The sequence below is a fragment of the Anastrepha ludens genome, chromosome 4 (assembly GCF_028408465.1).
Source record: "Anastrepha ludens isolate Willacy chromosome 4, idAnaLude1.1, whole genome shotgun sequence".
Lineage (NCBI taxonomy): Eukaryota > Metazoa > Arthropoda > Insecta > Diptera > Tephritidae > Anastrepha > Anastrepha ludens.
In genome coordinates, this window is record NC_071500.1 from 120,991,950 (window position 1) to 121,064,038 (window position 72,089).

General features: G+C 33.1%; 1 protein-coding gene across 1 annotated transcript; it reads right to left on the minus strand.

The window, feature by feature from the left end:
* Nucleotides 1–23,849: 23,849 nt before the first annotated feature.
* On the minus strand, nucleotides 23,850–42,110 carry LOC128860910 (uncharacterized). The gene is made up of 2 exons (XM_054098705.1): nucleotides 41,893–42,110; nucleotides 23,850–25,164 (listed from the first exon to the last, which is right to left on the minus strand). The coding sequence occupies exons 1-2, from the start codon at nucleotides 42,080–42,082 to the stop codon at nucleotides 23,966–23,968; spliced, it is 1,389 nt and encodes a 462-aa protein (XP_053954680.1). The 5' UTR covers nucleotides 42,083–42,110; the 3' UTR covers nucleotides 23,850–23,965.
* Between the last annotated feature and the right edge of the window lie 29,979 nt (nucleotides 42,111–72,089).

Genomic DNA, 72,089 nt, shown 5'->3' on the forward strand with positions numbered 1-72,089 from the left:
AAAAAAGATGTGTGCAAAATTTCAGGGAGATCGGTCAACAAATTTTTGAGTTATCGTGTACGCCAAATCGAAAAATATAGTTTAAGAAAAACGCATCTAAAGTTTGAATACAACGTAACTGTACCTCTCCCAGTGCTCGAACGCAAAGAACAGAGTCGTCCCGGTTGACGATCTATAATAAAAGAAATACTTCAATTTGCGTTCTAAAAATTTTTTGACAGGATTCTATAACAATTTTATGAAAAAAAATTTTTTTTTTCGAAATTTTACAGGCATCTGTCCCCTTACGAATATACAAAAACAGAAAATTCAATTCCAAATCCAAAATTCTGACTACCCCTAACCCCTTAAGTGCACTTTGGTAAAATTTTTTCTGGGAATGTCGTATTTTATAAGTTACCGAACTATCTAGTAAATGTTTCAGTTTTTTGCTTCAAATTCTTCACCTTGAAATCCTTCAACATTTCTATATCAAAAAAAAATTCCCCTTTTTATACTCTAAACAGGTCCTACATAGGTCCTTTTGCACCCAATTCAGTGATAGCACAATTTTCCTCTTTCTCGAGATAAAAGTATAGCTCGTTGTCTATTCAATCAAATTTAAAACTAACCAAAAAAAACAAAAAAAAATACACAAACTTTCCATCTCAATTCCTTAGTTTTCAGCTGGAAGTTGATTTGGATGCTCTATTGCTTTAAGCAATTTACAGCCTTTCAAATTTTCGTTTAATAAAGCGCAAGTTCGAAATTATGTTGATTTTTTACAATTTTTCCCTGACGGTGCTGCGCTTCGCCTCCTTATAAAAAATGCCGTATGTTCGTAATATCGAAAAGATCTTTTCCACCTTTTATTCAAAATGCTTTTATTGCGTTGGACAACGAAATAGCGCAGTTATATTTCAATATTAGTTAATAATTAAAACTAATTAAAGCACATTTTTTCAATGAATTCTTGGTTGTTATAATGGCAAAAATAATACAATTGATTTCTTTCAAAATCTTACTGAGCACGAAAATCATCAACTGTATTAGGACAGACAAAAATATGCTTAAAAGAAAGCAATTACGAAAGACGCCTGAGCGAAAGACTGCAAGTGAGACTATAAGCGAGACCCTTGTAAGTCCTCTTAAGCGCTAATGCTGGAAATAAATGAAGAATATAGCCCGAATATATCCAGCAGACATGCGTTTGTCTTCTGCAAATGCCCATAGAAGCAAAGAAGCGAATTCTAGAAAATAATCCAATTTACGAACAAGTTAATGTGATTGATCCTGACGGGAAGACTTTGGTTAAACGAGAAAAAACCTAAAGTTCAAACCCTGGCATACAACAAGGATCTTAAGGGGGTAACTTAAAAGACTGAGATTATTTTCCTGGAATGGAGTTGGATCAATAATGAGAATAGATGGCAATATAAAGAAGTTTGTTTTTGAGTTCATGCCACTGAACTGGTAATTCATGTATGATAACGACCCCAAGCATTCCGGAAAAGTGGAAGTCTCCGAAGAACAAATTTGCTTTTAGTTCTGAATTGGCCAGCCCAAAGTATGAACTTGAGCCCCATTGAAAATCGGTGGAGAGATATTAATGTTAAAGTTGGGCAAAAAGAATTAAAACTCCATGAAACTCTATTCTATTTAAGAGATAAAATAAATAAATATAAATAATTGGCACCTACACCTGCAACCCATTAGGGGTTCGGCCAAGCTCCTCCTGCTATTTATGGCTTTCGTTTTGATGTTGTCCCACAAATGGGGGGACCTAAAATTGTAACCGACCTCGAACGGAAAATGGTTTTTTATGATAAGCTTTTTCATGGCAGAAATACACTCGGAGGCTTGCCGCTTGTGGAGAAATACTAAAAGTTAATAGAAAGGTTACCTCGAAGATGTTAGGCAGGTTTAAAAAGTAATCGATACGCAACAAAATACTAATTCGGTAAGTAATAATAAATAAATTTAATGAATTTGAAATAACTTTTTTCTGGTTTTCTTGCAAGTCAATAAAAGTGCGCAATTTCAGTGTCCGGATTAAAAGATGATAAATTCGAACTTCGATTTTTCAAACTCGTTATAATTGTAGATATTGAATTCTTATTGATTTTGTGTTCTTTTTTTTTTTGATAATACCGAAATATAAGAAACTGTTTTCCTAGTTTTTCATTCAGTAAAAATAATCATCATCATGCCACATTTTACATGCGCTACAAGTTTTATGAGTTCCTAGGAATAAGACAATCATATTCAACACAAAAAGATCGTTCTATGACGCCCTATATTCCAATTGGAGTTAGAGGAAAAAAATTGTAATATAATTTTAAAAAGTGTTCTTTGAAAAACGAAGCGAGAGTTAAAAACTTTTGGGCTTAGCTACACTGTGATATAAAACGAGGAAGACATAGAAATCTTTGAAGGTCTGACTTCTGTTTGAAACACCGTGATTAGCTTAGTATGCAACTTTTCAACCCGAAGCCAGCGATCATGCTACTGGGATATTGGCTAAATCACCGCCTATTTTGGTCATTTCTGTAAGAGGAAAAGTGCTTGAAAGTCCAGCACTTCGAATAATATGCTCTAGATTTTATAAGAGCGATTTCTACGAGAACCTGGGCCATTTAGATTTCCAAACGGCTTCACCAGAAGTTCTTCTTGGGTTTAATGAAGTATTGGAGTTTTTAACAAAGAAAGCTAAGGTCAGTGATAGGACGGAATCTATATCGGGGTTTTTTTAAACGCTTGAGAATTTAACAGAAACATTGTTGGAATGATTGTTTTAAATTATAATCTGGAAGATAATTTCACGACACTATTTTATGAACATGATAACAGCTCCACCGCGGCAAAGAGTTACATGGTCTTTTCGATCAGTCCAATTGTTAGGAGCGCTGTATGGCTTTTCGTAAAAGCACCCGAACTGGCCTGCACTACTTTGATGGAGTAGAGAGTCTGCAGTCCTGCGGGGTCAAGACAGTAGTTGGTGATGAAGTCTTTCTCTAACCACAAATTTGATGCCGAAATTGTTTTTATTGTGTAGGAGCTGCTGCAAGCGGTGCAATATTATATGAAGACCAATCCTTGATTTGTACGATCGTATTCTTGCTTCAATCATAACAGAAATTGGGCTCTGGGCCCACACATCCGTTACCCAGACCGCGGACGTATTGCGCATATTAGATTACTGGCAAACTTACATAAGGAGTAAGTCAGGTAGAAAAAGAGGTAGTCGTAAATAGGAAACATTTGGCAGCGTAGGCCCCCATACCCAATGATCGGCATAAAATCGCTTATGCCAAGCTGTCAGCCACGTAATGGTAAACTTACTTAGTGAATACTTTTGCATTACATCATCACAATAAGTAATTTTTCAATATTATCTCCATCCAATTATTTAACCATTTATATAATTTATCTTATTCACACACAAAGGCGGAGATTTCAAAAGAAAAAAGTAAGCAGTGAATCTGTATGTACGTATGTTTGTATATCCGGAAGTCTAATTTCCTTAAGAGGAAAATGCGCAGAAAAGCGAATGAATGAAGCATAAACGAATAAACTGAAAGTAAGCCATTAGCGAAAGAGAAAAATAGAAATGTGACCAGCAAAATTTCTATGCTGACCCTCAATCAGCCAACCTAGTTCCGCACAATGCCTAAGGCGGGACTGGAGCTGGACATATGGACGTACGTACGTAAGCTTGACTTATGCTGTTGCCGACATGCCACAACCATGACTGACAGTTCATTTTTCTTCATTCGGCTAGAGTATAATTGTGTGTGTGTGTGTCAGTTTCAATATTTCCATCCATATGTTTTATTTAAATGCGCTTTTATTGCGTTGTCTTGAGCTTTTACTTTAAGTGGCATATAAATTAAAAGTTGTAATTGCATAGAGGCGAACAAGTAAAGAGAAAGCAAAAGTTGAAGGAAGTAAATGAGCGGGCGAAAAAATGCTTATTTAAAAAATTCAATTAAACTATTTTTTGTGGCACGAGTATATATAATTTAAGTGGCATGTATGTGGATGACTTATTTTGTAAAGTACATTAATAAATTCGAACTAAATTTAGTAGAACTAATTTCTGAAACTATTTGCTCAAGTTCTCGGTTGAAATAGTCGATTTGACGTCACTCTCACTTGTTGTGTGTCTGTAAATAAATTTGTCAAGTTGATCGATAGTGGGCGTTGTCAACTGGCCCTTTTCCATTTCAGCGGGAAGGGTTTTGTAATAAATTGAATTCAAATATTCTCAATTGGCATGGACGCTTGAGAAGATATCGTGAGTCCATCGAGGATGACGCACGTGGTAGCATGCCATCGACATCGAAAGCTAACAAAAACATCATTAAATTTAGAGAAAATCTGGAACATCCACTCCTCCACTGCCCTGCACTTAGCAAAACATGAATAACTGCTTAGGTTCTGCATCATTTTCAACTTTAGAAAAGCGAGGCTGATCAAAGAACTATCAACCTACTTAAATTATCTCAACTGCGTATTAAATCCAAAATATAAAGTTTTTAAACTCTCCATACGAACAGTTGGTATCTCTATGGATCGATTTCTGGTCTACGTGCGATCAGGGTCAGCCGAGTCCAACCTAAGCCAACCATCAGAGAGCTGACAGAGGAGTTAAACATTGCTTATGGATTCGATCAAGACATTGTAGTTAAGGATTTGGATTTGCGTCGTGTTGCTGGAAAGTTCGTCACAAAGGATCTGAATCTCATACAAAAAAGAGACCGCGTTGATATCATCAAATACATAATTTTTTGATCGAGCGCGCCATTACTGGAGACGAGTCGATGGTTTATGAGTACGAATCGCAATCCCAACATCAGGCGGGTGAGTGGAGAGCTTTGAACAAAACAGAACCAAAAAAAAAAACACGTCAATTTCAGTCAAAATAGAAAGCTTAGCTCTTAGACCGAAACGGCACTATACACCATGAATTTCTGTCAAAAGTTAGACAGTTATTTTGGCCAACAATGAAACTAATACCATCAAACAGCCATCGAATTCGCCTGATATGGCTCTTGCGATTTTGTTCTGTTTGATCGGGTAAAAAAACCCTAATGGGAACGAGATTTAATAGTTGTAAGGAAGTAATGGAGAATTGAAAAAAGGTTTGACGTTTCAAGAGCTGGATCAAACGCTGGCATAAATACGTTGCAGTTGATTTTTTTGCTCCACACGAATGGAGGGACGGCTTTTTATGAAAAGATTTTTAATGACGTGTAGCGACTGATATTAGAAAAAAATTTTTCTACCTTTGATATTTCGCGTCCGGGGTTCGAACCTCCGCACTTCCGAACGGTAGTCACGCACCAACTCATGCGGCTACGGCAGCCGCCAAAATGTCAGTCGACATAAATAAAGATAAAATGACCTGAAATATATTGCCCATTTACAGAGATATTGTTTAACTAAATTTGAGAAATTGAAAAAAATATACAATAATTAATTGCAAAAGTAGTTATTTTAAGTAGTATTCGCTGCCTTTCGGTAGCTGATATTCTCAACATTTCCGAGTGAAGTCCTTAGTAGCGACTGAGTAAAGTATTTCCAGAGTCTCTAAGCAGCCATCCTGTGGAGCCATTGGCAGTGAATTCATTAGCATAAGGAACTGCAACATTCTGTTTTCCCAAAAGCAAACGTCGGGCGTACTTTCCCAGTAATTAGCACCAAACAAAATGATTGTACATTTTTCGGGAAGTACAAATATTTATTTATCAATGTTAAAATTTCTGCACACACATTTTGGTTTTCAAGCTAACTTTTCTCAATGTTGAAACAAGCAAATGTTGATTCAATTTCACACATTTCACGTCGATTAGCAAACCATTTCTCCCACTGTATATTTATGGTTTATGTAATTTTAGCAATTTTTTGCTGTTTGAACTGTCCCAAAAAGGATGAGTTTTAGCGTTTCAGTTGAAAACGAAGATAAAATTAACTAACGCATTTCGCGTTAATGATATAAATTAAGCGTAAAATTCGATAAGATCCTTTCATTTTATAATGCGCACCAACCGAATTCATCAAACATCAAACTATAAAAGCAATGACCTTTTTGAGTTCCCTCCTTAAATCGCCTACTTACAATGTGTGCATCTTGAGCTATAGCTCCCTAAACACAGTGGAAGACTTTTAACACTTTTTACTTCACCTTTTATATTTTGATGAACAGATATACAACTTTTGAAAGCAATATGACTCTCGGAAATTGTTTGAAGTAAAAACTGCATGTGAAAAAGAGAAAGTTTATGTGCCAGTATCCCGGCAAGTCACCAGGCAATTATATTGAATGAAATTCAGAATTAAAGCGAAATTTTGTTTGCACGCCCAAAAATTCGGGAGCTGGATATACTGTCCTACCCCTACTATCCCAGCCCATTTTTTGCAGACTTGAAAGATATCTTCTACAAAAAACTCAGAGAAGCGGTTAGCCTTCAGGCTAAACCACAACCCTTGTTAAAGCTTTAATGGCCTTGAAAAAAATTCAGACGTTCTGCGCAAAAACTAAAAATGCAAACTTATTATATTTGAGTCCTTGTTTCGCATGCTGGTCGATTTCCACAAGTGTGACAAATGAAGTTAAATGTTTTATCACGGAGTTATAAAAATATCAGTTGGGTCCCTGTTTCTTAACGCTGCCATACAGTAACAATGCAACAATACTACTTCCGTGGTAATGATAAAATGAAAGAACTGAGTACACAAGCTGGCTTTAAATTTAGGGGCAACGGTTTTATAAATCTCCTTGAAACAGAGACTTGCTTGAGAACTGCACTGCGGACAAGCTTACAAGGTAATAACCTAAGCTTCTTATTTCTTTTGGACGCTGTTCGAATAGTTCAATGGTAGGTATAGTTACAGAAAACTGCCTAAGGTCGTGCAACTCGGAAAGTGCATTGCTTTTCTTCCGAACGATATTTGTTGCAGCTGAATGTGTGAAGAGCAGGTGGAGAGCAATTACTCTCATTTCTCCCATTAGCAGACTCTCGAATCACAAACTTAGAAAAATTTTCTTTAACTATCTAGCTAATTTGAATTGAATGGATTGTAATGCGGTAATTTCACCACTCACCATGGACCCATATTATCTTTCAATTAAATATATATTTCATACACTTCAAAATAAACTTACATTTAAACACAAAGTTACAACAATAACATTGTACTGAGTTCTAATTTCATGGGATTCTGTGAAGTATACAACATTGCTTAAATTAAATACCTAAGGAGATTGCAAACCTGGTAGCGATTCCATACCAAATGATTCAAGTAAAGCGCTTTTCAGTAAGAGCGCTTCAACTTTTTTTTTAATAAAACACAAACTGTTTGACCTTTTTAACTAATTTTTTTTTTTATTATCGAGTTTGAACATATACATTTAAGTATGAAATTCGATTTCTTTTGCATGACCACCGCGTGCACGTTTTACGAAGTCCAATGGTTGAACCCAATTTTCGACCACTCTTTTGCATAAATCGGCTGAAATTCCAGCAATTTCGCGTTCAATATTGGCTCCGAGCTCACAAATCGTCGCCGGCTTGTTACTGTAGACCAATGACTTCACATAACCCCAAAGAAAATAGTCTAGAGGCGTCAAATCACACGAGCGCGGCGGCCATTCGACCGGTCCATTTCTGGAAATAATGCGCTCATCGAACTTACTCTTCAACAAATCAATTGTAGCGTGTTCTGTGTGGCTTGTGGCCCCGTCCTATTGAAACGACACGTCGTCTAAGTCCATACCATTCAATTGCGGCCAAAAATAATCGTTTATCATGTCGTGGTATCGATTTCCATTCACAGTAACGTGGCGATCGTTCTCGTCAACGAAAAAATTTGGGCCAATTACGCCGCCGGCATGTAAACCGCACCAAACAGTGATTTTTTCGGGATGCAACCGTGCCTCATGAATCACGTGTGGATTGCTTTCTGCCCAGTAACGCATATTTTGCTTGTTGACAAAGCCATTGAGCCAAAAGTGAGCTTCATCACTGAAGATGATTTTTTGGAAAATTTATAAATTTTCATAAAAAAATTGCACGATTTGCAATCGTTGCTCAAGTGTGTAGCGTTCCATGATGAAATGTATACTAATGAAGTTTACAAATGGTAAGCGAAAAATAAAAAATATTGCGTCGTTCGCCCTCCCTATCGGAAAAAAAGTTGAAGCGCACCTATTGAAAAACGCCTTATTTCCGCCAGTGTCGTTAATTTTTCTGAAAATTGGTTTATGTGTGGAATTCATTACAATACGAAGTAAACTGTAAAAATTTCGAACAAAATTTTATAGTATTGAAAAATGTTTCAACGTTAAAACGAACTGAAAATAGTTCACCTCAAAGCATTTTAATATTGAATAAATATCAAAATCAAATTCTTTTCAAAATTTATTTAGTTCACATCTTATTATAATCAATCCTACAAATAATCCGATTTTCAGAAAAATCGTCGATGATGTACAAACTATTTACCGCACATGAAATCGCTTATGAACAAAGCTACTGCCGATCACACCACGATTAGGTTTAGCGGTGCTTAGGGTCACATTTAAGCTAAAGACATTCCAGAAATTCTTGGAAGTTTCTAGTTCATTCTTATTGTCACTGCCCAGTGCATTAGATCTACGTGCATCTGCCGTTACCAACATCTTTCGAAAGGAAAATTTAGCGTAAAGTAACTCATGAAAATTTAGTTTAGTGAATCTGTGCCCGGTTGTTCCGAATTTGTTTTGAAAGGCTAATGAAGGAGCAGTGTTTATTTTTTCTATGTTGTTTTACCTAATGTTATTAATTTATTTCATATTTTTTTCTTTAGTATTTTTCAACACTCTCCATAATGCTATTTTAAATTCCGATAAATCACTTGAAGGATGTTGCATGGTTTTTACACGCACCGTTCATCAGAAATATCTCTCTTCACAATAGCAACTCTTTAACATAACCAAGAAAATTGCGTATCTCAAAGCAAAGGCTGCATGAACAAACATAGAGCGCCTTACTTTTATTCAATTTATTCAAGAAATTTCAGGAGAGCAGGCATTAACTTGTAGGCTCAACTATAGCTACACCAATTCGCTTCCCCTTGTACTTCAATTATTAAAGCCATGGGGCGTATACGCAACACATTTTTTATTTAAATTTGTTTTCAAATTTCATTGCTCTCCGCTGTGCTGCCTGTATATTAAAGCCAAATATGGTCCTAATTGAAATTTTTCGTTAACAAATATGGCAAGCTAAAATGAAAAAGTTTACTGTTATTAAAACCAAAAAATGTAGTATTTATCCCCATTAAGGAAGCAGTTTTAAATAACTGAACTCCCCAAGGCAAAAATCCGAGCAGAGTGTTAAGTGGACAGCAAAAATTGGCTTATAAATCTCTCGCAATGGGAGTTAAGTGTAGAGTTTGAACGCAACGCCCATTGGGGAAAATACAGTCAAAAACCTCGCATTGGAGTTACGGCCTTTCTGAGTTTTATGAAATCTAGATACATTGAGTATACCGAAAAATTAATTTGGAAACACAATGCTCAAAATGATAAAATTTTACCTTATTATTATTATTATTATTTTTTTTTTTCAATTTAATATTTGTGCTTAAATGAATAGGCAGTGAGTATTCATCATAAAAATTAAATAAAATTGTGCACGCTTGTTTATAACTAATTAGTCATTCAGCAAAACTCTTATTTTTAAGCAGAATTCTCGTAATACAGCGCTAAAATAATCACCCTATCGGAAACTATGTAACTTTTGCAAATGACGATTTACGTCAAACATATATGATACTCGCGAACTCAACAGCCACAGTATGCACAAATAATGGAGGTAATAAAGGTCCAAATACAGATTTATATCACCAAACATAATTTTTTTTTATTAGTAGAAAGTTATTCAAACTAAAAGGTAGATAATAAATTTTGCGCTACTTTGCCATATAGGAGCTCGGAGAGTTTTTTTTTTTTTTTTTTTTTTTTTGGTGGGTGAGGTAGGGTTCAAAATGCCTTCGCACTTACAGCGACCGTCGTCTACTGCGTCGTCTGGTGTGGCCACTAAAACGATCCCTCCTCTCCTTCTGGGGAGACACCCTTCCCGGAACTGCTTTTTATATTACTTCGGGATGGCCCAGAACCATAAAGGACCAATTCTACCATCAGTCACAACGAAAAAATGTTGTTCAGCGTCATCGCTCATCGCTTCGCAGTATATGCACTTGGAAACGGTTACTCGGCACTCGGTTCAGTGTCCCATCGGCTTTGCTACCGCAGCATGGCTTGGCATCTCCGTTCTGAGAAGCTAGTGATAACGTGTTTCTTCTTGGAGTCCCACGCATCTATTCGTTCCCGGACCATGAGGTCGACGGGTATCTGCCCGCTGATCACGAAAATTGCTGCGCCTGGGACAGTGCGGTAGGCTGAGGCAGCTGTTCGTTGCACAGCCTCTAGTGTTTTGCGCTTCGCTTTGCAGTTTAGCCCAATTCTCCATACTTCGCTGCTGTACAGAAGAATTGATCTTGTGACCGCCATAATTAGCTTTCTTTTGCTCTGTGTTGGCCCACCGATGTTTGCTATTAATCTAAATAGCATACCAGTGACCGTTGCTGCTTTGGCAGCCTGGCATTTCTATGCTCATTATCTCATCGTAGCTCAGATTCCAGAGATCGGGGCCGAGAATAGCTCCTTGAGCTACGCCAGACGTTATCGCTTTTGTTTTCTGACCACCTGGTGTGTCGTACAGCAGTTCACGCTCACTCAGGTAGCTCTGGAAAATGTATGGCAGGTATGCAGGTTTTCGAAAACCTTGCTCGTAGTCCCTTCATAATTTCTATCCATCGTAGGCTCTTAAAGGCGTTTCGTATATCAAGCGTTGCCAGGATGGTGATGCGGTTCGGGTAGTGGCGTCTGCCTTGAGCGCTGCTTACCACCTCCTCTATTGCGCCAAGGACTGATTTCCCGCGTCGGAAACCGCATTGCCTTGCTGATAATTCTCCTGTACTCCCAACAGTCTCTGCAAGTCTGCGCAGTATGAGTTTCTTAAGCAATTTGGCGGCGCTGTCCAGCACGCAAAGCGGACGTCAAGCTGACGGTTGCGCTGGGTCACCCCTACCCTTACTGATCAGCATCAGTTTCCAGTTTGAGAGCTTCAGTTGGGATGCCATCTGAGCCTGGAGCTTTGTTTATTTTGAAGCTTCTTGCCGCGGTTTTAAGCTCTTCCTCGGTGAAGGCTGGAAGCATCTCGTCATCTTGGGGGTCTCGGCCCCCACCCAGCATAGGGTGCGTGGGGAACAGTCTGTCCACTATTTTTATGATAGCATCACTGTCTAGATGTACGGATGTGGAGTTGGCGTTTAGCTTCCCCGTTTCAATTTTATAGCCCAGACCCCACGGGTTGCTATTTAGATCCCTTCGTAGTTCGTCCCATTTTGCCTTCTTACTGGCGATGATTTCTTGCTTCAACGCTTTTCGGAATTGTCTGAAATCAGCAGCTTCCGCCTCTGCTTCTCTGCTTCGTCTGGTTCTGGTGTACCTTCTTCTATTGCGGAAGCAGGTTCTTCTGAGTTCTGCGATTTCTGTACATTCCAGTACATAGGTCGTCTTCTTGAGCGTAACCCTGCGCGGGGCGCCGATCCGCCGCAGCTTTTGGCAATGCAAAGAAGCCAGAGTCATCACTTAAGTTCTGCGTGGAAACTGCATTAAAGTGAGCTAGAAAAGCTTCAGTGTTCACTTTGGCCATGCTCCATTTGCGAGTGCCCTTTGTTTTTGGTGTTGAGGTAGGGTCAATTCTCCACAGAATGTGATATACTGATGGTCACTTCCAGTATATTCTTCCAGAACTTCTCACCCGTTGATTGTCTCAGCCAGACTATCGGTTGCTAAGGTGATATCCGGCGTGGTGTATTCACAACCTGGTCTCCTAAAAGTGGTGGCGTTCCCTGTGTTTTCCACTACAAGCCCCAGTCTAGCAGCCATGTCTAGTATATGTCTTCCCCGTGTGTTCATAGTAGGGGCGACCCACTCGCAGGCTTGGCATTGAGTATAGGAACGCAGAATATATAAATAGTTATAACGTGCTCAAGAGGAATAGATCATTACTCCGAATACTTCTTTGGGAAATATGACAGTAAAAAAGTTATTCCAAAATAAAATTAATTTTGTACCATCTTGTGAAAGTATTTAGATATACATCATGTTTTCTTATATTTCTTTTATTTTTTGCATGTTCTGTGGAATAAAACTCTTATGGCTTAACATTATATAGTAGGATTTTTATGTAGTGGTAATCTGGAATTATTAAAAAACAAAAATTTACCATGTGTCTTCGTGCGCCTTTTTAATATTTTTAAGTTTTGAAGTATTGCCTTATTATTTATTTATTATTCTTTATTATTTATTGTATTAAAAAAATATTTTTTAGGTGCTTGGTTATATAACAGCCTCATTTTCTATTGCGAACGAAAGATCAGACAGACGAATCGTCCCCAGATGATTTCGTTTACCATTGGCAACTCCTACCTTGTTCGCCGACGTTTACGTTTTAGCAGAATACGAGGCGAAAGCATATGTCACATGCGTAGTTCCCATATATAATTAATTTAAGTGTTAACAAAAAGTATCTTTTTAGTTATTTGTGTACTTATTTCTTTATACAAAGACAGAAAAATTATAGAATTGTTAGTGTGAGGTTGATAAATTGTGATATATGTGGCTTTCTAGTTTTAATAGTTCTGAAATAGTTTTCCCTCAACAAATAATTCAAATGGTTTGTTAAGTACCTAGGAGCTCACTATGAACCAAAAAAGTTAAGAGACATTAATTGCAATTAAACGAATAGAATTTGCATGAATTTCGAAAAAAATGGCTTTGAATATTGACATTTCAAAGCCATGTCAGCTATGTTAATTTAGGTGGGACTCGGTTCATCTAACAAGACAGCTGGAACAAGTTTTGAGCCTTCAAAATTGTTTCAAATATAACAGGAGTTGAAGAAGATTTAATGTATCGATTTAAAATTATACTAATTACTAGGTTGTTCAATAAGTTTTGCAGTTCGATAAGAAAAACAAAATGGTTTATGGTTTGAAATATTTGACTTAGGATCATGGTGACAGGCCCAAGTCTCAACCAGTGATGAATCAATGCACAAAATCCACTTTATCCCTCCGAAAATGCTCCAAATGTTGCTGAGAAAGTCGCATTCAAATGAGTTTTTGTTCTATTGTTAGCGAATGTGGCTCCCAATGTGCACACAGCTTTCTGAAACCCAATAATTCAGTCCAAATATTGCTTTCACTGCCCAATGAGATGCCTAGGGCTTCTACTAAATCTCTTTCAGTCACTCGACGATTTTTTCATACGATATCCTGTACTTTTTTCTAGGAATTCTGGTGTTGTTGCTGTTTTTCAACGTCCTTGACATGAATCGGCTTCAAGGCTTGTACGGCCACGTTTGAATTCAGCAACCAAGATGGATACCAACCAACTATACTATTGATGGCGAAAAGTCCTTATATGCTTTTACCAGTCGTTCATAAATTTTCCTTGCTTTTAAGCCTTCCGAAAATAAAAATTTAATCACTGTACGATACTTTATTTTTTTCATTCTAGGAAATATTGTGACACGTTGAGACTACATGGCTTGTAAACAAATAATGAATTGGCTTGAAATCGACCTTCTCATGCTAGTACTGCCCGTACAAATTGCATTGTCGGGAAATATACGTGAAATTTCGTGTATATCTCACGACATAGTAGTACTCAATTCACGCAGTGAAAACGCAGCAACATATTTTCACACGTATGTACTTAGAACGAGCAGGTCATTTGAAATTGAGCGAAAATCAAGTGTCAGAGTTCGAATATTATGAAGATATGGAATTTTTAAGTGAAACATTTTCCCAAAGAGTGTAAATAAATCTTCTTCACATTTTTTTTGTACCAATGTTTACATGTTAATTTGTTTAAGAACACTTTTCTTACCAAAAATTGGCAATTTCTGCTGGGGCGATGCTCATAAACTCGACGTTTGTTCTCGTTTGATAATCAATGTTGCTAGCAACATTTCACTGTAGGCCAAATGTATGTTGTTGTATATTTTTGTATGATACGTATTTTTGGTTTTTTTTGTTAAATACCACTTTTACAATTTTTGGAGGCATTTAATCCAAGCTCTCTGTATACGATTTGCAACTAAATTTTCTCACACTAGTTCTTTAAGAGTACACACACATTATTTAACACATTTTCTCTATTTTCCTTTTTTTAGTTTAACGCCAACTTCTTTCCCACACGTTGCCTTATACGAGTAGTTAACTCTTTCTTTTGCCAAGGCCATTCTAGACATCAGCAGTTTTCACTTAAATTTGGCAATTTTCGAACCACGCCAAATTGACTTTCATCTTAGTCAAGCATCTCCTTCCAACATCGCATGCCCTTTGTTAAATGTACACATAATATGCACACACATACCTACATCTATATTATTAGTTATGAAAGAGTAAGTAAATAAGAATTTACTCGCACTTTACTTCCAGACTAATACTAAAATTCGAATTTGCAACGTCATCGTTATTTTTTATATACTTTCTGCATCTAAAAAAGAAGCCATATCAACATTCTCTTCATTTTTCCTTCTAAATAAATACTTAAAAAACACACAGCTCAATAGCTCACATTTCCACAAACATTTATTCATAATAAAAAATTACTTTCGCCACACGCAGCAATTGTTAGCTCGAACTAACTATTCTGACCATTAGAGTTGCCACTTGGTGAGTTTTTTCACAAAATTGGTAGAAATTAAGTATATTTATTTCTGTTTACAGAGAGATGTCTTACAGACTAATACAGTTACTTAAATTTTACAAAGAGATTTAGTTTATATTTCAAATAGTAATATAACATTAAAATCTATAAAATAGCTGTTATTGTTACATAATCGGGCACATCGCATAAAAGGCTTATTCATTGAATAATTGGTTTTGTTAGTTGAATGAGCAAACAAACGTTTACTTCCAAGACTATGAGGCGAGACCTGAGCTTGGAAGAGATTGGTGAACTGCAGTTAATGTTGCCATTGATAACATAATAAACAAAATGAGATTCTTCTATCAGACAAAGACTGGACGACTAACAATTTCCGTCAACTGATATTCATAATATGACCATTTGGCCAATCAATACTATTCAAAGCAAATTAGGTAAAAAAAATCTTGCGCCTTTCCAATTTTTTTAGAATGCATTTCGGAGTATGAATTCCAAGTATTGATAACGAGCAATATTCGAGGTGACTTCTCACTAAGGTAATATAAATGGACTTCAAAATCTGCGGATCGTTGAAGTCACTAGTGAAACCGATTAGTGCGAATGCTTTGGAGACAATAAAGGCAATAGGGTTGAGAATGATAACTTAGCGTAAAAAATAATGCAGATTTTTTTGCTAGATGGCTTACATACTTCAAGTAGAAGTTTTACAACATCTGCAAACATTAGTTTGGCAAGTCTAAAACGATTCGGTAAGTAATTGATAATAATAATAATAATAAAGGGTTTTCCATTAATAGGTGTTATTTTGAATGGCCCGCTATTTCGGTAGATGCCACTTTTGAAGCTGTCATTTTTAGATATTTGACAAGTAGAAACTACGCCATTAATAAAAATGGAACGATACACGCTTAAACAACGCATCGAAATTATTAAAGTTCACTATAAAAATGGTGAACATTTGGCAGAGACGGTTCGTAAAACTCGAAAATTTTGAGTCATCGTGAAGCACCTTGTCGGACCGCAATACAGATATTGGTGAAAAAATTCGAGCTGTTGGGACAAGTTAGTGATGTGAAGAATAAACCCGTGCACGTCGCTCAAGAACAGCCAAAAATATTGCTGCTGTAGCCGAAAGTGTTGAGGAAAACCCTGATTTGCCCATTCCTCGTCGTTCTGTGGAATTAGGCATTCCACATATGTCATTACACCGTATTTTGCATAAAGATTTGGGTCTTGAGGCTATTAAGTTCAGTTGACACAACACAAGAACTCAAGGCGGCCAACCACCAACAACGTCGTGTCTTTGCTGATTGGGACGTTGATATGCATCCGGAATTCCATCCCCCCCTCGGTGGCTTCGTCAACAAGCAAAATTGCCGGATCTGAGGCTCAGAGAATCCAAGAGTTATTGTTGAAAAGCCTCTCTGTCCCCAACGAGTGACTGTTTGGTGCGGTTTATGGTCCGGCGGAGTCATTAGACCTTACTTTTTCGTAAATGAAGCTGGAGCAACAGCTACGGTGAATAGATTGCGCTATCGAGAGTTGATTAACTATTTTTTATGGCCGCAATTGGATGGTATTGATCAGGACAACGCTTATTTTCAACAAGACGGTGCTACGTGCCACACAAGCAACGATATCCTTGATCTTTTACGGCAATAATAGGGCATAGTTGGATACAACTGAGAGCTTCCGACAAAAAATTTTGTTCGAATTAATGGGGTTTTCAGAAGAGTCTTAAAATTCCTAATCAGTTTCGCAGAGAAACGCGTGAATCGCCGAGTGATTCCTTTTGAGTAGTTATATGTAGTACTAAGGTAGAATATTTGCGTTAGTAATAAAAATTATAGAATTCAAAATAGAGGTTGACTGTATCATTTAAAAATTTGCATTATAATATTTTTGAATTAAAATTTTCAACACCTTACGAGCGCTTTTCTTTTTGTATTACACTGAACCGCGTCGTTGTTTGGCGACCTGTATCTTCCAGAATCTTCAACACAAATTCAGAAAGATTTAGCACAAAACTTCTGGAACATGAACAAGTTACATAATGTATAAAAAAATGTCAATTGCATGAGCTGTATTATATGAACTCAGTCGCCATAAAATATGTGTACACCCGGCGACAAAACGATAGCACCTGAATATTTCGACAGTTTTATCAATTTTTCGTTTTTTTTAATGCCCATTATGATTTGCACAAGTTTACCTCATTATCTAAAACCATATAAATACACTTTTAAAATTTTAGAAAAGAATTTAGAAACTGCAAAAAATTTACATCACAATTCCACGGTTTTTAATTACAATTTCTAGACAGATTCAGTGGTGTGCATTTGTACAGCTTATTCAATTTTAATATTCCATATCTAATCAAGTAAAAGTTTGAAGTTACAAGAAAATTCCGTTGATTTTTATCATGCTTTCTCTTAACGTTATTGCGAATTTCATCTATATAAGCCCTGACAAACAGTACCGAAAAAGTGCTAGTCCAGTCTCGCTTCTCTTTGACACTTCCTGTAGGGTCACACAAGGCGACTATATCTCTATAACCATTTTCCACTTGCTACTGCATTATGCAATTAGATATGAGGTAAAATTTGGGAATATCTTTAACAACTCAGGGCTAACCACTGCACATGTCGAAGACATCGCGATAATCGCGCGAAATAAAAACCGTAGGACTCAAAATAATTGCAGAAAAATCCAAATATCTGAAGACTTCACGCAAGATGGAGAGAAGACATGGTAACTAGTAGTTGCCGCTTTGAGGGCGTTCAATCGTTTAAGTACCTGGGCGTTACGGTACAAAACGACAATAGTTCATACGACACAATACAAAGCAGGGTTGCAGCAGGAAACAGAGCATATTTTGTTCATACCAAACGATTAAAAGCTAAACTTCTTAAGAGAAATTGCAAGCGACGACTGAACCAGTCAAGTATCAGTTATAGCATACGGCTGTGAATGCTGGACAATGACTCCTAAAGATGAATTGTGTCTAAGAGCATTCGAGCAAAAAGTCGTGCGAAGAGTGTTTGGTCGGCTAATGCCGAGGATATCGTATATTACGTCAAGTCACAAAGACTGCGATGGTTGGGTCATATTACACCCATGATAGATGACCACCCCAGAAATAAATCGTGTGATACAATCCCGTGGCGCGTAAAGCCAGACCAACATGCTTTGAACAAGTTCTAATGGATCTGAGAGCATTGGGTCTTAGAAACTGGAGAACTGCTACCGAGCTTAAACCTTACCTCGAGCAGTCAAGCTACCCGATGATGATGATAAATAAACTAATAAAACTGCATAGTGGAAAATTTTCTAAAGATTATAATCAGAAACCGTGAAACTGTGATGAATATAATATTTTTAACTACGAAATCACTAAAGATGTGTAATTTTCAAAATTAGTCAAAAATTTCACCCTCCTTGATTTTTATCGTTAGGAAACCAACCATTTGTTTTATAACTTAGTTGCATATATCATAACTGTGGTCGTATACGTAGTAGCTTAAGCCGACTTAATATAAAATCTCAATTCTCAAAAGCATTCTAAATACTTGGCCGTTTATATAATTTTGTAATTTTTTGTCCCATTTTATGTTATCATCATTCATAATTTAAATTTGGCGCTACAAAAGGGAACATCAGAGTATGCGAGTGTATTTGCACAGCGATGCGAAGGGCATTAGCATAGATAGCCCAGAAGAAGCAGAAATTGAAGCAGCAATAAGGGATCTACGTATAAGCAAATCAGTCGACCCCCATTCTTAGTGCAAACATGTTGATGGTAGGGTATGAGTTCTGGCAGAATAAAATATTGCGGGATGCACGTAAAGGTGGCCTGATCATTAAACTTGCAATAAGTGGAGTGGTATCACCCTTTTAAATATGTGACACCTGAAAAGGTCTAAATTTTTAGTTATTTTATTTTAAAACAATACCTATTCTTTTGAAATACACTTTCTCTTATAGTCAATTGAATCGATAATATCTAAGAATAATAAGTAAAAGGAAAATTAATCTTATAACACTTTATTATAATCTTAGACATATTGATTTCCTCATTTTCAGTTTTCACTCTTTGGAAATTTCGCATTTGCAATTCAACCAGCTCATAACTTTTTCATACTTATACGAGTATGGATTTTCACTAAATATATTATGAATATCAGCGGTAGAGAATTATTTTTCACTGGCATCCATGCTGACGCTCAGCTTTGATTGCTTCATGCTTGTGTGCCCACGCTCCCCTCTCATGACATGAAACTATTTTCCGTCTTCATGCGCTGCATAAATCGTTTAGTCAATTTTTCCAAAAAGTTTTCTCGATTCATTTCTTTTTCTACAGTTTGCTTTTGTTCGGTTTTGTTACTTTCTTTTGTTGGCTGTTGGCCTTGATATTTGCTTTTCGTATTCTGGTATTTGCTTTTTCACTTTTCTTCTTTTGGCTGTGCTTTATTTGGCTGGGATTTGGCATTGCTGCTTTACTTATGGACTATTATACTTCCGGCTCACATGTGCAAATTAACCACATTATTCTAATTCTGTTTGGAAGTTTCCTCACGACGGTCTTATTTTAATTCTACTTCCTTCTCTTTTCTACTTTTTCTTTACTTGTAACTTTATTATTTTTAATAGTACTAATATAACGAGAGTATAATGCGGGCTTTAAGTCATTAGCAGTTGGCCCAATATAAATACACTGTACGCTAGGGCACAAACTTATTTGAAGCTCCGAGAATTTTCTAACTTTAGCAAACTACAAAATAAAAGAAAATAAAAAAACTAGGGTCTGTCAGACTCACGCACGGTAGATGTGAAACTTCTAAGTTGGTTGTTCCATGCATGGGAGCCCCGGTTTAGATCTCTCCCCCCTCTCTCGTGTTAAATTCAGGTTTTCTTTTTTTTTTCTATATCACTCCACATAAATTTGTACTATTTATTTTTGTCCTTATTAGCTTCAAATTTGACACTTGGGTGCAGTGTTGCACTTGACGCTGACATTTCTTTGCACTTCCAATGGTATTTTTTGCCTACTTTTGGCGCGTTAATCAATTTGCTTTGATCACCGAAACGGTTGAAATGTCATTTTACAACCCTCTACTTCAACTATCGTCACTCGTTTGGCAAACGCACTCATTGTATCGCTTCGTCTCCTCCATACCTACCATCTATTTACTTCACAGCAGTTTCTTATTGCTTTTCCGCTTACACACATTCAATCGGCGCTTTATCTGATACTCACACACAGCACTCATTTGCACGGGCTATGGCTATCTATAATACCCGTTGTCGGTTGTCGATTGTCGGTTGCCTGCATATCGCCAGTCTACTTCAATGCTTACTTGTGTGCTATATACATTTCAGTTCATATTATTTCTCGCGAGAGAGTGACAGAGAGAGCGAATAGGCGGGAGTGGGAAGGAGCAGCTGCTCCTTGGCCCCGCCCATTTGACGGATTTCGGTAACGCTCCGAACTTACCGTTTCACTCGCCTATTTTCAATCTGCCTTGGGGCCCCCGATGCGCCTAAAGAAGTTTCACTTCAAAAATAAAAACCTCCCACAAGTTTTCCTAAAAGATTCACACTTTTTAATCGGAATGTTCAGAAACATTTTGTGTTTGATGTTTTCTTCTATATTAAAAAATGTCGAGCTTTCGTTGTATGGAGCAAATGCGCTGTAGCGTCAGCACAAAAAAATTGTCAAAAATCAACACGATTTTTGAGCTACTTGAAACTTGCACTTTATGAAAAACTGAAATCTGAAATCTGAAAATTTCGATAAAAATGTTAGAAATATTTTTTATTTTGTAATTTGTAATATAGAAGATTTTTTTTTAATTTGCTCTAAGTTTGAAATCTGGATTTGTATGGCTTTTGTAGTAGAATGAATTATATTTTCGTAAAAAAATCTTTGAAATTAAATAAGAAGTAAATTTTCAGATCTTCTTAATAAGTTATTGTACGCTGTATAGTTAATGAACGCTGTATAAAAAAAGGTTGTGCTTTGATTGGTCACTCTACCTGGGAGCTCAGGTCTTTGCTAGCGTTAGCCATACATTCACAGATAATATAATCCGAAAATTCTGTGTCCAGCTCATACAAATATTAGAACCTTTCATTTAACACCCAAACCGTGGAGTAAAAAGTCTGCTTGTTGTAAGTGCAAGCCCATTGATCTGGCTGACACTTATATCCCTAGGGTCATCAGTATAAACTTAGTGGCATGCCACGTAGGACAGGGACAGAAAAGATGCGTTACATACTCTTCCTCCTTCTTATTCATCAGCTCTTGTAATAGTCGAAATGATGTACGTTCAATCTTTGATGCCGAACCAGGAGGTAGTGGCCTGTGATCAAAGCAACTAACATAGAGACGTTTTTTCTTGTCCGAACTTTGAGTGCTTGATGCCCCATTTTGGCCAAATTTCCCACACCAAGAGTAAGGAAGTGGTAATGCCATCGCTCGTTAATTTCTCTGCCTTACAATTCCCTGTTATACGACTTTGCCCTGGTATCCATATCAAATGGATGCGAAAATATTTCGTCATCTCGTTAAGAGATGCCCGGCCGGAGAAAGACCCACTTGCGTTCCATGGCATTTTTCATGGCAATAGAGCTTTAGTAGCTTTCCTTAACCTGTCCTCTACATTCGTGTTCCAATTTAGTTTCTTATCAAGAATTACACCTAAATATTTGGCGCTATATCTTTCTTCTACCATTCAATGATGGCTTCACAAATTGAGGAATTTTATATTACATTTCCTCGAGATCAGATCTATTCAAATAAATCCAACCCTCCGTCTTTTTGTTGGATCTTGTGCTGCGAGACTTTTGAATGTTAATTGTTTTTGAGTCTACTGATCCTTAAGCGTTTTAAGGATAAAAAAGGCATGTCTTGAATGCAAACGAAAATTTCTATGACATCCAAAAAAAAAAAATTATTTAAAGCGCCAGTTTTATAATATGATAGGTACACCATGTGTGATGTAAATTTGGCATTCAGCTCCATGACGCTTCCAAATTGTGGAAATTTACTTAATTTAAATCTGTTCGCGAAGTTCATAGAGAATCGGCGGCATCATCTGTCCTTATTTCTTTCGAATAGAGGAAGGATAGAGCTGGTGATATGGTAAATGGCAAACAGTGCTGATAGAATTTTTGTATATATTGTTTCAAAAATAAATGCCGGGAGTTATCTAGCAAGATATAATAAAAAAATTCACTCCAAAAATATTTGTGTTATTTATCAGCTCTCGAGTTCTTAAAAAAACATCCTGCGAGATGCCGCAAGTTGCAATCTTTGTTTGTCAAATGTGTTTTTTTTGTTTTATTTACTTTTCATGCTTTTCCTCCTGGTTACCAAAATTAGCAAGTGATATTTTTGTTCTTTTCAATGGGCATGTTATAACAATGGGTTAACCACAAGGTCCATTGGCTTGTTCCTTTTCAACCCTCTTGCATATATTGGTTCGATGCAGAGTGGAAGCTCCAACTTTGGTTTGCTGTTGTATTCTTTTAGGATGCTTAGCAGCGAAAGAGGTTATTGAGTCGTTGACTGTGTTAATCTGCAAATATCTGTGTATATCGTCATTCCGAATAAACGACGATATTTTGGAGCACCTTATTATGAAAGCTTAGAACTTTACTTTTTGTGTGTGGAGATGGATGTGCACGCCGTAGGTCCATACTGGTTCAATAATCTGATTGTAAATTACTTTTGGAGATTTTTTATTTCTAAAGTTTATGTGCACTGATTTGGTTTCAGACTTATGTTCCACATTCCAGTCCATTGCATTATTTTAACAATCGATGTTTGTAGTTTTCCATTTGATGCCCGCTCATTATCACCAACGGAGAGTACAAAAATGTTGCGATTTAGCTGGATTCAGGAACGAGAATATCTGAAGCGTGTAACAACTACAAAATAGCTCCGAGTATGCTGCCTTGAGGGACGCCTGCATTATGTAATTTTCTTTATGTTCGACCGTGCCTGTCCATGCGCTATTCGAAAATATTGGTCATTGATGTAGGCTACTAGTAGATATGTAAACTGCGTCAGAAGTATTGTTTAAAGTTTGTAGATTAGTCCCTCGAGCCAGACTTTGTCGAACGCCTTTGCGACATCGAGGAAAGTGGCGAAGCAGCCGCATTTTTGCCCCAGACTTTCTTCTATTTTATAGACTAGTCCATGCACTTGGTCTACCGTATAATGTTTTTCTCCAAACCCAAATTGGTGAGTAGGCTTGGTGAATATGGCTTCTTCGAGCGCAACAATTTCTTTTAAGCGGGTGGCAAATAGCTTCTCAAAAAGTTTTTCCAGCAATCTAAGTAATGAGATTGGGCGATAAGAGACTGTATTATTTGTATTTTTTCTGGTTTGGGAATCATTATAATTTCCTAGAATTGCCATTTCAATGTTATATATTTTAAAGGAATGCATGAATTCATTGTTAATTTACCCAACGCGGATTAGGTCAAAACCTTTACTTCGTTTTCAGCTTGGAGATTTGAGAAATTATTTCCGTGAGCATAAATGGTTCAATTTCACAAGATTTTACAACATAAAGTGGGATAGAGCTATCACTCATTTCATGGGGTTGAAATATCCTTCCAAGATGTTGCGATGGCTTATGGTAATGGTAAAATCAAAGCGAGCACCTCACACTCAACCGTTGCATCGTGAGCTTGCCCTAGAGCAAGACCATTACAAGGCTCCCTGAGCTATAAGGCTAAATCAATTTAAAAAGAGTATTTGGTCTCCATTCTCCGCAAGCATTTGAAGTACGAACAGATACAGCTGTGTAAGAGCTGAGCTCAGGAAATATTTCCGCTATTCTCGATCTCCCACATTTCCTTAGCTAATCACTCAGCTAAAAACACATCTAAGGTCACGGTTCAAAATATGACCTAAAAACTTTACACTTTGACAAAAAAGTTCGAAGAATTGTACAACGCAGTTGTAGATATACACCACTAGCAAATAATTTAGGAAAACCTTGCTGGTGAATATTTGATCAAACAGAAATCTTCTTCTTTTTTTAAGTTTTTCGTATTCCATTTCTAAATTTTTATTAATTTAATGTTTCTTTAAATAAATAAATAATTATAAATAATATGAGTTATATTTTCCAGTAAAGCACAATTTCCTTTAACTCATCAATTCATTTCATCTCGATTCTATACCAGCAACTCTGTCACATTAGGAAACAACTCTGACAAAGAGGGCACCGCCTTCACGAACTCATCCACTCGGCACGCATACAAGTAACCTTGCTTCAATTTCTTCCCACTATTCTGCATCCAGCTCAACCAGGGCACCTGGTCTTGCACATCTTCACAAATAATATAATTTTCCCGTATTTCATCCATGGTTACATATGGCACATTTACGCCCAAAATCACGATGCCTCTGTCGTTGCCAACAACAGAAATGGTGCGAAAAAATAGCTTCGGCACTGGGTGTCTACCGTTATTGTTCTCATCGTAGGTCAAGTAGAATGGCCGACTCACATTTCCCACAATGAAGTCCATTACCCCCAACGTACCGGTGCAACAAATCACTTCCAGTTTCTCCTTGACCACATACGAACGCACTTTGTCCTCCGTCAATGCCCATGAGCCGCCATTAAATTGTTGCCATTGCGGTGACACATTTGGAAAAGTGAACGTGCTACGCTGTTGCGACGCATAGATCATATCTGCTTTGGCAGCATGGTGTCCACGTGAAAATAAGTTTGACCTGCCATTGAAATATTGCAGTGCCTCTTCGTCACTGCCTAACAATTTTGCGGCCTGTAAGAGCTGATTCTTCCGAATATAAAGGAAATTCATATCAACTGAGCCGTAAAAATCAGGCTTCCAAAAGCTCCAACGCTTCACACCACGCTGAAAGTGCGCATTAGCAGGGCCGAGCGTGTAGCAGACGTGGGATGTACAGAGTTCATAAACATCGTAACAAGCCTGCATAGTTTCGACAAAACGGTCCTTTGTCAGATTGTAACCAATGCGATATAGCTGGGCGGTATTATTGGCGCAAGGCTGAGGTGTACGTTCGACGCCTAATTTGACCGTCCGCGCGCATACGAAGTCACGAAATTCATATTTGGTATCGTTCAGCAGGAAAGTGGTGCCTTTGAAGCAGCGAGGAAAAATACTTTGTGTGCGCTGTTGTTTGCTTGAGTTTCGTGGCCTATCCTCCCTAGAAGCATTCGCAAAAGGGCCGGTACACGTAAGCTCTATTATTTGGCCGCGTGGTATCTGTAGGAAGCCATCGGCGTTTGGTAACCAATATTTCGATGAGTTCGGTCTCAAGTATAACGGTTGAGGTAGGTTGGTCTTAGGCAAATCTTTTTGAACATGAATTGAGCACGGAGGACCTAAAAGCAAATAAAAAGCAAGATTTATTTCATTTAGATTTATTTCATTTAGGGAAATATATTCAAATAGCATTAATTTTTTGTATTTAAATAAAATATCGCACCCTAAATACAAAAGGGTCACAACTCAAAATGTACTTCTGCTCAAATATGAACAAGACGTTATCAATAAAACGGTCCGCGGATGACATATGGCAAAAATAAATTTTTTCTTTTTTGGTAAGACTGTTATAAGCTCACATGGCAAATTTTAGCGTGATATGTCACATAGTTTGTTTTCTGTGCTACTGTAAACAAGTCAAGCTCGAGTGTGGAAAATTTTGAGTTGTGACCCTTTTGTATTTATTGTGCGATATTTAATAGAAGAGATAACTGGTTGAAAAGTAAGCCAGATGTAGTACACTTATGGGTCCTATATGTCTGAAATGCCCACCATAAGAACGTGTGAAGCGATTGATTCGATTTTTCGACTACTCCACCCCAATTGATGGCCGTAAAGTTGATAATTTCGTTTTGAATATTATTTCCGAGCTCCTCTTATGCACTTTCTTCGATAAAAGAGATAACGAGTATTGAGGCATTTGCATTTGTTTGATTTGTAAATTGACAGATTTTTTTTTTCATTTTGAACTAAAGTATTTGCACATCTCGTACTACGCCCCGTGCAGTGTGTCACTGTCACATAATCTTCTAGTGAACATCGTCCGATTTTCTGCTTAGCTGAATCAAAAACTATAGTGAGTACCGTTAACCATTTATTTTTTCGGTAACCACCAAGTCGTAATTTAGGAAGTAGTCTTAACAATTTTCCTTCCCGAGATAATTTCAGAAGTCTTTGTTTTTAGCTTCCAGTACTTCTTCTGACATTTGCCCAATTGGAAGTGGAACAGCATTTATAATGTCAGCTTCGTGAGTTAAATTTTATATGCAGAGCTTGGCATAAGGAACTATGAGCAATTTGTAAGAAAGATTTCCGCTATTTTTGCGTATTGTCGAAAAAGTCAATATTAATTCGATATCCACAGGAAATGGATCGTAAAATCACGGTGAATCTATAAGTCAGTCCTTCGCTTACACCAGTTAATTGGGATGCTAGTTCTGGTTGATGCAAAAAGTGGCTGACTGTATTGCCACTATTAGTTTAGTTAGACTTCTGTGTATACATAATGGGTACTTGGACATCTGAACAAAGACAAGTCTAAATTTACCTTCACTAGACTTCATCTTCGAAAGAACCTTAGGCATATTTCGTTTACCAGTTATACCTATATAGATGGGAGCTCGCCGCTACAGCGAACTCATCAGTAGAGGATTGGTTAGTAATGGAAAAACTTTACAAACTCGTGTTTTGAATATGAAATGTGTGAACTCCTTTTCCTGTCGACTAGGACTAAATGTCAAATCAACTAACAAAAGAGGGCTACCTAACCTACTCGTTGTTTTTTTTTTCATAAAATTTTTTAATAGAAGTCTACTTTTTCCCTTCATATTCTCATACCTATATTTCGGCATTGGTCCTCATTATACAATATTTAATCGTGCAGACAATATTATCAAATATAAAGGACTCGTACCATATCACAAATAAGTCTCGTTTGGTAGCCCACATTGTTTCCAGAAGTTTTTAGCTAATGTTCCACTTTTACGATCGCAGCGAATAGCTGTTGAGCTTCCAATATTTTTTGGCAGCTGTATCGCGAAATAAAAAACTAGGTTTTTTTTAACACGTTATAATTTGTCTTTTAATTTATTGCGTGGCCGTGTTTATAACAAGTTCAACTGCTAATGCTTATTTGCGAATATTTGCACGTATATATATATGTGCATATGTAACTGTATTAGGCAAGCGAAAGGAGAAGTAACGTTATGTATACATATCTTATGCTAAGTAAATGCCTGCGTATACTTTGTATTTTTGTATGTTGTGCATATGTAACTGCATTAGACAAGCGAAAGGAGAAGTAATGTTATGTATACATATCTTATGCTAAGTAAATGCCTGCGTATGCTTTGTATTTTTGTATGCCGTTAAGCGAAAAGGAATATTGTAAGGAATGTATAAAAACTGATAAATAATATAACATGACATTTTAAGGTGACCAGCTAACATAACATTTTAAGGTGACCAGCTTATATAAATTATAAATATTGGCTATAGTTAAGAAGTTACTTTGTAGGTTGTGGAACGGGATTAGCTGCTGCTCCGAACATCCTCCCCCCCGTTGAAAGGTCAGGGCTTTCAACAGAAGCATTTACAGGAAGGACGCACAGCTTATTGATAGCTCTACGTGTAATGCCGGTAGGTGTACGCAAGACGGCTACTCGTGCAACATCGTCAGCTCCAGTGATGAGTTCAACTACCCGTGCCAAAGGCCATTTTAGTGGAGCCGTGTTTTCCTCTTTGATGCACACAATGTCGTTGACCTGGATGCTAGGCTGAGGCGTCCGCCATTTAACTCGCTGCTGGAGAATAGTCAGATATTCTTGACTCCAACGCTTCCAGAAAATTTGTTGAATGTAGGATACGCGTTGCCATTGGTTGAGCCGGTTATAATTCAGCGACGTAAGATTAGGTTCAGGAAAAGCGGTTGGTGGGCCACCAATCAAAAAGTGACCTGGCGTAAGCACATCAAGATCTTCTGGATTCTCTGAAAGTGGAACAAGAGGTCGCGAATTTATTATAGCTGTTATTTGACATACCAAAGTACGCAATTCGTCAAATCCAAGAATTGAGGACCCAACTGAACGATATAGATGCTGCTTGGCTGTTTTAACCGCTGCCTCCCATAGGCCCCCAAAATGCGGCGAACGAGGCGGTATGAAGCGCCAATCAAATCCATTGCTAATGCAGTAGTTATTAACTGCGCTACGATGATTTTCATTGAGGACTAAATTTCGTAAGTCGTTTAACTCGTTTCTAGCGCCCACAAAGTTTGTGGCGTTGTCTGACCAGATGCAGCTAGGTATGCCGCGCGTAGCGACGAAGCGTTTGAGAGCGCCTAAAAAGGCGTCAGTAGAAAGGTCTTTTACTAGTTCTATCCAAATTGCCTTTGTTGAAAAGCAGATGAAGACACTCAAGTAACATTTTTGTGGAGATTTGTTGCGAATTTCAGACTTATAATAAAATGGGCCACAATAATCTACCCCAGTTATCATAAAAGCCCGTGTAGTCTGAATGCGCTCTTTAGGTAAGTCAGCCATGATATGCTCGAGAAGACGCGGTTTTGATCTACAACATATGATACACCTTCGTATGGCTCGCGCAGTAGTTTTCCTTCCTCCTATGGGCCAAAACTGCATGCGAAGAGAAGCAAGCAAGGACTGCGGACCTGCATGGTGGTACTTACGGTGATAATGTGTTATTATGGCGAATGTCAGTGGGTGATCCCTTGGAAGGATGCATGGATGACGTGCTTCAAAGCTGAGCGTTGAATGTCTTAGTCTGCCACCTACACGAATAAGGCCAAAATCATCTAAAAATGGCGACAGCGAAGCGATGGGGCTTGAGGCGTGAACAAACTTATTGTTTTTCAAGGCCACATACTCGGACCACAACTGCGCCCTTTGAACGATGCGAATCAACAATTGAGTACCGCGATGAATATCCTCAAACGTGAGTTGCGAAGTTCTTGGTTAGAATCTGCTTGTTACAAACTTGTTTACATATCCAAAAATACGTTGCATCTTGCCAAACGAATTTATGTACTTAAAGGATAGTGTTAAGTCGGTTCGATCATTTGACAAGAGCAACACCTTTTGTCGAAGTTCTATAATTTTAGTTTTAGGTGCGCAAAATTGGGGCCAATTGTTGTCAACTTCTCGCAAGAACGAAGGCCCGTGCATCCAAAGTGGAGATTGTGAAAGTGTCGTTGGTGAGGCTCCCTTCGACAAAATGTCAGCAGGGTTTAATTCTGTAGGAATGTAATGCCATTGCATACCCTCTGTAAGTTGCTGTATCGCGCTTACCCGGTTAGCAACAAACACATTAAATTTAGATGGCTCTTCACGCAGCCATGAAAGCACAATCGATGAATCCGACCAACAGTGAAAGCGGCCGGCGAAAAGTTTCATTTTGAATATCCCATTTACTAATTCCGCAAGCAAGGCAGCAGCGCAGAGTTCCAGTTTGGGTATCGTAAGTATCTTCAATGGAGCGACGCGAGCTTTGGAACACAGTAGATGCACTTGCGCGCGGTCATCCATTATCGAACGAATGTAGATACAGGCACCGTATGCTTCGATACTTGCATCACAAAATGCATGAATTTCGACGGTGGCTCCAGGCTGCAGTGCGTACCGAGGGAATGATAAATGCTGCACTTCGACGAACTCGTTGCGAAATGTAGACCAAGCAGTGTTCAGTGAGTGCGGTAAGCTTTCATCCCACTCCAGCTTATCCCTCCACATGCGCTGTAAAAGAATTTTTCCTCTGGTCAAAGTGGGGCCAATGAGTCCAAGCGGATCATAACAGCGAGCTAACGTAGATAACGCCGATCGCTTGGAGTTCTTGCAAAATTCAGGTTGCGACGTAAACGAAAATAGCAGATTGTCATCAAACGGCTTCCAGATCAAACCCAATGCCTTGGTGATGTCGCTGCCGTCATTAAACTTAAGCAAGTCTTGTTTATCAGTATCAGGAATATTACGAAGAACATCTGGACTATTGGAACACCATTTTCTTAGCTGGAAGTTACCTCGAGCGAGAATATTCGTTGTTTGTCGTTTGATTTCTTCTACTTCTTCCAAAGTATCGCCACCACTTATTAAGTCGTCCACGTAAAAGTCTCGAATGATGGTTTGCGAACCAAGTGGATAAACTGAGGATTCATCCGACGCAAGTTGGTGCATTGAACGAATCGCTAGGAATGCTGCAGATTTAGTTCCATATGTTACAGTGTCTAATTTATATATATTTAAGTCATCTTCAGGAGAATCACGCCACAATATACACTGGAGCATGCTATCCGGTGGGTAGATCCGGACGCATCTATACATTTTGCAGATGTCTCCAGTGAGTGCAATCGGAAACGTACGAAAACGAATTAAAATATTGAAAAGTTTGGGCTGAATTGCTGGTCCAGTCATGAGTAAATCATTAAGTGATAAACCCGAGGTTGTAGCTGCAGAACCGTCAAAAACAACTCTTAATTTTGTTGTAGTACTTTCGTCTTTAATGACGCAATGATGCGGCAGAAAATATTTGCACTCATGGATAGCAGAGTTTGGAACTAACGACATGTGATTGAGGTCACGATACTCTTTCATGAATGCACAATATTTTGCCTTGAGCTCAGGATTACGTACGAGTTTTCTTTCTAGGTTTTGAAATCGGCGTCGAGCTTGTGAGTACGACTCACCTAACGAATCTAAATTTAGCTTTGTTGGCAGGCGAACCGAATATGCGCCTGAGGCTAAACGAATGAAATTTTGCTTGAAATGCAACTCACAGTCAAGCTCCTCCTTAGAATTTTTAGAAATCGGTTCAACGACATGATCGATCTCCCAAAACTGCCGGACTAAATCATCCAGCCGATCATCAATACTGATATCTGTAGTTGAGCTGTGCCTTGCTACGAGTGTTGAAAGTTTGGGGGCCTGTTGCTTACCGCCAGACAGAACCCAGCCAAGGCGAGTTTTTTGAAGTAATGGTATTTCAGGTGCTAATTGAATCTGTCCTACGCAAAGTAGCTCATAGAAAAGTCCTGCTCCGATGAGCAGATCAATACGCTGGGGCACGTTAAAACCAGGATCAGCTAGTTGAATGTTTGAGGGTATGTTCCAATTAGCGATGTTTATTGAAGCGACTGGTTGACTATCGGTAATTGTTTTCACCACAACAGCAGTCATATTTGTACAAAAATCTGAAGTCCGCGACTTCAGAACTATATCAACGGAGCACCCATCAGTCGAAAAGCTTGCATCTCCAATGCCGGAGACTGCGACCAATGATTTCGTCCTAGTAAGTTGTAGCTGGTTAGCGAAACGAGTTGTAACGAAGTGAAGCTGCGAGCCCGAATCTAGGAGGGCGCGGCAAGGTACGAAGGTTCCAGCACGATTTTTAATTAGAACAATTGCAGTGGCGAGAAGCACAACATCAGGAGAAGGAGTATGAGCATGGGACGTGACAGATAATGATGCAGTCCTAGCATTCGATTCAGAAGTAGTGCAAGGTGCTTGGCACTGCGTAGTTGGTGGAATGGATAACCGATCAAAATGTAACAGTGTATGATGCTTCGCTTGACAGCTGCGACAGGGTCCCGATTTGCAGTCACGAATCTGATGACCTTTCTTCAAACAATTAAGACATAGGTTGAGCCTTTTAGCTTCTTTCTGGCGTAGATTTGGCGACAAATTGACGTAGCGTTGACAACGGTAAATTACATGTTCGGGGGATTCGCAAAATACGCAACTACCTACTGAGCTATTCGAAGCAACAAAAGATTTTCTTGGATTTGTACTCACGCTTTTGATGACTTTTACCGGAATGCTAGCTTGTGTCTGCAATGCATATTCGACGTTTTCGAGTGTACGACAGCGTTTTTCTAAAAATCCAGCTAGTTGGTTCCAAGAGGGTAGGTCGTTGCTTGTCGAATTCTCCTCCCATTTAGCTTGAGTCACCTTGTCCAACCTTTGCACTATCAACTGAATCAGGATGCTATCGGATATTTGTTCTTTTGAGCCGATTGATTGTAGAGCGCGCATGTGCGCGATTGCCTTGTCTGTCAATGCCCGCAACGTGTGTACGGACGAATCCACCTTGTCCAACTCAAATATTCCCCTGATGTGTGCCTGAAAGATAAGACGTTTATTATCAAAGCGTTTTTGTAAAAGTTCTAATGCAATTTTGTAGTTAGTGTCGTTTATCTCGAGTGATCCCACGGTGTCCAAAGCAGCACCACTAAGGCAAGACCGCAAATGTTGAAGCTTGTCCACTTGTGTCAGTTCACTGTCTTTGTCGATTACAGATGTGAACATTGCGTGAAAATTTGTCCACTCCGTGTAAGCCCCACTAAATTTGGGCAACGTTAGTAGTGGCACACGCGAACGATTTGCGTTTACAATTATAGACTGTGTGTCCGCGGTGTTCATCCGAAAAGTTGAGCAATGTTGTGAAGTACTGCGCTTCCCGATCTCCCGTTGCAGAGTGGCTCTGAGATTGACTAGCGTGGTATCGAATTTGGCGGGTAGGTCACTGGTAATCGACTCGAAGTCCAGTTCCTCCAAACTTGTGTGGGTGACCGAAAAACTGGATTTCAGCTCCACCAATAATTCCAGTATTGCGTTGAGAGCATATTCATCCTTACTGTGCAGATTATCAGGATCCAAGTCGGTGGCTATACTTTCAAGGCGATTAAGTATAGCTTTCGATTTCATCTTCAGAAATGTCACTCGGCCCATAGGCGGACCCATAGTCGGCCCATTGGTTGGACCAACATCACACATATCGTCTCTTGCTGGTGTACCAGTAGCCGGGCTGAATGGCATGGCGAACAAATAGGTTAACTATAACGCTGCGCGACACGTATAAAAAAAATAGGTGCGTTATACTCGACGACAATGTTATACGGTAAAAATAAATGCACCGTATCTAACTGGCCGGAACAACTGTTTTAATAAATTTCGCCACCGGTTAATAAGTTTATTGCACTATTTTACAGGTCCTATTTAATGTCTTATGTACTCCGCACTAAGTACACAACCAAAACAATGCTCGAAACCGCAACGGGAAAATATGCAACTTCAAAATTATTTAATTTAAATTATTAAATTAACGCGAAAAAACACGGCGATCACGTCGGGGTCACCAAATGTTGAGCTTCCAATATTTTTTGGCAGCTGTATCGCGAAATAAAAAACTAGGTTTTTTTTAACACGTTATAATTTGTCTTTTAATTTATTGCGTGGCCGTGTTTATAACAAGTTCAACTGCTAATGCTTATTTGCGAATATTTGCACGTATATATATATGTGCATATGTAACTGTATTAGGCAAGCGAAAGGAGAAGTAACGTTATGTATACATATCTTATGCTAAGTAAATGCCTGCGTATACTTTGTATTTTTGTATGTTGTGCATATGTAACTGCATTAGACAAGCGAAAGGAGAAGTAATGTTATGTATACATATCTTATGCTAAGTAAATGCCTGCGTATGCTTTGTATTTTTGTATGCCGTTAAGCGAAAAGGAATATTGTAAGGAATGTATAAAAACTGATAAATAATATAACATGACATTTTAAGGTGACCAGCTAACATAACATTTTAAGGTGACCAGCTTATATAAATTATAAATATTGGCTATAGTTAAGAAGTTACTTTGTAGGTTGTGGAACGGGATTAGCTGCTGCTCCGAACAATAGCATTAATGAAAAAATAAAGGTTAGCTTAAATACGGCCGTATTTCGTAATTTCCATTCCCCGAAAGACTAGCATTAAGTAATTTTATAAGGTTATTAAAAGTGTGAACTTTGATTCCAATTTATAATTAAAAAATATGCATACATATCTAAAACCCACATCTTTTAGTTTTTCGTTCCTTTTATTTTAAACTGAAACACTTCAATTAAATTAAAATTGAATTTCTTTACTAATGTAGCGAGCTTCATTATGCAATATTAAAAGGCTTTGACACAGAACTTATTATGTCTGAAAGTTCACAACTGGTCGAATATGCAAAGCAAGATAAAATAGATAGTGCTAATCCCTGGAAGAGAAAACAATTCTGATGCCATTTCACAACCTTGAATTTTAATAAAATCCGGATAGATCGGTCATTTTGAACACCGTGGAACGGTTTGCTTTGCTTATATGCTAGATATTTAATGGATATTTTTAACATGGCGATGTGCTATGATATATCAGTTGTCTGCGTAAGCGTCAGCATCACTATTATTATTATTAGAAGCCCATTACGCACTGCGACCAGAGCTGATCTATTGTGAAAGGCCTATTTTTGTAACCCTAGAGTTTTAGGCTTTTTAAAAATTTTACCACAATTTTAGGTTTGTTGTTCCAAAAATTGCATGTAGATACCTCGATACCACCAAGGTGATAAAGTCTCTGTCTGCCCAACGCAGGACATTCACAAAGCACTTGTTATGAGCTTTCTATGTCCATTTCGCAAAAGCGGCAGACATTGGTCTCAGATAGACCAATGATAGATGATACCTCAGGCTGCAGTGACCTGTAAGATATCCTTTAAAAAGACGCAGATCTACTCTGCTTAGTGAGAGTAGCTTGTCAGATATTCCTTTGTTGGGACTTAGAAATAGTTTGGCTTGACGCTGACCGGCACAGTTCATCCACTGTGCAGCAAATTTTCTTTCTTCCCATTTCCTAAGGAATTCATTAATGTGGCCTTTTGTGAGTCCACAGAAAGGCTCAGGACCAGTAAGTTGCATATTTGCTCCTTGTTTTGCAAGGTCATCAGCCATTTCATTTCCCTCATGTCCTTCATGTCCCGGAATCCAGCCTAGTGTTACTATGTTGAGATTTCCTAACATGTTGAGAAGGTCTAGGCAATCATTTACCAATTTAGAGGTGATAGTTGTTGATAGAAGGGTTTTTAGAGCCGCTTGGCTATCTGAAAGTATGTAGATGTAAGTACCTCTCATTTTGCTGCTAAGGCATTCTCTCACACTTATTTCAATGGCCAATATTTCTGCCTGGAATATTGTTGGGTAGAGTCCCATCGGAATCGATTTTTAGAATTTAAGCCCATTGATTCTTGCCCCCGTTCTACTATTTCCCAATTTGGACCCATCAGAGCCAGGTTTGAAAGTGATAGAATTAGTTCCAGTCTGTGCGTTCATTAATTATAACTTGGAATTTCCTGAAGAGTATTGGCTTGGGTGATAATATATCATCCCTATGAAGAATGGGACTATCAAGAAGTTTTCTAAGATCTTTAAATGTCCTTTCATATCCCCACTTTTAAGTTCAGAATACCTTTTAATCTTAAGGCACTCGAGCGAGCTTCCCTTTCAATCAAGATTGGAAGCGGTGGTATGTTCAGGAGCACACCCAATGCATCCGTGGGACATGTTTTCATAGCCCCTGTAATACCAACATATATCAGGCGATGCAGTTTGTTTAATTCGTTTACTGCTTTTCTTTGCTTGACCTTGAGCCACCATTCTAAAGATGCATAAGTGACTATGGGTTTCACAACTGTGTTGAATATCCAGAAGGTCATTCTAGGGTTTAGTCCCCATGTCTTACCAAAAATCTTTATGCAGGCAAAGAATGCCCTTGTGGCTTTTGAAGTAACTCTCTCAATATGGGAATTCCACGTAAGCGTTTTGTCAAGACTGACGCCAAGATAGTTCGCTTCTGTCGAGAGTTGAAGTGTTGTTCCATTAAGGGTCGGACATTTTAGATTTATGTTCCTTCTCCTGGTAAATGGTACAAGTGCTGTTTTGGATGGGTTAATGGAAAGCCCTTTTTCCGTGCAGCATTTGTTTATTATTGTAAGGGCTTGCTGCATGCGATCCGAAATGGTTTCCTCATGCCAGCCTAATACATAAACTACTAGGTCATCAGCGTAGCCCTGGGTGTGGAAACCTAGGTTGGTCAGTTTGCGGAGAAGTTCATCTACGACTAGAGTCCACAAAAGAGAGTACGCCTCCTTGAGGGCAACCTCTTGTGGCTTTGACAGATTTGATTGTTCCTCCTAGTTCGGTGCTGATCGTCCTAGATTTCAGCATGAGTATTATCCATCTAGTGATGGGTTCAGGTACCTCCTTTAGATATAGGGCATTATAGATTGCCTCGTAGGAAGTGTTATCAAAAGCCCCTGATATGGCAATAAATGCACATAGAGCTATCTGTTTGGACTCAATAGCCCTTTTAATAACTGTTACCAGGCTGTGTATTGCAGTCTTAGTGGATTTTCCCTGTTGATAGGCAAATTGAAGTCGATGCAGTGGGAAGTTAGCTAGATTGTTTTCCTTCATATACTGATCAACTATCTTTTCCATTGTTTTAAGGAAAAATGAGCTGAGACTAATTGGTCTGTATGATTTAGGCAATTGTTCGGGTTTTTTCCCTACCTTTGGAATAAATACAACCTTAACCTCATCCCATTTTGTAGGCAAATATCCTAGCAGTAAGCTTGCTTTGTATAGTCTGGTCAAATTAGGGATAATATGGTGTGCACTCTGCTGTAAAAGACAGGGGAATATCTCATCTGGTCCAGGAGATTTGTATGGGCTGAATGTTGATATCGCCCATTGTACCCGCTTTTCATGGAATAGCTTGTTTGCTAGTTTTAAGTTCTCAGCACTCGCAGATGTAATAGTTTCTGCCGGCACAGAGATCTCGTCTAGCACAAGTGATCCAGGGAAGTGAGTGTCCAGCAGAAGTTGACTGGTTTCCTCTGGATTCCAAATGTAGCTTCCATCTGGCTTTTTCAGGGTACTAATGCCGTTTGACTGATCTTTTAGTAGGGCTTTTTGGATACGAATAGCATCCGGAAGACTACAAATCTTTGCACAGTGATTGCTCCAAGTAGCCCTTTTAGATTTCCTCAATTCTTTCTTGTAGTTGGTTAGGGTTGTTGAGTAGGCGGACCAGTCCGCCGTCACTTTAGCTCTATTCCATAAGGTTCTTGTTTCTTTACGCAGGTCGGAAAGTGTATTATTCCACCAAGGAACATTTCTTTGTGGCTTTTCCCCTTTTACTGGACAACTTTCGTGAAACGCAGATGTTATAAGATAGATAAGACAAGAGTTTATTAAGTAGAAAAACATTACAATATTTATGTTATCGCGCAATTTACAGAATTTTTTCTTTTTTCGAAGGAAAAAACTACTATGAGAAACCTCCGCTTTACATCTTACAAGCTAGGGTTAATCTATACGCATTTAAGTACCACGGCCTAATTGAACATTAAGAAAGTTCAGTTATAAGCAGATTGTCCGAAAAACTGGAACGAATTTTGAATCTTTTAGTCAAATTTTGTATTTGATCTGACAAAATCTTAGTTTTTGATTAATAATGAAGCTTTCTGGTGGAGAAATGCCATGGGAGTCGTAGCATCATTTTGAGTACCTTATTTTGGCAGATTTGCAGTTTCTTAACATGCGACTTTGCGATATTACTCCAGGTTGGACAGGCATATAATATTATTGGCTGAAATATAGACTTATAAATTATTAGTTTATTTTCATCACTTAAGACTGAGCGTCTGTTTTTTAGGGGACATACGATTTTAATCGCCAAATTTACTTTCTCCTGTATGTACTTTACATGATCGCAAAAAGATACTTTTTTATCAAAAATCACCCGCAGATATCGTACGGTATTGGCCCGCGGGTTATCATAACTACTTAATTTCAAACCTGTACTTGAAGTGAAAAAGATAGCTTGCGTCCTACCAATGTTTAATTTTATTTTCCAAGTACACAAGTAGTCTGCCATGTTTTGTAGTGCATCTTGAAGTTTGGTTACGATTTGGTTGCGAATACAATATGCCAATGTCGTCTGCATACATAGCATATGAACAATTGGCTAATTTGGGAAAATCAGAGCAATAAATAATGTACAGTAAAGGACCAAGTACCGATCCCTGGGGAACTCCAGCGGGTAATTCGATCATGTCAGAGTATTCGTCATTCAGAAACACGCAAAAGTAAAGATTTTTTAAGAAGCAATTTATGATTTTTACTAGTGGTAACGGAACTTTTAAATTTATTAATTTGTAAATAAGACCATCATGATCGAATCAAAAGCTTTCTCAACGTCAAGAAGCATTAAACCGGTTGATTTCTTGTGATCGAAGTTTGATTTGACGTGATTATAGATTCGTTTAATCTGATGAGTCGTACTATGATGTTGTCTAAATCCAAATTGCTCGTTTGGTATAATCTTATGGGTGTCTAGGAACAGGGATATTTTATTTTTGATAATCTTTTCAAAAACCTTGCTTAAGCTGTTTAGAAGACTAATAGGGCGGTAGCTATCAGCTGCATTTGCTGGCTTGCCCGGCTTGCGAATTGGAATTATTTTAGCTGTTTGCCACGCATTAGGGAAATATTGCAATTTGATGCAAGAGTATATCAAAAAAGTAAAATATATAAAATATATATTATGTTTGAGTGTAGTTCGTTCGATTCGAACTCAACCTCAGATATAAGCTGAATAGAACAAAAGTGAAAGTAGTCCCAAATAGTTTTTCTGGGGTTTCTGTAAATTGTCATTTGTGATTTGGTTGCGCCTATATCAAATCTAATATGTCTGTGATCCGACATAGATGTTTCCTGTGACACATGCCAATTTGAGACTTCGGACAAAACATAATGACTGGAGAGAGTGATGTTAAGGACTTCTCTCCTGATTGCATTAATGAAAGTCTGTTCGTTGCCTCGATTTAGGATAGATATATTATACCTAAGTAGAAATTCAAGAAGGTACTCACCTCTTGGATTTATGTTTGTGCTCCCCCATGCTGTGCGGTGCGCATTTGCATCACACCGGAGACGTTTTTGTTGACAGTATTCCACCAGGGCTATAAGCTCCCTTGTTGGAGCAGTAACCTCATCTCCTGGAAGGTAAGCATCATACTAATGAACTAGGCAGAAGTAGTTCATAATAGACAAACAAGAGACTAGTCCAGTTTATGACGAAAATCACCAGTTTTCGACGATTTCAAAGAGCAGATAAAAATTTATAAATGAAAGTTTAAAAATGTATCATAATGAAATGAAGTTAAACATGAAATTTCTTTTCATATTTAAATTTTTTGTTATTTAATAATTATTATTTTGTTTTTAAAAATGAAAATATTTTTCGAATTGGTTTTAATTCTGAAACTAAACGGTAGCAACTTCAAATAAATTAAACTTAAAAACAGTAAAAAATTTAAGAAAATATTTCTTTCATATGAATTTCTGAATTAAATACCAGTTCATGAGCAATAATGATTGCTGAGTGATTTAGCTTTTCAATGCAGAGGATTTAAGGACAAACCAAAATAGAGAGAAATATTGCAACCTTTTGTTTAATTGTGTGTAGAGTCCAATTGTTTTTATATTCAGAATATAAATTAGAAGAAATCAATCTCTAGTGCTGGAAAGACGTGCAATGCAGGTTGACTTGTTATTTGCTATAGACTGACAATGACGTGCAATGTACGCCAGCGGAAATAACTGTCAAAAACAAAAGCAAAACAAATACCAAATTCTAAGAAATATTAATTTCGGGCGTAAATTGCAGACGAAGTTCCACAAAATGTTAATATTCCTGAATACCCAACACTTCGGAGGACTTTTTTAGATAACTCACCATTGCGTTTGCAAGGAAAACAGTGGGGGCATTTCCCAAGAAAAATTCCTCTTACTCAAAGTGATCAAAAGCCTTACTAAGTTCTGCGCGAAGCAGAATAAACGCAGTGAAGTGGAATGAACGATATGTCTTGTTGCACGGCACATTCTTGATTGTTTTGAAATATATCAGGCTGTTCAAAATTATTAATCAAGTTCTGTAAAATATTATTAATTTTATTTATATTCATATAAATATTGTGACTATATGCATTTGTTAAGCACACCCTGTAAAAGCTTTAATAGGAGTTATTCCAAGCAAGAGCTCGTTATAAATTGGCTTACTCGATACAGTCACAGTTTGTAAAAGTCGCATTTATGGTATTAATTTGTTTACGTCCTTGCAAACTCATAGGCAGGATGCAAGATTCCAAAAGTAGTTAGGTTATGGGCGTCAAACTTAGGCGCAACTTTTCTGTCTAATACGCGCACGATCTTGAATTTTTTAATCCCTAGTGACTTAAGATTCTTTGTTTTAATAAAGTTGTCATCAATCTGAAATGTTAAAATTACTTACTGCGCGGTTAACTAAGACAAAGGGTCTTTCAAAAGTGACGTCTAGATGTTAGTAGGGAATGATTCCTAGATTGTTCTTTTTTTATGTCACATTTGTCAAGTAGAGGTATAATTTTGCACCATGGAACAGTGCGCTAAAATTATTCAAACTTAATATGAAAATTTCCCAAATATCGTGATTTTTTTGGTAGAAATAATAAACCGATTGAGTTGACAGTTCAAAGAATTGGAATTTCAAGAAACTGGTTTTGTGAAGGATAAAAAAAGGACTGGCAGACCAAAAGCTGGACCTTCTGTTGAGAATATTGCTGCTTAGAGCAAAGTGTTGTTGAACAACCTTCAACATCGATAATTCGCGTTCTCAATTACATATACCTTCTGTTCAAATATGAACGAGACGTTATCAATAAAACGGTCCGCGGATGACATATGGCAACAATAAATTTTTTGTTTTTTGGTAGGACTATTATAAGCTTACATGGCAAATTTCAGCGTGATATGTCACATAGTTTGTTTTCTGTGCTACTGTAAACAAGTCAAGCTCGAGTGTGTTCTTCGAATTTAACGATGGAAATTCAAGTTGAACAAAGAATTTGTTTGAAATTTTGTTATTCCAACAAAATTTCGGCTTCAGACGCCTTAAAAATGTTGCAGACAACCTATGGAGACTCTGCTGTATCGCGTGCACGTGTTTTCCAGTGGTACAAATCGTTCAAAGAGGACCGTACATCGGTTGAAAACTTGCCTCATGAACGTCGTCCAGCAACATCAGTAAACGACGAAAACATCGGAAAAGTAAAGGAAATTGTGCTTGAAAAGCGCACAAATCGCAAAATCGGTTAACGCTGAATATTATTTAGACGTTTTAAAGCGTTTGCGCGAGAACATTCGTCTTAAAAGGAAGGAATTGTGGGACAACAAGTCATGGTTCTTGCATCACGATAATGCACCAGCTCACACATCACGTCTTGTTCGCGATTATTTGAACAAAAATAATGTTAATATCGTTCCGCAAGCACCGTATTCGCCTGATATGGCTCCATGTGACTTTTTCCTGTTTCCCAAGCTCAAGTTGCCGCTCCGTGGAAAACATTTTGAGACAATTGAAGTCATAAGAGAGAATTCGAAGAACACACTCGAGCTTGACTTGTTTACAGTAGTACAGAAAACAAACTATGTGACATGTCAGCTGAAATTTGCCATGTAAGCTTATAACAGTCCTACCAAAAAACAAAAAATTTATTTTTGCCGGATGTCATCCGCGGACCGTTTTATTGATAACGTCTCGTTCATATTTGAGCAGAAGGTAAGAGCCATATTTTGGACAGAAAAAGTGAAGCCTGAAAAAATTTCAGTTACTCTTTTTTTTAATTTTAAAACAATAACTAGGCGCTTTTAAAAAACACTACTTTCAGGATTATATGGTCGAAAATTAAAGAATTAATATTTTAATTTTACTTTATTTTATTACAATATATTTTGAATTACGTATTTCAGTTTAAGTTATTCTTATTTTTTGCATTTTAAGTTTTATTAAAGATAAATATTTTCTTATCTCCCAAAATTATTTCTCAACCATGAACCCGTTGCATCACTAAAGAAATCTGCTTGCGGCATGCGATCCAATTACCTCAGGTGACAAGCTTTATTATATTCCATTAAAAACTTTTACTAAATTCCCATTAATTTCCATTTATATATTTGTATGTCTGTGTCATCCCAAATTATCTGCTTAAGAATTTTCATTAAGATATTTTATGGTATTAAGACCCAACAACAAAAGCTGACCAACTAAATAAACAAACTCGCTTTCACATTTTTACATTTGTATGCATGTATGTATGTGTGTAAGTATCTATGCGCATACACGATAACGTTTCACTAGCTCACCATCGGTTGTCGACACCACTTCACGTGCCTCAATGTCATCTGGCACCAGCACTGCTTCTTCGCCAACAGCATAAATGAAAACCGTGAACAAAATAGAAATATTCAAAATAAAACGCGATAATTGTTTCACGAGTAATGTTGTTGTTTTACTTCTTGCCGCCGATGTGTCTAATGCGGTGCGCGCGCACATTTTTATCGCAATCTGTGCTTCTTTTGTTGGCTACAACCGTCAGCGGACTGAGTTGAAAACGGCTATCACTTAGTGTTGTTACCCACGATCGTTGAGAGATCGCATGAAATGAAGTGGCTGGATGAAAACGCTGATGATAAGTTGGTATAGTATGCCGTCATTTTTGCATATTTCAAAGCATTTCCATACCAACAGGTGCATTGCCAACACATTAGGGCGGTTCACTATTTGCTGTATTTCTTATTATTTAATAACATAGATCCATATAATTAGTGTGGGCGTATTTAGAAGAACGATGTTTGGTATTTTTAGGCAAAATGATAAATAAAATATTTATTGTTCTGATAGCGCGGCAGAATTTTTTTTAATTTCGGCGTAATCTCATTGATGATATCAACCTAAAATTCTGGTTTTCTTCTTTTTCGTAGTTTTGGTTTTGCTAAATTTTGTTTGATTTCATTTTATTTAATTTGTTTTGTATTATTTTAATTTTGTATTACCTTATTTTATTTAATGTTTTTTGGCTGATCTAAATATTTGATTCATTGCCTACAAACTGCATATATACAAACTAAAAAACATTTTTTTCTTAATTTTACATTTTCTTATTTTATTCCATATTATTGCATTTTCCTTTATTTTATTTCGCTTTTGGTAAATTTAACTTTTATCAGTTTTGTTGAATTGTTTATAATTAATTTCGTTTAGTTACTTATATATATAATTGTTTGTATTTTATTTACTTCCTTTAATTTACACAAACAAAATACTTCATTTAAATTTTTATTTTCATTTTACTTTACTTAATTTAGCTTTGTATTTTAACTTATCTTTTTTGTATTAACTTATCTTATTTTCATTTATACTGCTTTGTATTATCTTAGTTTAATTAAATTTTATTTTATTTTTTTTTTTAATTTATTGTTTTCTTAATTATTTTATTATTGTAAATTAAATTTTCTTCACCATTTGTTTTTGTTTTTATTATTTTAACGTATTTTAATTTATGTTGTTTCATGTTCTTTTTAACTTAATTTTTTTTTCATTCCATTTATATTTTTTATTTTAACCTATTTTAGTTCGCTTTTCCATTTTATTTCCATTTGTGATGTTTCATATTACTTTAATTTATTAAAGTTTTTTCTCAAAAATTGAATCTTATTTTAATTTATGTTGCTTTATATTATTTGAATTTAATTTTGATTTTCTTTATTTAAAATTATTTTAATTTGTGTTTCTTTATATTATTTTAATTAAATACATTTTTTTAAATCATTTATATTTTTATTTTAACTTGTTTTATTTTAACTTACTAAAATTTATGTTATTTAAATTTTTCTATTCAATTTTTAATTTTTATTTTAACTTATTTTATTTTCTTTTGTTCCATTCTATTTTATTCTTTTATTTAATTTTTTATTTCTAATTTTAATTTATTTCATCTTCTTTTCATGTTTTCTTTTAATTTATGTTAATTTATATTATTTTAATTACATTTTTTCAACTAATTTGGTATTTTAGCTTATTTTATTTTGATTTATGTTACCTTGTATTATTTTAATTTAGTTTAATTTATTTTTCTACTTAATTTATTTAAATTTATTTCGATTATTATTTCTCTAATTTTATTTTAGTTTAATAAAGTTTTTTATTTAAATTTAAATTTTTTATTTTATCTTAATTTGTGTTTCTTTTTTATTTTAATTAAGTTTAGTTTTTTTTTACAGTAATATTCGTTTTGTTTTTTTAATTTATATTATTTTAATTTATGTTAGTTCATATTATTTCATTTTAACTTATTTTATTTTCTTTTTTTGTATTTTAAAAGAAATATTTGAATTTTAATTTTTTTGTTTCCATTTATCTTATTTTATTTTAGTTTATTTTAATTCTTGTTTCATTTTAGTATTTTAACTTGATTTTTTTTATATATTTTATTTTTATTTATTTTATTTTCTTTTCTGTTTGAATTTATTTGTGTGGTTCTTATATTACTTTAACTCAATTAAGTTTCTATTATTTCAATTTTTATTTTTAATTAATTTAAATTATTTTTTTCTTTATATTATATTAGTTTAAACGAATTAAACAAAGTGCATCGCCTGATATGTGATATTACAGGGGCTATGAAAACATGTCCCACGGATGCATTGGGTGTGCTCCTGAACATACCACCGCTTCCAATCTTGATTGAAAGGGAAGCTCGCTCGAGTGCCTTAAGATTAAAAGGTATACCTGAACTTAAAAGTGGGGATATAAAACGACATTTAAAGATCATAGAAGACTTCCTACATAGACCCATTCTTCATAGGAATGATATACTATCACCCAAACCAATACTCTTCAGGAACTTCCAAGTTATAATTAATGAACGTACAGGCTGGAACTAATTCTATCACTTTCAAACCTGGCTCTGATGGGTCCAAATTGGAAAATGGTAGAAAAGGGGCAAGAATCAATGGGCATAAATTCAAAAAATTGATTCCGCTGGGACTCTACACAACAATATTCCTGGCAGAAATATTGGCCATTGAAATAAGTGTGAGAGAATGCCTTAGAAGGAAAATGAGAGGTACTCACATCAACATACTTTCAGATAGCCAAGCGGCTCTAAAAACCCTTCTGTCAACAACTATCACCTCTAAATTGGTAAATAATTGCCTAGACCTTCTCAACATGTTAGGAAATCTCAACATAGTAACACTAGGCTGGATTCCGGGACATGAAGGAGCAAATATGCAACTTACTGGTCTTGAGCCTTTCTGTGGACTCACAAAAAGCCACATTAATGAATTCCTTAGGAAATGGGAAGAAAGAAAATTTGCTGCACACTGGCTAAACTGTGCCGGTCAGCGTCAAGCCAAACTATTCCTAAGTCCCAACAAAGGAATATCTGACAAGCTACTCTCACTAAGCAGAGTACATCTGCGTCTTTTTAAAGGATATCTTACAGATCACTGCAGCCTGAGGTATCATCTAAATAATATTGGTCTGTCTGAGACCAATGTCTGCCGCTTTTGCGAAATGGACATAGAAAGCTCAGAACATGTGCTTTGTGAATGTCCTGCGTTGGACAGACAGAGACTTTATCACCTTGGTGGTATCGAGGTATCTCCATGCAATCTTTGGAACAACAAACCTAAAATTGTGCTAAAAATTTTTAAAAAGCCTAAAACTCTAGGGTTACAAAATAGGCCTTTCACAATAGACCAGCTCTGGCCGCAGTGCGTAATGGCCTTCTAATTATAGTAATAATAAGTTATTTTAATTTGCGTTAGTTAATACTATTTCATTTTAATTAAGTTTTTTTATTTTAATTTTTATATTTTCATTTAACTTATTTTATTTTAATTTATGCTGGTATACTCCTCAAGTTAATAAATTTTTTTTATTTCACTATTTTGTTAATTCATTTTATTTTAATTTAGTTTGGTTTAATGTTTTTAAGTTCAGTTTCTTTCATTTAATTAATTTAATTTTTTTATTAATTCTATTTTTATTTTCTTTTACTTATTTTATTTCATGTTATTTTATACCATATTATTTATATCACTTTTACTCAATTTAGTTCCTTTTATTAAATTTTTTATTTTAATTTATTTAGTTTTAATTTGCTGTACCTCAGTTTTTTTAGTTTAGGTGGTGTAAGCCCTGCAAATAACGAATATTCGGCAATGTTTGCCTCAAAGTGCTTGCACAAGATTAAAAATAACAACAAATAAAACTTTCAACTACTGAGCAATAAACGAATTCACGCGATGTGCAGCTGTTAAACTGTTTAACATCCAAATTAAACACTTAATATCCAATGTCTTTTAGCCGCACATTAACAGAGATGTTTGCTTCTGATTTGACTACCTATTATTTGCTTCCGTTTGTTGTTTTAATTGTATTAATTGCATTTGCTAAAATAACTGGTTTGTGTGATTTAAATAATGCGCTCTCTCTCCCTTTCTGCTCACTCTCACGTGCTGCTGTACGTCAACAGTGACTACTCTATCTATGTGAGTGATAGAATATAAGTCTCTACTCAAAAATGATACAAACAAGATTGCGCCCATCAGAGAGTGCGTGACGTAACGCTTGCCAGTGTTACCAACCATTTGCTTCTCGGAATAAATTTAGTGCTATTTTATACCCAAAATGCGAAAATTTTAGGTTTGGTGTTTGTTTCTTTTTTATTAATTCAAAGCTACCGAAACTTTAAGTTAAAAAAAACTATAATTATTAAACAAATGAAGGTTAAAAAACGTCACTTTGAGTAGATTTTAGTGCTAATGAAAATTTGTTGATTTTATAAAATTTGATATTTTGAAGGTGCAAATTTAATTTTTTGTTCCTTTTAAGGTTATACAAGAATATTAAATCTTCTTCTCTCAACTCTCCTTAAGATTGAAATCGTTTCTTCCGGTCATCAATTCTTAGTGGGACATATGGCATTAATAGGTATATTCACAGTAAAAATAAGCAAAAACATACCAGAAAATACTAAAGAAACCATACTGACGTTGTTACAAAAAGAGTTCCTTACGTAGTTACATAGCCTCAAATATAGCAAAAAAGTCATTCCCTTAACAAAAAAAGAGGTTGTCTGTAAAGTCGGTTTACTGACGATAATTTAACGTGACAACGTCATAAGAAAATACTGATGGAATGGTTGAATTTTTCAAAACAAAATTTTAATTTTATTTCTTTGATAGAAGTAGTATGTATATTCCGGAATACAAGACAATATCAAAAATATTAAAATTTTAATATTTTTATCATTTTAACTCAAAAATTTAACATTTTTACCATTTAACTCATTTTTTTAACTTACAGTTACTCAAAATTTTAACATTTTTTAACATTTAACTCATTTTTTTAGCTTATATTATCTCAAAAAAAAAGTTAAAAATTTTGAGTTGGGTCGATTTAGTCCACCCCTAAATTATAGTTACTCGTAGTTAATATTTTTAAGATATTAAAGATATCTATTTTTGATGTACTAGTAATCAATATTTAGGTTGGTACAGTTAAAGTTTTGAGTTGGGTCGATGTCTATTAAGTGAAAAAATGTTAAAATATTGATTACAAAATATTTAAAGTAATCTATTCAAACAAAAATAAAAAAAAAGTTAAAAATTTTGAGTTGGGTCGATTATTATTGATTGATAATTTTAAATATTTATTACAAAATATTTAAAGTAATCTATTCAAACAAAAATAAAAAAAAAGTTAAAAATTTTGAGTTGGGTCGATTATTATTGATTGATAATTTTAAATATTTATTACAAAATATTTAAAGTAATATATTCAAACAAAAATAAAAAAAAAGTTAAAAATTTTGAGTTGGGTCGATTATTATTGATTGATAATTTTAAATATTTATTACAAAATATTTAAAGTAATCTATTCAAACAAAAATAAAAAAAAAGTTAAAAATTTTGAGTTGGGTCGATTATTATTGATTGATAATTTTAAATATTTATTACAAAATATTTAAAGTAATCTATTCAAACAAAAATAAAAAAAAAGTTAAAAATTTTGAGTTGGGTCGATTATTATTGATTGATAATTTTAAATATTGATTACAAAATATTTAAAGTAATCTATTCAAACAAAAATAAAAAAAAAAGTTAAAAATTTTGAGTTGGGTCGATGATAATTTTAAATATTGATTACAAAATATTTAAAGTAATCTATTCAAAAAAAAAACAAAAAAGGATACATTTATTTTTTAAAGTACCTTTCAAAAAAAACGACGAACTCCTCAAAACAAGAGTCTTTGAGTCAGATTTGAACTTGCAACAAAATTATTGTTATAATTCCAACTGCTTAACCAACTCATCTAAACATCATATTCTGAAGTAATGTAATTACAGCTGAGTAGTATGCAAAGCAAGCAATGCTGATCTTATCAACATTGCTCACAATCTATAAATAGAATAAGCATAAGCACAAACCAAAAAAAAAAATGAAATACTGTTGAATATGTTCACTTTGTGAACCGTTGACGGAGTCAACATGAGTCACAAACTGCAAGATAAGCATAATATTTGATAAGCTTTTATACATCAACACATGTTTCGACTCTGTCGAAACCGTTTGACTTTGTCAAACATGGTTACAAGTGCAGTATGTATTTAGCGTTAGAAGAGGGTGGACGCAAAATAATTGAAACTTCAAATTTGAACTCTTTGAAGTTCAAATTTATAAAATTTACCCAATATTGGTTCATAACTTAAATCTCTTATTAAATATGTTATTGGATTAGATGGATAAATTTTACTAATATAAAATATTTCTCGAGTCCAATTATTTTTATATTTGTTTTCAAATTGTTTTTTATGTGATTGAATTCTTACTTTTTCTCCAATTTTAAAAACTGGTTTTTCTAAATTGTTTCTATTAATTTTAAAACAATTATCAAAAATTAATTGTTCATTTTTTTCATTTACTTCACAAGGTTTCATACCAATAGTTCTATGTACATCTTTGTAATTATATTCATATAATATTTTATCAATTACATCAATCCAATTAGTATTTTTCTGAATTTCAAATCGTATTTTTAGTTTTTCATTAATGGTTCTATTAAATCTTTCTACAATTGATGATTTCTTTTCACTAAATGTTTGATACATGTTAATATTGTATTTATCTAAAACTTCTTGGAAATGTTTATTTAAAAATTCTTTACCAGAATCTGTATGAAGTAATTTTGGTGCACAACCTGCTTTTTTAATAATATTTAAAAATGCTTCAGAAGTTGTTTTTCCATCTTTCTTTTTTAATGGTTCTATATAAGCAAATTTAGAAAATGTATCAATTACATTAAGCATATATTTGTATCCTCTATTAATTCTAACATTAACTGTTGTCATAATTAGTAAATCTGCTGCCCACCATTGATGGATTATATAAATATAGAAAAATATTAGATATAGTTTTTGATGAAAAAAATGAAAAATATAAAGATTTCCAAAATAACTGGATATAATAAAAAATAAAAATCTTATTCAAACAAAAATTCAAACATTTTTTTATATTGTAAAGAAAAATTCAAACATTTTTTTATATCTACCATCATTTGTTTCTTGTTCTTTATCTATTACTAAAAATCCAAACTGTTCTTTCCAACATTGAATACACATATTTTTTAAAATATCATAATCAATATCATTACAATGATCATTAAATATGTGTTTCAGATTAGTCTTATCTTGTTTAAATAAAATTATATAGTTTGCATTATCTCTTATCAATTGTTTAGGAATTTTTGAATATGTTTGACATAAATAAAAACAAGAAATGTTATTGTGTCTACCATAAGCAAAATAATTGGCAATATTATCTTGTTGTTCTGTAGAGATATCGTCAAATATTATTACAGAATATGGTTTAATATTTTCAGGTGTTGGTAGAGATTGAATTGATAAACATTTTATATCTTTAGATTCCAAATCATTTTTAACACACAATTTATTGAATTGAATTATCATATCTTCTAAAAATTTATATTTTTCTTGATAGCAAGTTTTTGAACAAATTATTATATCAGAATAATAAATCTTTGATAATATATTTAATAATACATTTGTTTTTCCGCAATTACTTGGTCCACAAATAATTGCTCTAATAATATTCGGAAATATTTCATTTAATCTTTTTATTGGTTTATGAGTATCAAAATTTTGAATAGTTAATTTAATTTTATTATCTAATTTAGTAACTTTTAAATGACCATCCATAATTTAGAATTTTAGATAAATTTTTTTAATCTATTAATATAATTAATTACATATTTATTTCAATTAATTTTTAGTTAATTTAAATTTTATAAAAATTAAAAAAAAACAAGTCAAACATGCATTACTTGATTTGTTAGTGGATTATATGAATAACTATCATCACTAATAATTAAACAGTGAATGACTGTATTTGATGGAAAATCTTCTGTCCATTTAAATTCAATTTTAATATCAATAGCAGCCTCTTTAATTACCTCATTCTGTTTAGATGTATCAATGCATATTATTGGATATTCTTTTAAAAATGTATCATAATTAACTATTGGTAAATTATTTATACTAGAACCATAATATGAATTTTTAAAATCTAGAAACATATTATATAATGTATCAAATTTATTTTGATTAATAGATAGTTGCATATCATAGTTTGGATATCTATTTGTATTTAATTTAACTACAACATTTTCTAAATTACAATGGTCAAATTTACTATTGTCTTTATAATTATTCTGATTTCTTAATGTTTGAAATGCAATAAGAAAATATCTAGGTTTAGCACTAGATGATGTTATATTCCAGGTATAAGTCTTTACAGCTGGAATTGCAGTAGTACAATAGTATCTCCAATTTCTAAAATACATTTGAAAGTTTGTATTATTTGAAATTTTTTTATTAATTTCATGATCAACTTCAACTGAAAATTTAACATGAGGCATTCTCCATATAATTTGATTAATATCAATAGAAAAAGTATGATCACTTAAACTATTATCAATAATTAAACAATTTGTATCATCATTTGATCTTATTAATTCTAATTTTTGATTAATTCTAAAAATGAAATTTTTGTAATCATCAAAAAACCCAATTAATATACACAATGGAATGCTAACAGAAAAATAACCTTTCTTATTACAAACACTACCTTTATTTACAATTTGCCAACCAGCATTATTTAATGATAAATCATTAGAAAATGATGCTAAGCCTTTAATTGTTGTTGTTATTCCAGGATTTTCAATTTTATCAATTTCAACTGAATTAATAAAATATGTAATTTTACTAAACAGATTTATTATACCATTATTCACAAAATTTATTTTATCAGGATTAAGTTTATCTAATATTTTACCATCTTTATCTTTAGCAATAATTTGACCTCTAATATTAAGTAAACTTTTTGATGGTAACGTTTTAATGTCTTGATTATTAATATTTATTTCTATTGGTCTTCCATATTCATTTAATAGTGTAGAATTAGATGGCAAATGTTCATAAAAGTCATAAGATTCGATACCTTTTTCTTCTTTCATTTATTTAACTAAAAAATATTATTAAAAATTTACTAATATGTTTTGACTAGGTCGAAACCTATGTTTAAAATAATTGTAGTCTTGTATTTAATTGTCTTATCAAATTATAAAAAAACATTATTAATAGAATAATAATTAGTACCATTGAAATGTATTCATTTTGCATTATTTTATCTATTCCATTTGAAATAATAAAATCTATTTTTGATAATTGATTATTTTTATCAAAATTGTTTTTACAATTATTCATTTAATGCAATAGAAAAAATCCTAAATATTTTTAATATTTTTTTTTTTGTTAATCTTTTTACATTCATTTTCAATTACCTTTTTTTGTATATCTAAATATATTGCATAAAATATAAGAATTGCAATTACAATAAAAATTACAATAGAAATTAATTTTAATAAAGACGGATCCATTATGACACATCTACATCCTCCATTATATTTATTATTAGCATCAATTATGTATAACTGTGATATACAATCATTTTGATATGGAATAATATTAACACAAGTATTCATTTATTAACAATATTTTTTTTTTTATTTCATTTTACTTACACTTTTCAATAAATCATTGAGTTTTTGTGTTGTAATTTTTTTATTTACTAGTCCAATCTTCATTGTTTTAGATTCTTCAATAGCTTTTTGTCTTTTAATAAAATTGTTCTTATATTTTTCAGCTAATGCAGCGTTTTTATTTTCAATGCTATTTATAAGGTTATTATGTTCTGATTCAAGAATATCATAATTTACTTGTAACTCATACATATCATCATTTAATTTGCCAATAATTTCTTCATAACTCATTAAACTAAATTCTAATATAGCTTTCTCATTTAATAATTCATTTACTAATATTTTATTTGATTCTGAATGTAATTCAATATTATAATCTTTAATATTTTTAACACTTTTCATAATACAAACAGCATATTCATGCCATACATGATCATTATTTTTAAGTGCATCATTTAAACATTGAACAAAACCACTTCTATTATTAAACTGAGACTTATGTTGCCTAATAAATTCTTGTGTTTGTTTGACCTCTTTTTCTATTTCTTCTTTATTTAATAGTTTTATACTAGATCCTCTTAATTTCAAGATAGGCACATCAGTATTTGTTTTAAATTCTTCAATTGTATGTATATTCGACATTTATTATAATAAAAATTTTTAATATTTTTTTATATTGAAACACTAAGAAAAATATAATTATTTTAAAAAATTTTTTCATAAATAAATTAAAATGAATAAAATGTATAAGAATATAACTAATTTATACAATCATCCAAGCCCTTCTACTAAAACTGTTTCACCACTTGTATCACTACAAGGGAAAACAAAAAGTTTTAGAAATTCAAAAAATATTCATATTCCAAAAAATGCTAATGAACTTAAACAAATTAGAGAAAGAAATTTAGCTATTAATTATTTAGAACAAGCTAGTACTTTAAAATTAACTAAAGTAAAGTTTTGCGAACAAAATCATATTTCACGCGATTCTCTTAATAATGGACTTAAATTACTTGGTATTGAAATTATTGGCAAAAACACTAAAAATGAAGACAATTCTCGACAATTCTCGACAAAAGAAGACAATTCTCGACAATTCTCGACAAATGAATACAATTCTCGACAGACTAAATCAAATAGTTTAACAGAGGAACTTTTAAAGAATGTAACTAAAATAAATAAGAAAAATAAAAACGAATTGTCTAATATTAATAAAAAAGTTGATGATGATATTTCAAGTTTACCTTCAGTTCATGATTAATAATTATCCAAATAAATAAATAAATACATCACATTTTCTATTATAATAAATGGTGCGATATTATGGTAGTGGTATTATAAATAATCTTATAAATAATCTTCCATTTGAATTACATTCTCCAGGATATAATTATTTAGGACCTGGTACTAATCTTGAATTAAAACTTGAAAAAGATATACATCCAATTAATAAATTAGATGAAGCAGCTAAAGAACATGATATTGCATATTCTAAAAGTAACGATATAAAGAAAAGACATGAAGCTGATAAAATTTTAGAAGATAAAGCATGGTCAAGAGTTTCAGCAAAAGATGCTAGTTTATCAGAAAAAGTAAATGCATATTTAACTACTAATGCTATGAAATTTAAAAGAAAAATGGGTATGGGTTTAACAACTCACAATTCATTAACTGAAGAATTGATAAATGTTGACTCTGTTAACGGTTCACAAAGTGAACATAATACAAATGAAAATGAAATTAATTTTATTCCAAAATGTGGACGATACATTAAATATCCAATATCTCTAAGTGAAGATCAACAAAAACAAGTTTATGATGCTATGAAAAATAAAACAGATATTACTATAAAATTAGAACCAATTCAATTACAAAGAACTAAAGAAAGTGTAATGAATGAAACATATTTACCATTAACTAGAAAACAAATTAATTCTATAAAAAAACATTTAGATAATAATAAAACTACTTTTAAAATTTTTATATTAAAATTATCTATGTCTCAGTTACAAAGTTTTAATAATGAAAAAATTGGCGGATTTTTACCAGCACTATTACCATTTATTCCAGCAATAGGAGCTGCAGTTACTGCAGGAACAACATTATATAGAGCATATAATGATAAAAAAACTAACGATAAATTATTAGAAGAAAAAATACGTCATAATAAAGCATTAGAAGAAAAAAATATAAAATCTGGTAATGGTATGTTACTTAAAAAATCTGGTAATGGTATGTTACTTAAAAAAAATTTGATTTTGAATTAATTCCAATTAAACCATTAAGTAATTATGATTTAAAAAAATATGCTAGAAAATTTAATATAGCAAATTTTAGGGGTGTATTCATGAAAGATAGATTACCAGAAAAGATAAAAGATAAAGAATGTGGAATAATAAATTTAGATAATAATGATGGTAATGGTACACACTGGGTAGCATATAAAAAATATAATAATCATATTTTTTACTATGATTCCTTTGCTATAAATAAATTACCAATATTAATAGAAAAATATTTCAAAACTAATGAAAATACTGTAATTTTTAATAATAATATTGATCAAGAAATAAATGAAATAATTTGTGGTCATCTATGTTTAAAATTTTTACTTAATTAAATAATGCCGACTATATCATTAGATGGAAATACTTCAATAATTTCATGTAATTTTGATGAACCAATAATTTTAGATAATAAACATATTTCAACAGAGTCAAATGAAGTTAAACATGATTTTGAAATGTGTTTGCTTAATTTTTCTACTTATAATTCTATACCGAACATATCTGAAAAATTAAAAAATAATATTTTACATTATGTTGACTCTGTCATTGGTTCACAAAGTGAACATATTTTCGAAGGAAATGATTCACAAGATAATTTACATACAATTAACAGTGTTAACAAAAAAATTACATTTCCAACTGGTTCATATGAAATAAATGATATAAACAATTTTATAAAAGAGAAAATAAAGGGTATTACTATTAAACCAAATATGACAACATTAAAAGTTGAAATTAAAAGTAATTATATTATTGATTTTACACAAAAAAATTCCATAGCTTCATTACTAGGATTTAGTGAACAAATTATTCAACCTAATACATTAGTATCATCTGATTTACCAGTAAATATTATGAATGTTAATTCTATTAGAATAAAATGTAATATTGTAGGAGGTAGTTATGAAAATAATAAACAAACAAATATTATTCATGAATTTTTTATTAATGATAAACCTGGTGAAAAAATAAATGAAATACCTAAAAATTTAATATACTATCCAGTAAATACAAATACTATTAGAAATATAACTATTTATATTGTTGATCAGGATAATAATTTAATTGATTTTAGAAAAGAAAAAATTAGTATAAGATTAAATATTAGAAATGTAAATTGATATAAAATTTAAAAAAAATATTTGTTAATAAATTGGAAACAATGGGTGAAATAATACAACAACAACAAAGATTATATCATAAAATAATAAATGGTGAAAAAATATGTTTGTCTATTATAGATGGTAAAAAAATATGTTTTTCATGTTTAGAAGAAAAAACTATTTCTAATTTTATTTCGAATAAGAGATATTGTAAAAACTGTTACAATCAAAAAATTGCATATTATAACTCATTACCATCAAGATTTGAAAGATTAAAGTGTGAATGTGGAATGTGGTATACAGTATCACATAAAAAACGTCATTGTAATTCTCAATTTCATATTAAATATATTAATAATAAAGAAAATAATGAAAAAAATTCTGATAAAAATTAATTTCTAATTAAGTTAAATAAATTTAATTAGTATTTACATCACAATTTAAAGTATTAAAATGTTTGAGGTGCGAAGTTAAATTATTAAAAAAAATTTTTCTATATAAATAAGGAAAAATTAAGTAAAAATATCAAATAAATAAAAATGAATTCATTTAATATTAAAGAATTGAAATCTAAAAATTTAAAAAATTTAAAAAAATATATTAGAGCAAATAAACATATTTTTCAATTGCCAAAATATTGGTACAATAAAAATAAAAATAGTTTATTAAACATAATAAGTGTTTTAATAGAAAAGCATAATAATGATGTTATTCAAAATATATTTCAAAATTTTGATGATTATGATTTTGATATTATTGATATTCAAGAAAAACAATTAAATGGTTCATGTTTTAACAATATGGTTGCTGATTTAGAGTTTACAAATAATGAAGAATTTAATATTAAAAGACATTTAGAATTAATAAAAAGAAATTGTTTCAAATATTTTTTCAAAGGTTTTAAAAAATATAGTAATTTTAAAGTGTCTTTAGCAACAGCGGTAAATATTGTGATTATTGATAAAAAAACTAATAAAATTAAAGAAAGTTATGAATATTGGTATAGATCAGAAATACATTATGTTAATAGATTAAACTATACAAAAGAATTTTATTTAATGATAGAGGAAATAAATAATAAATTCTCAGAAAAATGTACAAAAGGATCTACAGCTAGCTTTGTTAGAATAGTAAAAACACATATTAGTAGAGATAAGTCTCAAATTCTTGCTGGATCATATATTCCATTTACTAATAGAAATTGTGTTAATATTAAAAATACTGATAATAAATGTATTTTATATTGTATCTTATATTCTATTTATCAAGATGTGTTAAAAATTCATCCAGAAAGACCAACAAAATATAAAAAATATCTTCAAGATTTAGAAAATGATGATAAATTTAAAAATCTAAATTTAGAATTTCCATTTATAATTAATGAAGAAAATGTTAAAAAATTAGAAGATTATTTTAATATTACCATGAATTTTTATCATTATGATTCAGAAAAAAATGATGATGAATATTACCAAATTCAATTAATGTATAAAAGTAACTCTTTTCGTAATTTCGTTAATGGTTTGCCAAAAAAACATGTTAATATTATATATATAGAAGAAAATATTACAGAAGAAACATACAAATCTCACTTTGTACCACTTAAAAATTTATCTGGATTTTTAAGTGGTAAAATTCATCATCAGCATGAACATCTACATATTTGTAATAAATGTTTTAAACATTTTGAAAAATCTGATGAATTAGAAGAACATATAAAAACATGTTATTTATTAAAAGATGATAATAATATAATACAAAATATAAAGTTACCTAAAGAGGGTGAAAATATTTTAAAATATAAATCTAATGGTGCAGAATTATTTCATCCATATACTTTATATGCTGATTTTGAATGTACTTTGGAAAAAATTAATAAAAAAAAATCTGGCAAATGTAAAAATACAATATTACTTCATGAACACATTCCAAATAGTTATGGTATTTATAACACTTATAACAAACAATATATTTCAAAGAATACTTCTAATAGAAAAGTGCTATTGAAATCATTCTTAGATAATTTAATAAAATATGCTAAAGATTATTATGAAGTAAGAAAATTGAATAATATAATTCAGGATAAAGAATCGATATTAAAGTTTGATAATACTAACAATTGTGAAATTTGTGATATTCCATTTTCTGAAGAAAATAAAAAATGTTGGGATCATGACCATACAACTGGTAAATATAGAATGGCTTTATGTAATAAATGTAATCTAAAGTTAAAGATGCCAAAATTTTTACCAATTATTATTCATAATTTAAAAGGTTATGATTCAAAATTATTTCTAAAATATTTAGATGAATTTCATCCTGAAACTGAAACTAGTGTTCTAGCAACGAGCACTGAAAAATTTAAACAAATTAAAAAACCAGTTATTGTAGGTGAAACTAAATATTTAAAATGTAAAAATGAAAAATGTAAATATCAATATAATTTAAAGACAAGAAACACTTGTCGTAATTGTAATTCAACAGATTTAGAATTATATACAGTTGTCGAAAAAATAGAATTAAGATTTATAGATTCAATGGAATTTATAAATACTTCATTAGATAAAGCTGTTAAAAATTTATTAGATGTTAATGATATATATTGTGTAACATGTAAGAAAATAAGAAATATAGATTATGTATCTTATAAAGTTGGTAAAAATACTGAGAATAAAATATATGCTTGTAGTATTTGTTCAGTTTGTAATACTAAAAATATAAAACCTATTAATTTTGATCATTTAGAAAACTTTAATAATATTTTTAAAAATCTATCATTAAAAAATAAATGTTATTTACTTAGAAAAGGTGTATATCCATATGAATTTATTGATGATTATAAAAAATTAAGTATAACAGAATTTCCAAATCTTGAAGATTTTCATTCATCATTAAATGGAAATATTAATATTAACGATTATAAATTTGCAAATAAATTTTGGAAACATTTTAATTGTAAAACATTTAGAGACTATCATAACTGGTATTTGAAATTAGATGTTATACTTTTAAGTGATGTATTTGATAATTTTAGAAAAGAATGTTTTAAAAATTATAATTTAGATCCTATACATTATATAAGTTCACCACATTTAAGTAATTCATCTGCTTTAAAATTAACCAAACAAAAATTAGAATTATTAACAGATCAAGATATGTATGAATTTTATGAAAGTGGAACTAGAGGTGGAATATCACAAATTGCACATAACTATGCTAAAGCTAATAATTGTTATTATTACGTTGACTCTGTCAACGGTTCACAGAGTGAACATGCTGATATTGTAGAACAAGTTTATAAATTAAGTAAAGAGGAAGCTTCTCTTAAAGGTATATACGATTCTAAAAAATTTACAAGTTATATTTTATATTTAGATGCAAATAATTTATATGGATGGGCCATGTCACAAAAATTAAGTGTTGGTAATCATGAATGGTTAAATGAAGATGAAATTAAATATTTTTGTAATGTTGATAATATTTTAAATAAAGATTTTGATGATAATAATATTGGATATACATTAGAAGTTGATATAAGTATTCCTCCGGAATTACACAACTTTTATAATGATTATGCTCCAGCACCTCATCATTATGTTCCACAATTTGAAGATTTATCACCAAATCAAACAGACTTAATTAATAAAGGGATTGGTAGTAAACCAAATGATAAAATTAAAAAATTAATGTGTACGTTGTTACCAAAGAAAAATTATATAATTGATATAAGATTATTAAAAGAATATTTAAATAATGGTGTAATTTTAACTAAAATTCATAGAGGTATTAAATGTAGACAAGAAGCATGGTTAAAAAATTATATTGAAAAAAATACAACACTTAGAAAAGAAGCTAAAAACGATTTTGAAAAAGATTTTTTCAAACTTATGAATAATAGTGTATATGGTAAACAAATGGAAAATGTTAGAAATAGACTTAATGTTAGAATAGTTAAAACTGAAAAAATTATGAGAAAACTAATAAGTAGAAATACATATCAATCAAGAAAAATAATAGATCATAATATGTGTGTAGTGTTTGGTAAAAATTCTAATATTAAATTAAATAAACCTATCTTTGGAGGTCAAAATATTTTAGATTTATCAAAATTATTAATGTTTAAAATGTATGTACAACTTAAAACTAAATATGGTAATAGAATGAAATTATTAGGAACAGATACTGATTCATTTATTCTTTATTTTGAAGGTAAATATATTGGTGATGATTTTGATATTTATTCTGAAATGAAAGATGATCTAGATAATTATGATACCAGTGATTATATAGATAATTTTCCAATTGAAGATTTAAAATCTAATATTAATAAAAAAGTACCAGGAAAATTTAAAGATGAATATAATGGAATACCAATTAGAGAATTTTGTGGACTTAGAAGTAAAATGTATGCATTTAAGACCGATGTTTGTGATAAAAAAGTTTGTAAAGGAATAAAGAAAAATAATATTAAAAAGTTAACAATTGAAGATTATAAGAATTGTTTGATTAATTTAAAAAATAAAAATGAAACTGTTCATAATATTAGATCATATGATAATAAACTATATACTACAGAAGAGAATAAAATAGGATTGTCACCCTATGATGATAAGTTTTATTTCAATAAAAAGTTGAATAATAATGATAACGATAAGTTAAATAAGACTTACAAATTACCCTGGGGACATTATGAAATAGGAAATGTAGGTAACTAAAACGAACCCCTCCTATTTACTATACATTAAATTATTAATTATATTAGATTAAGTTTTTTTTTTTAATTTCAAATGAAATATGATGTGAACATATTTCAACGATGTTGAATATTTGAATTTTTATTTTGATTTATTATTTTTGTTTATCATTTATATATGTATGAATTTTTTAAATTATTTTTGAATTATATTTGTTTCAATTTGTAGTTTACTTTCTTCAATATCTGTTTCACTTTCTTCAATATTTAATTGTTTTATATATTCATCTACTTGAATACTTTTATCAATCTTATTATTAGTTTCATCATTTTGTTTAGTAATATTATTTTGATTAATATTGTCTTTATTTTGTAAAACTAAATCTTTAAGATAATTATCAATTAAAATTTGTTTTTCCGAATAACTATCCAATTGTTTTTCTAAACTGTTTTTAAAATTTTCAATATTTGTTTCTATAAAATCTACTTGTTTAGTTATGTTAATAATATCTTGATTTAAATTATTTTCTAATTGTTCTATTTCTTTATATACAACACCAAAAGCTACCACATTATCTTTTTCTTGTTTTTCAACTTCTTTTTGAAGTAGTTGATTTAATTCCATTAATTTACTAATAATATCTTTCATTTGATCACTATTTGAACGAATTTCTTCAACTTCATTTTCTAATGATATTATTCTATTAAGAGAATATTCATTAGATGAATTTATTTCTGAAAAAGATTTTTGTCCAAACTTATCAATTCCCATTTATTAGAAAAAAATTTTTTAATTTATTTAAATTTATATGTAATTTAATTAAACAGTTAATACGTTTCCTTCGGAGAGAGTCAACATATTTTCTTCTCTTAGTTCCTCAATAATATTCATAATTTCATTATGTATTTCTGGACTATCATTTCCTGCATTATACTCTCCTAACAACAAATTTAATCTATCTTTTAATTCATTAATATCATTCCAATAAACACGTTCACATTGTGAACGATTCGCAAAACGAACATATTCAGTAGGTAAACTAGTTTTAATTTTAAAATTTTGTAATGATTTTGAAAGATTATTTTTTGAATTTAAACCAGATCCTACTTTTTCTTTTATAATTTTATTTTTAATCAATATTGGTCTAATAAAATTCATATATTTATTTCCAACGCTAGATTTAATACGTTTAGAACTTTTGTCATTATTTTGCATGTAAGCATATGTTGATAATATAATTTCTTCATAATTTTGTAAATCATTATTTGTTACAGCTGTTGATGGTTCTTTTAAAGTTATTAATTCCCATAACCCTTTTGTTCCATTATAAGTTTTATTACTTAAAATAATATCATTATTACTAATTTTTACTTCAGTATTACCAATCCATAAATCTTTTCCATCTTCAGATCTTAGACCAAAAATATTGTCACATAATTTCATATCAGAATTATTTAAATTTAAATATTTCATTGCCATATTTCCAATTTTGTCTGAAATAAATTGTACTGGTGTAGATAACGTTTCATTTGCACTACGCAAAAGAGCGTCTTTTGATGTTGATGGAGTCAACTGTTCGCTTCGTGAACCTGTGCTAGTTGTTGGTGTACTTTCAACTAATTTTTGTTTGTTTGTTTTTCTAATTGGTGATAGTTGCTTTTCGTTAAATTCATTAGTTTGTAAATTCATATTATTGTCAAACGGTTTCGACTCCGTTGAAACATGTTCACTTTGTGAATGTCTATCTATTGTTTTTTTATATGATTGATTTGATTGATTTAAATCTACTATTAAATTTTTAAAGCTATCATTTAAATTGTGAACATTAATAACTGATTGATTTAATGGTTGAATAATTGCTTGAAGATCTTCATTAATTTTTTCTTGTTTTATTACTTTGTTTAAATTAAATTGTTGAAGTTTATTTTTTAAGTCTTTTTGTGTTTTAATATATTCTTTTAAAACTTTATCTGATATCATTGTTATTTAATTAAAATAAATTTTAAATATTTTTGAAATGGATAAAGATGAATTTATTGATACTAAAAATAATGATTTTAAAATAGCAAAAGAGTTGCATAAACCAGTAAGAAAAAATTTTGAAAGAAGAAAAATTATTACTAAAGGCATAAATGAACTATGGGCAGCAGATTTACTAATTATGACAACAGTTAATGTTAGAATTAATAGAGGATACAAATATATGCTTAATGTAATTGATACATTTTCTAAATTTGCTTATATAGAACCATTAAAAAAGAAAGATGGAAAAACAACTTCTGAAGCATTTTTAAATATTATTAAAAAAGCAGGTTGTGCACCAAAATTACTTCATACAGATTCTGGTAAAGAATTTTTAAATAAACATTTCCAAGAAGTTTTAGATAAATATAATATTAACATGTATCAAACATTTAGTGAAAAGAAATCATCAATTGTAGAAAGATTTAATAGAACCATTAATGAAAAACTAAAAATACGATTTGAAATTCAGAAAAATACTAATTGGATTGATGTAATTGATAAAATATTATATGAATATAATTACAAAGATGTACATAGAACTATTGGTATGAAACCTTGTGAAGTAAATGAAAAAAATGAACAATTAATTTTTGATAATTGTTTTAAAATTAATAGAAACAATTTAGAAAAACCAGTTTTTAAAATTGGAGAAAAAGTAAGAATTCAATCACATAAAAAACAATTTGAAAACAAATATAAAAATAATTGGACTCGAGAAATATTTTATATTAGTAAAATTTATCCATCTAATCCAATAACATATTTAATAAGAGATTTAAGTTATGAACCAATATTGGGTAAATTTTATAAATTTGAACTTCAAAGAGTTCAAATTTGAAGTTTCAATTATTTTGCGTCCACCCTCTTCTAACGCTAAATACATACTGCACTTGTAACCATGTTTGACAAAGTCAAACGGTTTCGACAGAGTCGAAACATGTGTTGATGTATAAAAGCTTATCAAATATTATGCTTATCTTGCAGTTTGTGACTCGTATTCAACAGTATTTCATTTTTTTTGGTTTGTGCTTATGCTTATTCTATTTATAGATTGTGAGCAATGTTGATAAGATCAGCATTGCTTGCTTTGCATACTACTCAGCTGTAATTGCATTACTTTAGAATATGATGTTTAGATGAGTTGGTTAAGCAGTTGGAATTATAACAATAATTTTGTTGCAAGTTCAAATCTGACTCAAAGACTCTTGTTTTGAGGAGTTCGTCGTTTTTTTTGAAAGGTACTTTAAAAAATAAATGTATCCTTTTTTGTTTTTTTTTTTTTGAATAGATTACTTTAAATATTTTGTAATCAATATTTAAAATTATCATCGACCCAACTCAAAATTTTTAACTTTTTTTTTTATTTTTGTTTGAATAGATTACTTTAAATATTTTGTAATCAATATTTAAAATTATCAATCAATAATAATCGACCCAACTCAAAATTTTTAACTTTTTTTTTATTTTTGTTTGAATAGATTACTTTAAATATTTTGTAATAAATATTTAAAATTATCAATCAATAATAATCGACCCAACTCAAAATTTTTAACTTTTTTTTTATTTTTGTTTGAATAGATTACTTTAAATATTTTGTAATCAATATTTAAAATTATCAATCAATAATAATCGACCCAACTCAAAATTTTTAACTTTTTTTTTATTTTTGTTTGAATAGATTACTTTAAATATTTTGTAATAAATATTTAAAATTATCAATCAATAATAATCGACCCAACTCAAAATTTTTAACTTTTTTTTTATTTTTGTTTGAATAGATTACTTTAAATATTTTGTAATAAATATTTAAAATTATCAATCAATAATAATCGACCCAACTCAAAATTTTTAACTTTTTTTTTATTTTTGTTTGAATAGATTACTTTAAATATTTTGTAATCAATATTTTAACATTTTTTCACTTAATAGACATCGACCCAACACAAAATTTTAACTGTACCAACCTAAATATTGATTACGAGTACTTCAAAAATAGATATCTTTAATATCTTAAAAATATTAACTACGAGTAACTATAATTTAGGGGTGGACTAAATCGACCCAATTCAAAATTTTTAACTTTTTTTTTGAGATAATATAAGCTAAAAAAATGAGTTAAATGTTAAAAAATGTTAAAATTTTGAGTAACTGTAAGTTAAAAAAATGAGTTAAATGGTAAAAATGTTAAATTTTTGAGTTAAAATGATAAAAATATTAAAATTTTAATATTTTTGATATTGTCCTGTAGCCCGGAATATACATACTACTGATAGATATTTTGTATGGATATAGAGAAGGAGGTAAATGGAATCGCATTTACAACATTACATTTACACAAACGTGAAAAATGACGAAATATTTATCAAATTCATGAAAGATATGTTCAATTTCGATTGTGCATCAGACGTTAATAAGTGAACAACACTAAGAGGCAACATCATCGATTTGCCTTTTTCAAGACACTTTACACTCGAAACACTCCCTTTCATTTCCTACTTTTCCTATCATCGTCCTATTCTCAACAGAGAAATGGTTCATTACAATGCACACAGGAAGAAGGCCTATGCAAGTACAAATATGTGAATTTATATATATACAAATGCGCATATACATACATATACATACATATATATGCTCACTCAAGTAGGAGAGAGCCAGATGTCGAACGTTGCCAAATGCGGGGACCGGTTGTGTTCTTTGTCGTTCGTTCCGCGCTCTCGCCTGCAGTTCAAGCAAGGTAACGGTGCATGAGTAAGATAACGACGAATGAGCAAGATAACGACGCATTTTTTGGTGCGTGCAGCCGGCTAAATCGAATTATAAGACGTTATCACGTCAAAAAAACTTATAAATATAATGGTACTTAACCACAACACATTTATTTAAAATGTTGTTAAAGTAATTCAATAAAAATTTGGTGTTTTTTTTTTCTTTAAACGGGCATTTTAGTGCGTTTTTATATCCAAAGCGAGAAAGAGATTCGACTACTGAAAGCAAAAGAACACCAACAATAACTGCAGTCGCGGCGAATGCTACCAGAAAAAAAAGTAAAGCTAAATAAAACTGAGTGAATTGTTGAACTAATTTTTAAAAAATGTGTATTGTTCATAAATATAAACATTACTTTTAATTAGAACAGGCTAGAAAAATGGCATGAAGAAAGAACTAAAACTCCGAGCCTAATAAAAAAACATGCTAAATAATGTTACGAAAATGGTAATCTGGCCATACCGGTGCTAAAACGACGTAACGATAGGTCCCATCTCATTATTCTTTTCATCATGGTCTCTACTTATATGGAAGTGTGAAGACCAAAACTGCTGCTGCTTTATCTTATAACTGTTGTTTATTGATTCATGATTAATTTTAGCAAATATTTGACATAAGTATCATATACATATGTATAGGCCGGGTCGATTTCTGGGGAGGCAAAAAAATCGCCCATTGCTTTGTGAAAATCATATTCTAGGGATCAAAATAACAAACTTTGCCAAAGGAACCATACCTCTAAAACGAATTCTTATATGAAATTATCCTTATATGAAATTTACATAAACTTTTCTACACACCCGTTTTCTTGCACCTTTTATACCTCGATCTCACCGTTTTTTACCACAGTTGCCATTTAAATAACCCCTGTATTCGCAAGGCCGTAAAACTGTCCATTTTTTATCGGTTTTCAATTAACCCACTTGATACGCCAGTTCAATCGTTTATCAACACAATTTACAGATTCGTGACACAAATGGCGAATTGAAATGTTTAATTGTATTTCGGCTTAAATCAAATCCGGGCTGCAATGTGATTGTGAATTCATCGCTCGTCGTGCAAAAACAGTCAAAGTAGCGTAAAAATGCAATAAAATCATAGGAGGCATTAATAACATGAATTACAATTGTTCATATTCAAGAGCAAAAAAAAAACACGTTTCCTATACAAGCACGTTCACGCTAAACCTACCACCCAACAAACCAAATTATGTAAGCATGTTTCAAAACTGTAAATCTGCTTTTGCGTTACCTTTATCGCTTCATGGTGATATACGTAGTGAGATATTTCGCAATATTCGTCTTCCATTTCATCTCAATCTGACAACGTTCTCATAACAGATGGGCTGAAAAATCCCGCGCCTAACACATAGATGGCACTAGTTTTATTGCATTTACCTCATTTTCGGTTAGTACTTACCTTAAAAATATAGCTGTTGAAATTGCATGATATTCCATTCATTAGTTCCATTTGTGGAATAACATCCACACGCACACCACAAATAGGAGGAGGAGCTCGGCCAAGCACCTAACAGAAGTGTACGCGCCAATTATTATTTTTTTTTTTTGTTTTAGTTCGTGAGTTATTGTGCTAAGAGTGACGCTACTTTTGTTACTTCCAAAACAATGGATCAAAAATAATTTCGTGTTTTATTTTTACACTACTTATTTATGTGAAACAATACCGTTCAAGCGAAGTAATGGCTTGCATGATGTTATGAGGACTCCACTCATCATCCGCATCAGAAACAACAATAAAATGATGGCTTGCTGACTTCAAATGTGGTCGTACATAAGTACACCGATGATGCACAGTGCAGTGCGCGTCCAAATGAGGCGGTAGCACCAGAAAACATCAAAAAAATCCACAAAATCGTTTTGAATGATAGAAAAGTGAAGTTGCATGCATTAGCTGGCGTTGTAAAGATATAAAAAAAATGGGTGCCGCGATTGCTCACTGTTGAGACAACGCACCGTGTTACAAGTCAATCGAAATAATGGCAACACTGCATGAATTGAACTTCGAATTGCTCCCACATTCTCCGTGTTCACCAGATTTGGCTTCCAGTGGCTAGCGGATGTTCGCCGCCCTAAAAAAATGTTCGTCGGTAAGAAATTTACAAATTCTACAAAAGTTGTATTGAAATGTTAGAGCGGCGCTGGAATGATTAAGCTGTTCTTAATGGTAATTATATACATATGTATATATGTATATATAATTGGCGCGTACACCCTTTTTGGTTGTTTGGCCGAGCTCCTCCTCCTATTTGTGGCTTGAGTCTTGTGTTATTCCACAAATGGAGGGACCTACAGTTTCAAGCCGACTCCGAACGGCAGAAATTTTTATGAGGAGCTTTTTCATGGCAGAAATACAATCGGAGGTTTGCCATTGCCTGCCGAGGAGCGACCGCTATTGAAAAATGTTTTTCTTAATTTTGGTGTTTCACCGATATTCGAACCAACGTTCTCTCTTTGAATTCCGAATGGTAGTCACGCACCAAATCGTTCGGCTACGGCGCTCGCCAAAGGAAATCACGTTGATGAATAAATCTAATTTTCAACAAAAAACAATTTTTACTTGGGTGTTTTCGAAATTTGAACCTGCTTTTCTCGAAAAACTGTTTCAAAGTTCAACATTTGTTTGAACTTGTGTTAAAATTTTTAAATATACGCATACACATTTTTTCTATTTTCTCAAACTCAGACTTTTCGGGATCCACTTATTTCAATTCCATAGTCCCGGGACTAGTCCCGACATTGAGAGATTCATTACTTTGCAACTCGAAGAAATTTCATGAATATTGTTTGAGAAGTAAGCGAATTTAAGCGAAAAGTAGTTGACCTACATTTTAATTTACTTAAAAATAAAGATCATATTAGTCTGTATAACTTCTCTCAGCAGAGGTACACATATATTTATATTATTTTTTATATAATATTAACAAAAAACAAAGCCAAAACCGTTTTAACGTATCTATATTTGCTAAAAAGTTGATTTCATTGTTGCTTTGTTGTGCATTAAGAAATAAGTTTTCTACCTCCATTTACTTAGCTTCGTAGGATATTGCAAATCACGAAAATCTCGAGATTGTTGGTGTGCGTCATCGCTGGAAATCCCCTAATAGATATACTTGGGACATCTTTATCACCGACGAGGAATAAATCCGACAATTGAGGAGAAAGCTGCAGAGCGTCTACGTTTGTTAGAAAGTGGCAAACCAGATAGGACTCGTCTGTTAACGTACCATGGATCTATAACTTATCCCCAAACTTGGCCAATTGGTGACCAGAAGACACGTAGGCATTGGCCACTATTTAGCCCAAATATTGAGCAGTCACGGATGTTTCTTGAAGTACTTCCATCGATTTTATATGGAGGACACTCCATTCTGTCCAAGCTGCAACCATGCAATAGAAATCGCGGAGCACGTGTTCTTTTTCTGCGATCGTTTTAATGATTTTTAATGATATTTTATTCTTGGGTGAACTGTTGGAACGCAGTTAAAAGATTAGCAAAGATCATAATGCTACACCTGCAATGCGTGGAGTGGCAGCGCAATACGCAGAGAGGGAATCAGCTCTCGCCAGTAGGTTGAGTGTCTAAGAACTGACGGCAAATCACAGGCGCTCGAGTCAAGTGCTCACGCCACATCTTCCGGTGTTTCTGTTTTGCTGCAGAGGCAAAAGGAAGTATCGATAGTGCATAACTTCCATACTCCCATATGAGAGGAACCTGGGAGCATGCCCCACATACCACTGATATGACGGCACAGAGACATTAGAGGGAGTCTCCCCCGAAGAGGAGGAGGGATTGTTTTAGTGGCAGCACCATTCGACGCAGTTGAGGACGGTCGCTGTGAGCGCGATAGCATTTTCAGCCCTACCTCACCCACAAAAAAACAAATCCCTAAATTTTCGGGACTTAAAAAATACGTAAGTCTCGTAATCCCGGAACATCACCAATCATTGTAAATTAATCGTAAATTAAAGTTTTTTGTTACATTATTTGGAAAATTGCGATTGAAGTTTGGAATTCAATTTCTGAAATACGCGAATACATATACATATATGATACTTTCTCCGAAGTACCTAGTCTAGGGAATTCTTAAGTAATCTTATTTTGATTGCTTATCGGTTATTACTTGCGAGTCTACGAAGGATTTCCTTTAGTTTAATTTTGTCCTATTTTATATTCGGCAACAATTCGTACGACATATGACTAAAAGTGGAAAAAATGTGTGTGACACATACCACAAAATTTCACTAATACTTAATATTTCATCGTACGTATGTGTCTATCTATAGAATTTAGTAATACGACCATAGTATGCAATGTAACTGTTTCCTGCAACTCAGCAAAACATTTGCTTGGTCATATTAAAATTCGCCTCCCAAGCTTCTTTCTCCTGTCTATATTTGTTTCTTTAGATAAGAACAAAACCTAAGATTAAATAACTGGAGTTTTATGATTTGACGGAAAGGTGTTCAACCACTTTGGTAGTTAACTGAAAATCAACTGTAGCCTTGCTTTTATTTTATTCAAGTACTATGCTATTTTCAGGCAGATGAAATAGAAACTAAAGCTGTGAGTTCCATCCCTGAAGTGAGAATCGGGAAAGGCTGCAAAACACGCTTCACAGCTGCTATGACCTCATCATTTGATGAAAAACACTTTCTTGAATTTTCTAGATCTGGAAACAGATGGAAACCGCTAAATCTGATGAATACGGTGGATGCTCCAACAGTTCAAACTTTAATCCATGGATTTTAGCCATTGAAAAAAACGCTCTTGACATTGACAAAATGACTCGGTGCACCGTCCCTATGAAAAAAAATATTTTCTTTTGCAAACTGGACATTTTTCCTCCAATTTGTTCCTTCAACTGGTTTTCCTTCTAAAAGTTACAATAATATTCAGAAGTTATTATTTCACCAGTTTGCAAGTAATCCACAAATAAAAGTATTTTTGCATCCCAAAAAACTGATGCTAACATCTTCTTGGCCCATTTCTGACACGAACATTTCGGACCCGAGAAACCAAGTTCACACTACTCTTTAGCCTCTTTGTTGATTTAGAATCATGGTAATAGGCCCAAATCTCCTCCATAGTGATGAATCGACGCACAAAATCCATTTAATCCTTTCCAAAAGATTCTAAGTGTTGCTGAGAGAGTCGCATTCGAGTATGTTTTTTTTTACATTGAACACGAATGCGGCTCCCATTGCGCACACAGCTTTCTGAAATCCAATACCACGGTCAAAATATTGCTTACACTGCCCAGTGAGATGCCTAGGAATAAAAAAGGGCTCTTCCGGGCGATTTTTCATTACGATATCGTGTACTTTTTCTACGATTTCTGGTGCTGTTCAGTTGCAGTTTTTGGACGTCCTTGACGGCTACTCTACTAATTGTTGGTAAAAGGCACTTTGGCAATACACTTTCAACATTCGTTGATAAATTTCTATTGCTTTTAAACCTTCCTGAAATAAAAATTCAATAACTGCTCGATATTTGATTTTTTCCATTATAGAAAATACTTTGACACATCGATTCTAAATGACATGTAAACAAAGAATGAATTGCCAGATTGAAATGAAGCTTTGAATACGTTTAAAGAAAGAATATCCCACCATGACATAGACAAAATTTGGTTAGTAGCAACGTCCTCTTTTATCGAATTGCAAACTTATTAAGGGCTATACGTTTCGACGTTGCTCTGCTATTTAGGAATTCGGAGTTCTGTGCCGCCTCCGAACGACCCACGGTTTTAGGAGAATACTACTTTTCATGTGGGAAATACCAGCTGAGGTTTTTTACAGCCTGCTGAAAGCGGACTACTATTAGGGCGTATTATTTCCAGCATTTGATGATTTACGCCGACGGTGTGCTTCGGTGTGTACTATATGTTGTCGAATAACAAATCACCCAAAACCAGAAAAAAGCTACAAAGTGCGGAAATTACCCTTAGTGGACAGTCAATAAATGTATCTAAAATAAAGTCATTCGTATTGCGAGTCCTGTCATTGGATATCGATCATTTTAGTACGAAAACTTTCCTTTATCTTTGAAGCCAAAATTACTCAAGGGTTCTTTGCTGGGATACGTCCAAATTTTCTGCTCACAAATACATATACATATAAATACTTGTACGTCAAGCTTGAAGCCGAATAAAGTTGTTGCCGAAAAAATTATATGGAAATAAAAGCAAGCGGCACACACACATGCAAGGCAATACGAAAAGAAAGCACCTCATATACAAAGCCACGTTAGGCCTTTAAGCAGCTTATAGTTGGTTAAAAATCATAACACATATACTATTATATATCTGTGCATAAATATGTATATATAAAAGGGTATGTGCGTAAATGTACCTACGCAAAGGGTCGATGCTTGAGCAGGCCTACCACGCACTCCCCCACACTTACAGGTGAGTGAGCTGTGTTACTTGCAAGCTGTGGTGTGACCAAAAAGCTCACTTACCAGTCATTACCGCATACATTTCATGCCATGCCTCACGACCCCTTTCCACGTACCGTCCATTCGTTGTAATAAAAATAAATCTTGCCGCTGCGATAATTCAAAGTCTGAAAAAGTAGCCGAGAGACCGTAGTAATAATGTATGGGCCAACGCGCGCAAACGTGTAGTTACTTGAAATGTTAACAGCAAAAACAATTGCAACAAACAGCAATGAGAGTAACGGCATGCAAACAATGAGCACAGGCGTGTGAACATTTTACAACAAATCAAAGAAGGGGAACTCAGTGATATTTGCCTCACCAGTGTAAATGCATTTGTATGTATGTATGTGTGGAAGTATATGTGCTACAAAAATAAATAATGTTGCTTTTGTTATGGGCGCGTGAGGTGAAAGAGGAACGGGTGTGTGTGCGCGTGGAGGACCAACTAAATGACTTGTAATATAACTGTAAGGATGGGTGCGTTGAGGTGGCGAATGACAGATGATCGCTGCGTTCGATGTGGCAGGCATGAAAATACATAAAATAACAACAACAAACAAACAAAAAAACCTACAACTATGCACTTTATATTGTAATGAAAATAACCATTAAGAGAATATTCGAGAGAGATAAGAGTCCAAGGGGAAAGCAAGAAGACAGCAGCTGGAGCATAATTTATGATGCTGGAATTGTTTAATGATTTAACGGTGATTACTTAAAAGTATTGTTGAAGCAGAGCAAATAATTTCAATAGAGCTTAAACCTGGCTATTTAAGAAATAGCGAAATTACTTAAAAAATACAGGCAAGTATGTGCGCATGTAAGGGTGATTTTTAGGAAATGTGGGATGGCAAATAGAAATAAAGAATAAAAGTTTTTTTTTTTCAATATAATCCGTGCACAGTTTCATAAACGTAATAATGAAAAATGAGTTTCGGCACACAATCCAAATGACAAGTGCGTCTGAAATTTGCCACTCAAAATATCGATTTTCTGGTGTGTAAGCGAGGCATTTGAGGACGTGCGTATGCGTTCATGGCACTGCGCTTGGTGTTAGTATCTTTGGCGATCAACTTTGTTGACTTGTTGGAAAAT

Excerpts from the sequence above, each read along its gene's own strand:
- LOC128860910 (XM_054098705.1), bottom strand. The coding sequence starts at position 42,082 with ATGTGCGCGCGCACCGCATTAGACACATCGGCGGCAAGAAGTAAAACA. Across the intron at positions 25,165-41,892 it reads AGTGGTGTCGACAACCGATG|GTCCTCCGTGCTCAATTCAT; the intron begins GTGAGCTAGTGA and ends ATTTGCTTTTAG.